This window comes from Martes martes (assembly GCF_963455335.1).
Source record: "Martes martes genome assembly, chromosome: X".
Taxonomy (NCBI): Eukaryota; Metazoa; Chordata; class Mammalia; order Carnivora; family Mustelidae; genus Martes; species Martes martes.
This window is the reverse complement of record NC_137897.1, coordinates 36,915,744-36,987,832: the sequence shown is the minus strand read 5'-3', so window position 1 is coordinate 36,987,832 and position 72,089 is coordinate 36,915,744. Positions and strand designations below refer to the sequence as shown.

Below are 72,089 nucleotides of genomic sequence, written 5' to 3'. Positions count from 1 at the left end.
CAGACCTCACTGACTCCAAAGTTTCAGTGCATAGTAAGCTGTCAAGACTTCTAAATACAGGAACAGGATAGCCCTGTTATAAAGCTTTTCACCACATTTAGTTATACTTGGGATCTATTTGGCTAAGCCTCCTCCTCTGTGAATTTTCTGATATTTAGAAGATCTTTCTCCCTCTATCCCAGGAAGCATATTATGTGGCTCTTTTCCTCCATTCAACCAGAATCTATTGTGGTCTTATTTTGTATCCCATCTTTTCCAACGGAAGTCTCCCAAACACATTCTTGGATGTGTGAGGAAAATAATTAGGTCCAGACAGACTACGAACCAGCTTGGTTTAAAAAATAAAATAAAATAAAAATTTCCGAACATTATCTGGAATTAGAAGTTGGACACAAAAACACGATATGCCCTATTCAGCATGATGGATGATTTTCTATGGGAAATGACTGAGTGCCCCTGCCCTGTTTTGCTTTCCCCTGTCCCATCTTTTGGTGGTCGGAAGTTAAATCTGTCCTTGTTCCAAAGGTTCTGAGCTGGGGATCACCCCGCCTTCCTTGTCCCATCCCTGGATGGCCAAAGGAAAGCTGTTAGAAATGTTTCACATTTTCATTTCTTCTTAAGGCTACTACTGCTACATTTTCAATGGCGGCTTTTATCAGTTATGAGAGGAGGGTAGGGATCAGTTGAGGGAATCTACACTGTGATCTATACAGCAGTTATGTATTTCATTAACAAGATGGTCTTTGTCTAAGTCAAATGCTTTGACTCATCTCATTTTCATGGTATTTAAGTTTTGGCTTTCAAAGACTTCAGACAAAACACACACAAACAGGGTGGCACATCATACGGCAAAATGAGCTACAGGTCACATATGCCAGAGGTCTGAGGGGGAAAAAAATCAAAAGAAAACAAGTGTGTTGGGCCAAATAATAAGAAATAAACAGAAATGAAGTAAAGTCAAACCAAGCCAGAAAAGAAACAGAAACCCCATAAGAAAACACACTGAAGGAAATCAACAAAATGTGTAGCCAAAGGAACGTCAGGAAGGTTGTTCCCTGATGGCCATCTCTCCTAGGCAGTCTCCCCTTGGGAATGGAAACTCTTTAGCAAGCAACCAGACTCCATGCCTTGGGCCCAGAGCAGGACCCTGTGGGAGAGCCTGGGCCCTCCTAACCTTCAGCAGCTTTTAGAGAGCAAAGGGCAAAGGATTCTTTCTTCATGGGCCAGTCCTTCCTGGGGAGGCCTCATTGCTGAGACTCTAAAACGTAGGGTTGGGGAAATAGGGCATGAGGTGGAAGAACAAGGGGCCTCCCCACTTACTAGAGAAAACAAGATGCTTGAGGAGATAAAATGGGGGGTGATGAAGACCACAAAATTTGAAGTTCCACAGTACTGAGTCTGAGTCCTTCTGTGACCGGGGTTGCTCGTTTCAGCTCTCTTAATCCCAAGATCCTCATTGGTGACAAGAGAATGATGATAGCATGCATCTAACAAGGTGACAGAGGAAATAAATGAGATAGTCTTGATAACCACTTAGAATGGTGTTCAAAATTGGTGTTGTGAAATTAGTTAAAGTGTCTATTACGGTCATGATTATGTTGGGGAGCAGGAAAGGGACAAGGGGTTAACCAGAGGATAGCAGAAATCCTATAAGGTGATAAATGAATACTGCTTGTCCAGGAATCTCTGTCCTTATGAACATTTCACCACAGTATTCTTGAAGTTTCTTATGAGTTGTAAGTCTCTCTGAGGAGTGAGTTCTCCAGAACCTTCCCAAGAACCCATCCGCCCTCCATGGATGTCCTCAGAATTGTCTGGAACAAATTCTCCACATAAATAGGTAGATCAGGTGTGGTATGGGTTTCTCTGTGACTGAACCCAATGGTCCTGGGATCTCTGGAATTTCCTGGGTACCAGGAGTTGGGTCCATGGAAGCCATCCCCCAGCGTGGCCTCGCTGCAAAACAGACACAGCCACAAAACAAAGAATGGAAAATAACCACCACTCCTGTGGGATTTCCCTGAGCTTATCTGAACCTTTACGGTCTCTGATGGCTAAATCAACATGCAGTCCAGGGATATAGGAAAAATAAAGATAAGGTAAAGAAAACAAATATTCCCTCTGCTTTAATCTTAGCCAATTCCCAAAGGGTCTATTCACCTATCCATTTGTCTCCATTGTCCAGCAACAGAGGAGACACGGTTCTCTCAAACTGGGTGATTCCACCATTGGTGGAATACCAGTGGGTTTTTCCATCACATTTTAGCTCTTCTTCCTTGTATAGGAATATGGCTGCTATCTTAGTCAAGTTTAGATTATTCTCTGTCAAGTAGGAATATCCCGGTGGGGTGTATAGGCAGTTTGGAGCCCAGTGTTTAAAACCCATACATTGCATGTTCATCTTTTTGTCTTAGAGATCATTGGATGATCAAAAAATTATCTCATGCTACACGTAGCCTGGGTCACGTGGACATTTCTCTTCCAACTGGAACATTCTTAGCATCCCTTCCAGGTAAAATTATAAGGAAAATGATTTTTTCTTTGACATTCCTGTACCTTCTTTTTAGGTGTTCTTTATTCCCCGTCCAATGCTTTCCTCCTCCTTAGGACACCGAACAGTCTCCCTCACACTTGCACACCTCAGCTCAGCGAGCCTTTCTCCCCCCAACTTCTCTCTACCCTCAACGAAAATGTGTGGGTCCCAACTCCCTCAAGGTCAGGAAGTGTCTTCTTTGCCAAGGTGACAGACTGCTCTCTAAGCTAATCAATGAATTTCTGCTAGTAGGTTCAGCTCCATAACAAATCTGTACATAATCACTCTTGAAGAGTCTATTTCCATTTGAACAGGAACTTTCTGAGGTCTTGAGGTCTTAAGTTAACCCAAGGGAGGGGGTAAAAGTTTGTCCATTTGCTCTGTGTCCATTTGGGGGCACTGACTATGGCCTTCATGATGCTGACTGTCTGCCACCATCAAACTTCTTCATGTGTCTTGGAAAAAGTATCTGTTACATCCCTGGAGTAGAACAGTATACTTGGAAGACATCAGTGATAGCCTGGCTGTGCTACAGGAAATAGTCCAGAAGCTCTTGTCTTTTCAGGCTTGAACTATTTTATTTATCCTGTCAGATACTTGTGAGGTTGCTGCTGTAAGTGTGGCCCTGGGGATATTAATAGATTCACCACTAGAACTGAGAAACTCAGCTCCACCTCTGTCACCAACTATCTTTATTTATGGTCCCGAGCCTTGGTTTCTTCCTTTTACAATTAGGAGAGCTGGACTAGATCATCTCTAACATCCTCACAAGCTCGAAAGTTCTATAATTCTAAAATCCATCGGTGAAGCCTGTTGCGGTGCTGAGTGTTGAGTGCTGACGTGTTTTCAGTGAGGTTACTTCAGGGCGTCACAGTAATGTCTCACTGGGGACATTGTTTTTTTGTCTGAAGATTGATATCTTGCCCCTGAGAGTTCTTTTGCATTGTTCCAAGTGCTGCGTTAGAAACCTGTAAACAGTGCCTTAATAGTTTTATCTTTCCAAGAACAATTGGATGGTCAGTGAGTATTTCTTCTACACATCTTCAGCATACTTATTTGAGCTTCTCTTGATTCTAATCCAAGGTTTTTCTGTTAGAATATTTGTCTTGATGCTTATTTTAGCTAGCGATTTTGTCTGTCCAGTTCGAAAGGTTATGCTATTGAACAACTGCTTGGGGTACACTTAAAATTTTGCAAACTTGGGTACATCCAAGCTACGTCTCCTACCCCTCAAACTCCCAAGGTAGTCTCCCAACAATTCCAAACATCATGTTATCTCCCAAGAGATCGTGCACCTATGAGTGTGGTTTAAAATCATTGTTTTCTCAGCAGTTCCACTTTGGGGTATGTATCCAAAAGGATCGGAAGTAGGGTCTTGAAGAGATTTTGTGGACCCATGTTCATGGAAACTTTATTCACAGTAGCCGATATAAGTGTTCATCTGTGGATGAACAGATAAACAAAACAGCAGATAAAAAGAATAGAATATTATTCAGCCTTGAAAAAGGAAGGAATTCTGACACATGTTTCCTCATGAACAAACCGTGAGGACATTACACTCAGAGAAGTGAACCAGTCACAATAAGACAGATGCTGTGTAATTCCACCTATTTATATAAGTTATCTGGAGTAGTCAGACTCCTAAACATAGAAGGTCCAATGGTAGTTGTCAAGGGCTCAGAAGAGGAGGAAATGGGGAGTTGTTTAATGGATACAGAGTTTCAGTTTTACAAAACGAATAAATTCTGGAAGTTGCTTGCACAAAAACATGAATATAGTTCACACTATTGCACAGCACACTTAAAAATTGTGAAGATGGTAAATTTTATGTGTTGCATATTTTACCAGAATGAAAAAGAAAATATGATTATGAAAAAATATATTGTCTGCTACTACTTCACGTTCAGCAATTTTGCCACAAGGGCTCTGATTTGCTGTTTGAGGCAAGCTGCTGGGAGCTGTTTGAAAACAAGGAATTACCTTGTTTTCTGTAGCCTGTTTACAATAATCCTCCTGGGTAATATGTTCTGAATGTCAAGTTGAGCTCATAAGTTCACTATTAGGTCTCAACTGTATAGATCTTGCATTTTCCCCTGTTTATCTCAAGGGATTGCAATTCTGGGGATAAGGCATATCCCAGGAGGGCTAGATATTGTCTTGCAATTTTAGGCATCATCTTAGAAGCTGAGCAAGTAGCTCTTCTGTTGGAAACATGGATATGGTAATCACCCAAATACCTCCTCAAAGACCTGAAGGATGGCATAGTGTCCATCTGTCATTTACTTCTCTTACACATACCTGTTGCTTAATAAATGTTGAAGCACAAAAAGAAATGTGCTCCAGGGCCCACTTCAAGGGTGTAGCATCTGTGTCGTTACACAGACGTTCATATTCACAAAGGTCTCCACTTCGGTTCAATGCTCTGCTGTCACTTTCTTGACCTTCTTAATTTCACCTTTGAACTTGTGTTTGCTTAGTGAAATCTGAAGTAATGCTGGAGCATGAGCATGAGTGAAGAAGATATTAGTGAGATGAGTGTCTGCTATTCCTTGCCCCTCCATGAACACATAGCAGTGGTGATGCCCATGAGCTCAGAATTCCAGTAGGCCCATGAGGTAAGCACAGAGAGATACCAAGTGCATTCCATCCACAACTGAGTAAGTGAGGGGTAGTGGACAGCTTTGTGAAGTGATGCTTTCCATTTGAACCAGAGTTTGCTCCCATTGCAGAATGAAAGCAGTGATGGTCTAAGAAACATGAAGGAACAAGAAGCCTTATCACTTTCTTTCTTTCTTGTGTTATTTGCCTATTTTAGCCAACCGCTCACACAGAAAATGATGAGATGGAAGCCAAGAGCAGAACAGGGCAACCCATAGTTCATTTCCTCCCAGTCCTTCCTTACTCACCAGGAAGCCAAAGAGTGAGAATGTTGGTAGAATGCATACATATGATGCAGTGAAATAAAAACGGTTACGTTGGTTTGGTGCCGTATTTCCGCTATTCTGATGAGAACAAAATACACATGTGGGCATGAGCTAGGAAATCTGAGCCGTGTCATTTCAGTAATTCCACATATGGGTTAAAGGCTCTTATATGTGCTTTTATAGCTGGCATTGCGCAATATAAGATGATGGTAAATTCATGCTAATAATTTGAAATTTTAATTTTTCCTTATTTAGAATGACTCGAAATAGTGAATGAAGAACATCACGACAAGGCAAGAGAGAAACGGGAAGAAAGGAAATGGCTTTATTTTTTTAGTACCTTTAAAGGCACCTTTGAATCCTACTTTTGAACCAGGGGCCCTGCATTTTCATTTTCCACCGGGCCCCACAAATTATGTGACTGGCTCTGATGTACCTCCCCCCCCAGCCTGTGGCTAGTGTGTGTTTCAAGGAAATGGGAAGAAATGTCAAAGGGCCTCTGTGTTCACGTGGGCCTTGAAATTAAATTCATGTTTCTGGTTCCAAGGACAAAAAGCCCCATGAAACATAGGCCTTGCGAGATTGTTCGTTGTCTTTGTTCCTCACCCATACTGGATGTGTGGTCAAACCAGAGGGATCTGAAGGAGCCACGCTCATCCTCAAGATTACATGACAAGCGCTTTTGCTCCTATAATATTAATCGGTGTCACCTGTGCTAATAGTTACACGTGAAATTAAGTTAGGAACAGATGGAGTTCTATGGCCGACTGTTGCCAGTCATGGAAAACCTGCCCTCCTTAAATAGCCTCTGGTGCAAGTGTCTCCCACTTTTCAGGTTTAAATACAAGGCAACATTTGGTATGCATTTCCTGTAATAAAGAAATATGTGATGATTATTCCCAAGATGTTATTTTTAAGACTATTGTTAACTGTGGTCTGTCTTGGGTTTCTCAGTGAAGGAAAAAGCAACTTGACTCAAAGCATCTCTCAATTCACGTTGGGCAACCACAGGGGAGAAAATCCCCTGAAGGAAAAGGAGTAGGGACACACTGGCCCCCCCACTTTGCAGACACTGAGGATTGGAATGTGTTGGTGACCCCTGGGAGAGATCAAATCTTACAATGCCGTGTGCAAGACTGGGAATGAAACAAACATGTGAGACTGTTTTTTTTTTTATTTTTAAAAATATTTTATTTATTTATTTGAGAGAGAGAGAGAGAGAAAGAGAGCACAAGTAGGGTGAGGAGCAGAGGGAGAAGCAGACTCCCCGCCAAGCAGGGAGCCCGATGTGGGGCTCGATCCCAGGACTCCATGATCATGACCTGAGCCGGAGGCAGACACTTAACTAACTGAGCCACCCAGGTGCCCCATTTTTTTTTTTTTTACAATGGTCATAAATAAATATGTAGTTATTTGAATATACCGTCTTGAAGATAGGTACTCAGGGGCTTGGTTTTTCTTGTTTTTTTTTTTTATTTCTACTTTTAGTATGAAAATAACTTGAAAATCAATTATGTTGAAAGGTAATTGCTTACTTTGTTCTCAATATGTAGAAAGGAAATACGATGCAGGCTAAACTCATTAATTCAAAGAATAAGACCATGTGTACATTTAAATTGGGAAGGGGATTGTAATAGAAAAGAGGTCTACAGTCATACAGTTGGAACATGGTCGAGTCTGATTCACACAGTCTTCTGTCTTGCGCCCAGCGCTCATGCGAAGACGTTGGCACCAAAATGAGCAGCGGGAATGGGTTGAGTAGAGACTAATATTCCCTGGAGGATCCAAGAAAAGCCCTGCTATTTCATTCCTGGGTGAGAGGTAAGGCATTAGCAGGGAGGGGTATCTCTTAAGGGTGAAGAAAGCCCTGAGCTCACTGCAGTTTCTAGGCAGGCTTTGAATTTATGAAAATGATTGAGATCCATGTACTTAGTCCTGGAGTGGACATTACCAGATAAGTGTGTTAGAAATTATGTGCAATTAACTTAAGGAGGTATCTGGTTGAGGTTAAGAACGGGGCAAGGCCTCTTGAAATCTATATTGTATGTATAAATTCTGTAAAGTCCAGCCAATGTTCCTAATTAACATTAGCTTGAACCACGTGAAAATGCTGGTGGAGATTTCATATGGTTCAGTTTTAATACTTAAATATTTCTACTTGCTATTTCCATAAAAAAGTTCTTTATGCTGAAAAAAATGTATGAGGATTGAGCTATATTCCTGCTTCTCCTATGTTAACTGTGCTTTGGGTAAAATGAGCCATTTTTCTTATACAGTTTTATCCTAAGTCACATATGGTTCTATACCACCCGTTCGGGCCGTTCTGGCATGTAGTGATCAGTTTTAGGATATGTTGCTAATAATTTATTATTAATAATAGCTTGGGTGTTGGTGTGTGTGAATTTTTAACTTAAAAATAAGCCAGGGATGCCTGGGTGGCTCAGTCGGTTAAGGGTCTACCTTCCATTCAGATCATGATCTCGGAGTCCTGGGATCGAGTCCTGCATCAGACTCCTTGCTTGGCGGGGACCCACTTCTCCCTCTGCCTGCCCCTCCTCCTACTTGTGTGCTATCCCTCTCTCTCTCTTTCTCTCTGACAAATAAATAAATAAAATATTTTTTAAAAATAAGTAAAAATTTTAAAGTGCAGATTCAAGGTTATGCCTGTCATGACAATACTCTCAACCAATTGCACAATAGACTTTCTTGAGGAAAGAAAAGGCTAGCCTGGGAGTGATTGATGCCCATATCTTTTTTTTTTTTTAAATTTAGTTTATTTATTTGACAGAGAGAGACAGATCACAAGTAGACAGAGAGGCAGGCAGAGAGAGAAGGGGAAGCAGGCTCCCCGTCGAGCAGGGAGCCTGATGCGGGGCTCGATCCCAGGACCCTGAGATCATGACCTGAGCCAAAGGCAGAGGCTTAACACACTGAGCCACCCAGGCGCCCCTGATGCCCATATCTTGTATGACAAGGGTCATGGCAGAAAAGTCTTGGAAACAAGTTTATGGTGCTGACTGCATTGGTACCATGTAAGAGATGATAGGGGCTTGGACTAAGGAGGTAGAGATGGGAATGGAGTAAAGTCTTAGACTGTCACCCTGAGATAAGGATTTATGTGCAAGTGGAGTTTTCAGGAAATGTTCCCAGAAGAAGCAGTAAAGAAATGGAGGAAGTAGACAGTGAAGAAGAATCTAAGTGAGGTGGATCAGAAGCAAACCCTACGGGGGGTAGCCTCCGCCTGATCCTGTGAGGAGTGCTGGAGGCTAAGGTATCCTTGGGAGCCATCTCAACTCAGGGGAAGAGTGTTGAGCTTCCACACTCTTGTACCTGTCCGCCATTAGCTAAGGGGCGGGGGGTGGTCAGAGAGGGGGCGGAGTGGCAGTGGGAGGAACGGAAATTCCTAGGAACTTCCACCTGTCATATTTGGGCAAAGTTCTTCAGTGGCTGGAGGGCAGTCCTATGAAGAAGAGTTACAAGTGCAGGCTCTTGTTGGCAAAAGCACACCACGACCAGGAGACAAGCATATGGGGATGATAAGAAGGGGTTGAGGGGTTCGGAGCAGATCACCAACACTATCTGCTACACATCTGAATTCAGAAACACACCATAAAGAAGAAGGGAAATCATAGCTCATGCCCACGATGCTACGGAACGGATGACTGTGTCAATCATGTCCTTATAGAGAATTAGGAATCTTCAACAAATCCACTTTGCTCCATGCCCATTGCTACCTCCTTAATCCAAGCCACTCTCATCTCTCATCTGGACCACTGAAACCAGGTGTCTACTCTTGCTCACCTGTGTTCATTCTTTAGTAGTCATGGTGATTTAAAAACAACACAATGGCAATGCCTGGAGATGAGAGTGAGTTGAGTTGGACACTTGTCTTTCCCATAATCTCCACTAACCACCCCCCATTCTTTGGGAGACATGATGGACATTTTCTCAATTTTATGCAAAGTGGTATGCAACTTTATACCACTCCCCCACCTTCCCCTGCCCACCATCTTTCCTTCAATACCCTTGTAAGCATCCTACCACCTTCAAGCTCCTTCCACATAGAAATTCTGGAACCACCAAAGTTAAAATGTAAATCTGGTCATGTTGCTCAAAGCCTCTCAGCACACTTGGAATAGAATTGACTCTTTCCCATGACCCATGGGCTCCACTTCAGCTGGTTCTTGCCTCTCCAAGTGGTGTTTGTTCCTTTCCACTAATGTCCCAAACTCTCTTCCACCTAACAACCTCTGCCTTTGTTATTTCCTCTGCCCCAAATTCTCAGCCCTCTTTTTCAATTGATTTCACCTCAAATGTCCCCTCCTTTGAGAAGTAGCTCTCCATAATTCTCGGATCAACAGTGCTTTCCAAACCATTCTAAAGTGATTTGAATAGAAAAACATTTAGAGGACATTTTCATTCTTATTATTGCCATCTTGCCCATAGACTTGTTGGTTTGTTGACTAGCCCCCCTGCTACAGTGTAAGCTCCAGGAGGTCTTGTCTATACAGGCCTCTACTGTATACCTCTATAACAGTGCTTGTCACAGCCATAATAGTTGCTCACTAAATGCTTGCTAACTCTGCAGTCAGCCCGCCAAAGAAGCAAACTATACAGATGGGCAAAAGCTTCACAAGCTTTGTAATAGAATCTGTGAGAAATTCTTTTGACCACAAGGTTCCAGAAGCAGGCAGATAAGGAAAGATGAGTCTTCAGAAGTCTCCTGAAAAGGATCCCCCATTTCTCATTCACCCCGCTGGTCTGAGCCCACCTAGAGAATGGTGTTTATTTCCAATGGCCACACTTAGTAATAGAAAAGGAGTCCATGGTCACTTGGCTGAGTGTAGTGCCACACCTTTGGGACCCAATGCCTCATTCATGCTCTGGGATGACTGAGCACAGCAAGGGTACTAGAGCTGGGCCATTTCAGCATAACCCTTACCCATTTCTCATGGGCGTTCCACATCTGCTGCTTTCTTCAGAGCTGTACTATATTTGAAGGCTTCTTTCTACCCAATCTTCCTTCTTTCCCTCTTTCTCTCCATAGGTGTAAAACCTGTATCTTGGCCTAAGCCTCTCCTCACCTACTCTGGTGCCCTCTCCCCCTTCTCCTTCATACAAATTTCCCCCAGTAAATCTTTTGAAAATCTAACCCTACCTTAGTATCCGCTTCCTGGAAGACTCACACTAACCTAGAAAGCCTCAATCTTATATAGAGAATATATTGATCCTGAGTATGAACTTATACTCCTCCTCTGTAGAGTTGAAAATATCCATTCACCTTCTTATTTCTGGACTAGTGAAAGTACTAATATCAATATCCTTGAAAACCATGAATCCCGGAATCCATTTTTTTCCTCTTAATTAAGATCCCAATGTAGTAGAATTGCTCTAAATTAATTCAATGGGAATTGATAGTTGTTTGGCTAGTAGAAAGAGTTGGTTCAATCTGGGGATCATAAAAATGAATTAAAATTTTAAAAAGTAATAAAAAAAGATGGGCTCTGGGTGATGTACGGAAGTGTTGAATCACTATACTATATACCTGAAACTACCATAACACTGTATGTTAACTACTGGAATTAAATACAGTAAAGATTGTTATTTATTTATTTATTTATTTATTTATTTGAGAGAGAGAGTGGAAGAGAGCATGAGAACGAGGTGAGGGTCAGAGGGAGAAGCAGACTCCCTGTTGACTCCAGGATCATGACATGAGCCACCCAGGTACCTCTGGAATTAAAATTTTAAAACAATTTACACATTTCTTACTTATTTTTATTTTTTATTTTATTTTAACTTTTTATTTTTTATTTTAACTCAAAACATGTAAATTTGCATGTATCCCCCAATCCTTTGATGAAGGATCATGGTTTTTTCTCAAGTAACATTCTGCTTTGCACAAACCACACTCTTCTATCATCTCCGGTTTCTCTAAAGTGAAGAAGAAACTGAAAGATACTTGTCCTTCAGTCGGAGTACAGGACCTTTTAAACATTTTCCTTAAACTTCAACAGTTATTTTTTAAAAAATCAACTAGCCTAATGAAGAATCTGCAAAGAATCCAACTTTGTAACTTTCTTGCCATGCTCATATTTAATCAATTTTTGATGTTTTTAGCCAAGTCACAGAAATATAGTATCCTGTCATGAACACAATGGGCAGGAACCATCACCAAATCTTGGCAGGGGCTACTTCCATGGGTGAGACCAAAAAACGTGAGAGAGAGGTGGGTTCAGGGCTGGAGGCATCAATGAATGTATTTTACAGATGAAACAGAGAGCTGCCTTTTCAGAAGATGGCAATAACTGAAGCTAACTTTCTGGCAATGGAACATTTTTTTAAAAGATTTTATTTATTCGCTTGACACAGAGAGAGAGCGTGCACAAGCAGGGACAACAGCAGGCAGAGGGAGAGGCAGGCTCCCCGCTGAGCAGGGAGACCAATGTGGGGCTCGATCCCTAGACCCTGAGATCATGACCTGAGCCGAAGGCAGATGCTTAACTGACTGACTTAACTAACTAACTGACTTAACTGACTTAACTTAACTTAACTTAACTGACTAACTTAACTAACTAACTAACTTAACTGACTGATCCACCCAGGCATCCCTGGAACATCCTTTTATACTAGTTTTATCCTTTTTGGATTCATGGATTCTGTTGAAAATCTGATGAGTTATGGATCCTCTTATCAGAAAGATGTACACACACAGACACATGCAAAACTGTAGGTGGGGTTTTTATCCCTGCATCTCATTTGAAGATTCCTTGTTCATAAACCCCATATGCTATAGATTGAATGCATCCCCCCCCCATTCACATTTTGAAGCCTAGTCCCCAGTGTGATAGTGCTTTTAGGTGAAGCCTTTGGGAGGTGATTGGGTTGTGAGGGTGAAGCCCTCATGAATGGCATTAGCGCCCCTATAAAAGAGACCCCAGGGAGCTCCCTCATCCCTTTTACCATATGAGGACACAGTGAGAAGGTACTGCCCATGAGGCCGTAGACCTTCATCGGATACCAAATCTGCTGGTGCCATGATCTTGGACAACCACTTCCAGAATGGTGAGAAATAAATGTTTGCTGTTCATAGACCACCGAGGTTACAGTATTTTGTCACTGCTCCACCAGACTAAGACACCATATTACATTCCTCAAATGCACAGCGCAAAATGTAAATAGACAGTACATTGGCTTACCATTTGCTTCCCAAGAAAACAAAGTCAAGCAGGGACTACATGTGCCTGCTGAGACTGATTCATCTATAAATGCCACTGCCCAGTTCTTTGGAAAGGACACGCCCACAGGCACACTCACATGGTCTCTGTTCCCTTGGAGAGTGGCAAGAGTCATGCCAGCCAGTCTGATTCATCTTTCAGGAAGGGAGAGGGAAGTGCAGCATAGAGCCACAACACAGGCCACAGAGAGGCCTTGGTGTTGGAGCACGGCAGAGGTCAGGGCCATCCCAGAGCAGAGCAGTTGCTGTCAGTTGAGTAAGACTGTGTCACTGAACTCAGGATGGGCACAGCCCCATGGGCCCTTCAAAATCATCCAGGCCAACTCATTTTCCAACTCAGTCCCATCAGATGCCAGCTCTTACAGAGTTACAAGCAAGAGATCATTCTCTCAAATCTACCATCAACTCTAGAAGGAGCAAGGATTGCTTTCCTGGTCTTGAATAGCATGCGGGTGTTTGACACCAAGTCCCTTCCCCCGGTCCTAAAGATGGTGATGCTTGAAGGCATCATGGTTAGTGCCTAGAAGTCAGTGAGAAAAGCTGGCTGAGAATCCAGCCCTTCTAGTCCCCTTTCCATGGTCTTGGTTACCAAGTCCCTCTCCTCCAAATCTTGAGGGTTGTAGTTCAGCTAATTCTATTAAAATGATTTGAATATATAAACATTTCAAGGACAACTCATTCTGTCCCCACTCTTCTCTCTTGCTCTTCTGTTTAGAAAGAGCTCTGAGGCCTCAGGCATAACTTCCAAAATCACGAATGACATGAACATTTCTATTGAATAGGCTTTCCATGTCAATCTGATTGAAGTTGAGTCCCATTGCCTAAGTGCCACTGCTGACTTTGTACAGAGTGCCAACAATCCAAAGTGAAGTGGTTAAAACTTGCCATCGAGTACAAGGCACATTTAAAGAGTGGGTTAGGACTGCTTTTTTGTTTTTCTATCTTTTTCTTTTTAAGAGCACCAGAGAGTGTTGTATTCATTTACAGAATAACTTAAGATGAATAAAGCCATTATGTACAAAGTAGGTGATGGTTGGTAGAAAACTTGTTTCTCAACTACCCATCCTTGAGCTAAGTAATGACCTGACTTGGGAGTCAGCAGAGAGAAGGAAAAGAGACTTAATTTTGCTTTTGGCTTCAATGGACTGGTAATATGTCTATGGGTTGTGATGTCCATGTCCTGATTCCTAGAACCTGTGATTATGTTAGGTTTCTTGGAACCTCTAGAAGGAATGCGGGCCTGGTCACATCTTGATGTTATCCCAGAGAGATGTGTATCGGATTTCTAACAAACAGAACTGTGAGATAATATATGTCTGTTGTTTGGAGTCACTCGGTGTGTGGGACTTTGTCATCACAGCAACAAATAGGAAAAGGTTACAGGAGTGACAAAAGTGAGGATGAGAGATGTTTCTGGTTCAGGCATGTTTCAGAGAGGCTGTTGCCAGCAAGAGAGAAATGAGGGAGATAGACCAAGGGTTGAAGACACACAGGGGAAGGTGGCTGTGATGTTAGAAGACTGGGAGAAGCATTTCGGGAGGAGCCTGGGATACAGAGCATGGCCTGGAGGTTCAAGGACCCTATTCAGTAGTAACCGCAGATGACCAGAGGATAGCTAAATAAATATGGAAACCCACAGGTCCAGTGATTCTTGTGTGCTACCAACTCACCCCTTTGATTAAGAATCAACATATAATATAGAAATAGCCCTGAGCTGTGTGGCTCAGTTGGTTAAGTGTCTGCCTTCAGTTCAGGTCATGATCCCAGTGTCCTGGGATTGAGCCCTGCATTGGGCTCTCTGCTCAGCAGGGAGTCTGCTTCTCTCTCTCCCTCTGTTGCTCCCCTGCTCTGTTCTCTCTCTTTCTAATAAATCAATAAAAATCTTAAAAAAAAAGAAATAGCCCTGAGCCTAATGCTCACTTCCTGAAGAATCGCACACTTGAAACAATGTACTTTTATGAGCATAAAAAAGAACAGGAAACAGCATAACTAAGGAGTATCAGTTACTCATGCAGAAGACCTGGCTACTTGTCTTCTGTATCTGTTTTCTTCTTCTTCAGTCGGAATAGAACTTTCAGGATGGCATAAGGCTCCCTAGCTTCACTTGCTTGGAGGTGTGGCCATGTGGCTAATTTCTAGCCAATGGCATGTAAATTGGAGTAATGAGTGGTCACTTTAAAAAAAAAAAAAGATTTTATTTATTTGTCAGAGAGAGATCACAAGCAGGGGGAGTGGCAGGTAGAGGGAGAGGGAGAAGCAGGCTCTCCCCACTGAGCAGGGAACCAGACGTGGGACTCAATCCCAGGACCCTGGGATTATGACTTGAGCCTAAGGCAGCCAATTAACTGACTGAGTCACCCAGGCATCCCATGAGTGGGTACTTTTTTTTTTTAAAGATTTTATGTATTTACTTGACAGAGAGAGAGATCACAAGTAGGCAGAGAGGCAGGCAGAGAGAGAGGGGGAAGCAGACTCCCTGCTGAGCAGAGAGCCTGATGTGGGGCTCGATCCCAGGACCCTGAGATCATGACCTGAGCTGAAGGCAGAGGCCTAACCTACTGAGCCACCCAGGTGCCCCGAGTGGGTACTTTTAAAAAGGGAAGAATTATACCCATCCCTTTCCTCCTGTCCACTGGCTGAAACGAGGATGTGCTGGCAAGCCATCTTGGACCCCACAAAGAGGGCAGCACCCTCAAGCTGGTAAAGTGAAGAGGATAGCATCCAAGACTTGGGACCCAGGAGGTGTTCAGGGAGTCTGTGCACTCCTCAAGACAGAAGGAGCCTGGACCCCTGCTGGATTCTCAAAAAGAATCCTGTATATACTGGGGTTTCACAGAAATAAAATTGTCTCTGGTGGGATCCACTATTATTGAGGGTCTCAGTGTCCAGACCTGAAATAATACTGAATATTTCTCCAGATGAGTTGGGTTGAGGTTCTTTCAGTTAAAATTAATTAATTAACTAATTAATAACTTTCAAAATCAAATTGATTAATTAATCAAAATCCAATTAATTAATTGATTGATTCTCTCTGCTTTGACTGGAGGTAACTTAGGCTTTTCTTAAGCTTTGGCTCGACAAAAGAGTTGCTGTCACTATTTGTTTTCTATGGTAATGTAACAGATTACTGCAAACTGAGTGACTTGAAGCCACATACATTTATTACCTGACTGGTATGAAGATTAGAAGTCGAACACGGACCTTACTGGGCTAAAATGGAGATGCTGGCAGAGATCCATTCTCCTCTGAAGATTCTAGAGGAGAATCCATTTCTCTGCCTTTTCAGCACTGAGAGGCCACCTGCTTTCTTTGGTTGGCAGGACCTCCATCTTCAGAGGCAGCAATGTTGGCTAACTGTCTCATGCTAGCCAGCTGTCTTCTACGTCTCTCTTGTGCTCTGAAGGATCCCTGTGATGACGCTGGGCCGACCTGGCTCATTCAGGATCATCTCCCCATCTTAAGGCCAGCAGATTAGCACACTTAATTCCACTTGTAACCTTTAATTCCCCTTTGCCATGCGACCCAAGATATTTGCAATTTCTGGGGATTAGGACATGGACGTCTTTGGGAGACCATTATCGTGTTTACCTCAGTCTCTCTCTCTTTTTCTTCTTCTGTGTATTGTCCGCCCTCCAGAAATTCTGTTTTGTGTACATATGTGTATGTTTGTATGTAGATGCCTTCATCTGTTTGCTGCCTCTATCCAAGGAGAGGGCCTAGAAACAACCCTAGAGATACCCTAGTAGCAATTGAATATGCCTGGCACCTAAATTTGGTTTCTATCTCCAAAATAGAAATCTGGGCTTCTTGGAGAAATAGGTGATCCCAGGGCAGGGGCAGAGAAAGTACAAGATGAGTCTGGAATATCTTACGAGGCTAACCATTAAGGAAGTGCTCAGAGAGCTATGGGACATGACACAGGAGCCACCACTGGCTCACCTGAGACCATTTGAGTTTAAAATAAACAATGATAATAAAGAGTTATTACCCCCTAAGTGAAATAAGAATCCATGTGTCCATGAGTCTAGGAAAAACTCTGTCTTCCTTTATTCTCACCTTGACTATTCCTGACACTGGATTTGTGGGGCTTTCCCCACACCGACCAATTCTCTGACACCAGCTGCCCTAAAATCAGGTGCCCTAAAATCCAATTCAATTCTGACCCTCACCAGAGTTAGCCTAGATCCTATAGGTTAAGGGCTCAGTTCCATAAGACTGGCCCCCACTTCAGATGTCAACCACAAGTAGTAAGTCTCAGGTTACTCCCAATGTCTGTCCAGCTTAGCTGCAAATCAGAGCATCCCATGACCCCTCTGGAGGTTTGATTCTTTGCCGGAGTGGCTCACACAATTTGTGAAAACCGTTTGCTTACTAGTGCCAATGTATTACAAAGAATATTTTAGAGGATACAAAGAACAGGCAGATGGAGAGATACATAGAGTGAGGTCCGGAAGGTTCCTGAGCTCAGGAGCTTCTGTCCCAGTAGAGTTGAGGTGTGCCCCCTTCCAGCACATGGAAGTGTTCAACAACCCAGAAGCATTCCAAAGTCTGTACTTTTGGAATTTTGATGGAGGCTTCATCACATAGGCATGATGGATTATTAACTCAATCTCCAGCCCCTCTCCCCTTCCCAAATGATGCAGGGCGGGGCTAAAATTTCTAAGCTTCTAATTGTGGCTTGATCTTTCTGGTGACCAGCCCCCATCCTGAAACTATCCAGGAGCCACCAAGAACCACCTTACTAGAACAAAAGACACTCCCTATCACCTAGGAAATTACAATGGATTTCAGACTGGTGTGTCAGGAACCAGGGTCAAAGACCAAACCCTGGAATGAAAGATACTCCTAGTACTCTTACTGCTTAGGAATTTACCAGGGTTTCAGGAACCCTATGTGAAGGATGAGTCAAGGCCAAATATTAAAACAAAAGATGCCTCTAGTGCTCTTATCACTTAGGAAATTACAAGGATTTTAGGAGCCCTGTGTCAGGAACCAGGGGCAGAGACCAATGCATATATCTTCCATTATTTCACATCATGGTAATATGCATACATAAATATAGGAGAAGATAATACTCTTTCTTCCAATAGAAAGGTCACAGATAGAATTAAAAGGAATGTCAGAAAAATCACCATTTAACATCATCATAATGATCACCGGGTTAAGCAAGAAACATCAATGGATGACTAGAAACAGTCAGAGGTGTCCCATCCAGGCTGACCGTGGTAAAGCATCTCATCTTGCTCTATACATAAACAAAGGAACCCATGTGACCCATGAGTGTTCTTTAAAAGTAGCATCCAGGGGGCGCCTGGGTGGCTCAGTGGGTTAAAGCCTCTGCCTTCGGCTCAGGTCATGATCTCAGGGTCCTGGGATCGAGCCCCGCATCGGGTTCTCTGCTTGGTGGGGAGCCTGCTTCCCCCTCTCTCTATGCCTGCCTCTCTACCTACTTGTGATCTCTCTCTCTGTCAAATAAATAAATAAAATCTTAAGAAAAAAAAAAGTAGCATCCAGGACCAGATGTTCTTTCTCTCTTTGTGTAAGTGCCTGCGGGGACATAGTTGACACTCTCTGTAGCATCTGAGGACCTGTCTTATTCAAGTTGTCAATGGCCGGTCAAGAGGATAGCATCCAAGACTTGGGGACCCAGGAGGTGCTCAGGGAGTCTGTGTCATGTGCACGAGTTGGCCATGGCAGACGATGTCCATTTGCATTTGTGTTGTGAGGGAACAGTCATTTCTTGAATTAGCAAAGATTTTGTACTCTTTACGAGACTCTCTCTTTTGCAACTTTGGACATTTGAAGAGGATGTGTGGAGCTTACTGGAAAGAACATTCTAATTGTGATTGTGATGCCTGTGGCAGTCGAGGCCCTGGATAGCCATGCCTGCCTATATTCCTGCCCTGTGTACTCCCTGTCCACACCGACCCTGGGTTGCAGTCATAGCTGCATGCTTTGGCCAAGGAGACACTGATAAGTGTTTGCACATTGAAGTTTTTCTGCCCGGAAAGTTCACTCTAAGAGTCAGTTGAGCACCATGTAAGAAGCCTGACCATTCTGAGATCACTGTGCTGTCAGGAAGCTGACGCTAGCCACATGGAACAGCCAAGGTACTCAGGCTGTGTCAAATAGAATAATGGCTCCCTGAAGATGTCTATGTCCTAAACGTTGGAACCTGGAAATATGTTATATTATGCGTAATGTTGCATGTTATGTTACATATTAGCGTCATGCAATGTTTCTATTGTTGTGGTAGGAACAAAATCCATATACACATGACAAGCTGTAAAATATGAATTGAGTAATATTAGAAGCTTCGCGTGTCAGTGAAGTACTCTTAGATGTGTATTAAAAACTGGTATTGAACATTTATCCAGATAAATGGTGAAATGTGAGCTAAAAATCTAAAATTTTTAATTTTTAGTGACAGATCTTTTGATTGCAGGTAACGGAAAATTACATGAGCTCTCTGAGGTTGGAAACAAAAAAGCACAAAGAGAATTTCTTACAACACAGAGGTATGTCAGAAAGCAGAAAATGAAAGAAGAACACAGCGTGGTCTTGAACCAGGACATGAAAAAACATCAGAAGCATGTCAGGGCTTCTCTTTTCCTCTGGGGCCATTGACTCTCTCAAACCTGCTTTAGTCTGTGTATCTGCTTGACTCTCCCGTCTTCAGGATCACGTTCTCTGCCTTCTCAGGGATCCATGGTCAAACACGATATTCCCAGCCCAGTCTTTTCCCAGCTTGCCATCTAAGGTAATGGTACCCTGACCAGTACCTCTGAGCCTCAATTTTAAATTCCCTGGAGAAAGAAAGGGGTCTAGGTGGGCCATTTAGGTGGCCCTGGTCCAATCGGCAGTGGCCAGGGGTGCAGGGCCGGCTAATACAAGGCCTGCGTCTGCGCATGCATACACAGTTGAGCGTGATGGCATTTTGAAGCTGGCAGATGCCCCAGAGATGTTCTTATAATGCAGCGTGTCTAGGCAACAATAACCTATTGGGTCCTGGCGCTACAACTTTGAGGAAAGTCAGAAGTATAAGACAGGTGATTCCAGATGTCAAAGCCAGGAATTCTGGGACTACACAGCCAGATGGGCTTCTAGAGACAGCCCGAGTCAGACTGTGGGCTCCTGGGATGTCACTTCCTGGAATGCACTGCCCACCCCCTCACCCTTGGATCAGGGAAGTCCAGACCTATGGGACATTCGGGGCATGGGACTTGGGGAAGCGAATGTGTGGTGTGGGTGGTGAAGTAATAGCCTGTCTGTGTTTCATCTGTCTCTAGACAACATGTGCCTTTATGGTTCCCTACCTTTCTTAATGCATGTCTCCATTTGAGGAATTGAAAACTCCCACACCCTCTTAATTGTGATGACATCTTCGAGGTGAGTTAATTATTTGGACTAAAGTCAGATCTGTAATTATAATACTGACAATCCATTTTCTTTTTTTAAGTAATTTTTTAAAGATTTTATTTATTTATTTGAGAGAGAGAGCACATGAGAGGGAGAGAGGATCGGAGGGAGAAGCAGACCTCCCCCCCGAGCGGATGTGGGACTTGACCCCGAGACTCCCAGATCATGCCCTGAGCCAAAGACACTCGTTTAACCAACTGAGCCACCCAGGTGCCTGACAATTCCTTTTCGAGTAAGCATTCCTCTGGGTGATTCTAATCCATCTCTCTGGGAGAAGGCGGTGGACTCTCTCCCCACCCTGCCCCCCCAAAATTATATCCCACCCCTGACTGAGAATAATTGACTTCAATCAGAAGACAGACAATTCCATTCCACAGATATTCTTATCGGTGGTAATTATTATGAAATCAACACTTTGGGAATCTAAGAAATGGCTTCAGAGTGAAGATTCATGAGGATGCATTTACTTGTAATGAAGAAATAGCCTTGAGCCATTTCATTTTATTGAATTGCCTTTGTATTGGACATTTTTATATCTGTTATTAAAAAGTCAGCTATTTAAGGTGTACCTTCATATTGTGTCATATTTTCTGAAGTATATATAAAATGCAATTTGTGTAAATGAATAAAATCTCAAACTCTATGGCTAGCTGATCTCTGCATGCCAGGATAGTAAGTTTTCCTAGTGGGGCACTCCTTCCTACAAACCACGTAGTGGTTAAGAGCAGTGTTATGTCTTTATTACTCTAACATCTCATCATTCACTTAGAATGGGGTCTATCAAGGCCACCTATCATTGTCTTGAACCTTAGCGAAAGCTCTCCTGTTACTTCCGTGTGAAGGATAAGTTGTTTTCAACAAACATTGAGAAAGGTTGCTGTATGAAAACCTTTTTCCCAGAACTGTGGGAACAAGAATGGGTGGCAGTTCTCTTGTCTTAGAAAGATCGAGTGGAGTATTTCCCAAAATGTGTGCTGTGGGATGTTATCAAATATGATGCAGAGAGCTGGGGAGGAGAGCCCTTGTGCAAACAGACATAGAGAGATATACTGCGGGACCACTCAGTGTCTGTAAGACACTAATGCAGGGTAGTGGTGTCCAAGCAGAGGACAGGTGTGTGCTGCTTCAAAACAAATTGGATCGTGGAAGTCCTTTTTTGAGAACCATGTAGGAAGACTATAATTCCAGGTGAAGTAATTTTGAAAAAGCTCATCTATTCTAATGGTGGCTTTTTAAGAAATTGAGGTGAAATTCACATAACATAAAATAAACCACTTTATGTGGCATCTCGTACATGTACGTTGTTGAGCAAACACCACTTCTGTCTAGTTCAAAACCTTTTCATCATCCCAAAAAGAAAACTCCCTATCCATTAAGTCCTAATTCTGGTCCCTAGTCCAGCCTCCCCCAAGCCTCAGGCAAACCCCAATCCTCCATCTCTACTGATTTAGTATGGTGGCCTTTTTTTTTTAAAAGATAAGTCATTTTTTTTTTTAGCAGTTTTACGTTAACAACAAAATTGAACAGAAGTTACAGAGAGTTCTAGGGGCCCCTGGGTGGCTCAATCAGTTAAGCATCTGCCTTTGACTCCAGTTATGATCCCAGAGTCCTGGGATCGAGACCTGCCCGCATCAGGCTCCCTGCTCAGGGGGGATCCTGCTTCTCCCTCTCCCTCTGCCCTCCCCTCCAACTCGTGCACGCTCTCTCTTGCTCTCTCCCTCCTTCTTTTTGTCTCTCTCTCAAATAAATAACATCTTAAAAAAAAAAAAAGAAGTCACAGAGTTTCCAATACCCCCCTACCCCTCTCCCACTATCAACATCTTGCACTAGAGTGGTACATTCCTTATAATCGTGTGTTGGTTTTTTAATTGGATGACTGTAATGGGTCTTTAAAACCTTGTTTTTGTAACTCAGGTATTTTACATGAGCAGATATACACGGCGTATCTCTACAGAATTGTTCTATAGTTCCACTTTTAATGCTATTGTCCTCTACCCCCAAATGGTATCTACATGAGCTTTTTCCCCCCTCTACTCATCTTCATCATCACCTATTGTTTCATGACTGTGACGACCAACTGCAAAGATATTTTCAGATAACTCTTTGGAGGCATTACTGAGCACACATTATGTCTCCTCACCTGCCCTAAACGAGAAGTTTATTTCTTGAGCAGAAGAATGGATGAGTTGTAGGAAGAAGGGGGGGGGGTGTCTAGTTTTTAAATACAGTCCTCTCAATCTTTGAGCGAAATGTTAAACTTTAGGCCATTGTTGTTTCAATTTTAAGATAGCTGCTAAGTTAGAGTTTCAAAGTAAGGACTTGATCATTCAGTCATTCAATGATTATTTGTCAGACCCTCCCAGGTCTTCTAGATGCTTTGGAGGGAAACCAAAAATGCAAAAAAAAAAAAAAAAACAAACAAACAAACAAATAAACAGACCAAAAACAGATACCTGTCTTTATTTGGAGATAATGAAGAGTAGTGGATAAACATCCTTAGGCTTGGGCCTAAGTACTCAAAACATGCAACTTGTATTGATTTTCTACTGTAGTTTTCAAAACTCTTCTCTATGACTGGTTACCTCTAGCTTCCACTCTGCTTGGTAAGATAAACATAATTGTATTTTTTTTTCCACATACATTTAGTTATTCCAGGACGTTCTTGGTCATTTCAAAGCTTCCCCTTTCTGCCTTGTCTCTGGGATGGTGGCCAAGTTCTCAGAGGCTGGGTATGAGGCAAGGTTTGGGGGTTTTAGCTTCAATAGAGGAGCTAGAGTGGCTCTGCTCCCCCAGGCCACCGCCCATTGACATCTGTACTTGCTGGTACCTGCTGGGATATTTCCATCTGGTCTCTGGTCCATGATCTCTGCCAGTCACTTGTATCCTCCTCATCCGAACTCAGGATACCCAAGTCCCATTGTTGTTCTCCTGGTCACATCTATGCTTGGGAGAACCTGGGACTGCTCTTTGGAGCAGCCATGCTGGGGTGCATGGCGCCTTCCCAAGTGTCCCTTAGGTCCTTCTGCCTGGCCATTCCCTACCCTCAAGAGCCACAGTTACTTGTCCGTGCTCATTATACAGATGAAGTCATGAGGAGCTTGCTTATAATGGTTTACCCCAACCAGAAAGGGAGCAGAGGTTTCCATTCTCATCACTCACTCCCCGCAAAAGCCCCTCCCCTGCTCTGACTCTTTTTGCCTTTGCCCAGCTTGGATCACTGTTTTTTCTTCTCCAAGCCAATCCTACACTCCGTGCCTTTTGTTTAGCCGTCAGTGATTCTGGAGCCTCCTTGGCTTTTAAAACTAAAAAAGACGATACTCTTGGAACTCCATCCTTTGCTCTCAAACTACTGGCTTTGCCACAGGCTTCAAAAGCCTGTTCTTAAACTCAAAACCCAAAACTGAGTAGTACCCTTCTCCCGTTGAGTCTGCTCTAACAATTCTTTCTTCCCTGAGTTGATGATGCACTCGACAGTAACGGGGAGGCCCATCAGGTCACATCTCAAATAGCTGACTTCCCTCTCTCTGTCTCCAAGGAGGATATATTTCTTTCTCTCTAAGAAGAGTCTAAAAAATTAGCTCAAACATAAGGTTACATCACAAGTGATGTCCTAGAGCTGTATTTGGTTATTGACCAACATGATATAAATAGTGTGCAGCCAGGGGCAGGTCAAATCAATATGTGATGGTCTCGGGAGTTTTCAAAGAGGACAGGGCCTTTGATTTGTTTGTAACACATAAATCGGTGGAATGAAACATCTAGTAGATTCCACAGTGAACCACAGAGATGGGGATATACAAGGTGTGGCCATGGTGGGGGGCACGTTCCTAGATGTAGAAGGATCATTGCAGCTGAGGACAGAGAGGATTTCAAGGAGGAAATGGCCAACTGTCCAAAAAGCTATAAGGAAGTAAAAGCAAAAAACTATTGAGAAAGGGCTATTGTGTTAGTTGGAAAGTTCCCACATGTTGCTGTTGGGAAAGCATCCAGTAACATTCCCCGATATATCAAAGTTATTGGTTTCTCCACGGAGCACAACATACAGTACAATGGAGACTGTAGGAGTGGACAAAGAAAAGTAAGACACATTGGATTCATATTAGAGAATGTTCACTGACCCAGTACACTGCCAGAGAACACTTCCACCTTCCATGGGTACTGGTCCTTGGGGCTCTGTACCAGTAATGACACATGGCGGGGAGGTGGGGGTGCTGTTTGGCTGTTTGGAAGCATGCAAATGAAAAGAAAAGAGTAATAATATTAGCATCCTATTACAAACTGGCAAGGTAGTATGTTCAGAATCAGCCTTACTTTATTCTACGTGTACAACTGGGCATGCTGTCAGCTGTGCTCAACCATTATTTATTTGTTAGTATTCTAGACGGGCTCTCAAAGCCATATGTCTACGTTAGAAATGCACAAAAAAGTTAGTGGAGAATCAAGTTGCAATATTAAATTTTAAATTGCAGAGCATACTCAATATTCTTGGATCTCTTTTTTTTTCATTTTAAAGAATTCCTTTCTGTTCAACTTACTTCAAAAAAAAGAGATGGTTTTCATTTGATTATTTATTTTAAAAATGAGCTTTGTCTTAACTGGAATGACTGTCTTGAAGCCATTTTAGTCTTGTCATTGTACGGTACATAAAGCGAATACAGAAATCTGCTTAGAATGATAAGTTTAAAAAGTCGTTAGCTTTAAAGGGCCCGATCTATCTGAATGTACTTACTGAATGATCAGTTTGATATGTGTTAGAACCTTAAATATCATCAATTTTGAAGTAACTGTCAGGCGAACTTTGCTGTTCATTGAATAAGCGTTTTGAGGGCTCAGTGATAAGAGTAACATCTTGCTCCCACTCAGTGGACACCAGTAGGACCAAGTTAAGTGTCTGCCCGCCCAAGAGTCTGATGAGCAGAGAACCTGATGTGGGACTTGATCCCAGGACCCCAGGATCATGACCTGAGCTGAAGGCAGACGCTTAACCCACTGAGCCACCCAGGCACCCCAAGAGTGAATTCTTTTGTGGATCTAGTGCTGATTCTCCTTTGCTGTGCTCTTTGGTTCTTTCATGCTGGGAAATTCTCTTATTGCTTCAGAGCCCTTAGAGGGTGGGTATACTTACTACTTTATACAAATTCTGTGTCTTTCCTGGAAGGACTTAAGCTAACTTCTCAGAATACACAAAATAGACGTGACAAGGTTCTTAAGTGGAACAATTCCATGTGACATAGATTCACAGCCTTGTTTACAGAGGTGAGCATAGGTTGTCTCCAAGCTTTCTGGTTTACATGGTTCCTAGGACCAATCAGATAAAAACAGGTCAAGTGCTCAGGACAAGAGCAACTGTCATTGTTTGTTCATGTCAAGACTGGACAAGTATTACTCCTGGGTACACCCTGAAGTAAGCACTTCTAGCCTGACAAACACACACTGATAACATATTTTCCATAATGGAAAACATGGATGGAGTGTTTCTCTTTTTTGACTTTTTTAAAGTTAATTTTAATGTATTTTAAAATTCTGATTATAGAAGAGGGCATGTTCATTGAAGAAAATGTGGAACAGGTAAGCAGAAAAAAAGATGTTAAAAATCATCTAAAATCCCAGCATCTGGGGGAAAAGCACTGTTAACATTCTGGTATGTGTTTTTCCTGTCTTATATTATGCACGAATATAATTTTTAACAAGAGGTTCAAACTGCATATTATTTTTCAATCTGTTTTTAATTAAATTAATTTCATTAAATTAATTTCAATCTTTTTTTAATTAAACTGTATATCATGCACTTTGTCCCAAGTCATTAAACATTCTTTAAAAATACGTTGATAGCTTCTATGTATTTCATTAGATAAGAGCATTTATTTACTGAGCCAATCCTTTATTATAGAATAGTGGGTTGGTTTCCAAAATTGGATACTATAAGAAATGGTGCTGTGGACATACTTGTAGATAAATCATTGCAAAATTTATAATTATTTCCTTAAGGACAAATTCCTAGAAGCCCGATGGTCAAAATGTGGAAGATATATATATATATGATATATATATATATATCACACATATATATCTTTTATATATATTTATATATATAAATATTATATGTTTATATATATATATTTCTCTTCTATGTAGAATGTTCTACGATTTACAAATTTACACTCTGGCTGGCTGTATTTGAGAGTATCAGCTACTGGCACACTTATCAAAACTGTGTGTGTCATAATTTTATTTAATTCTTGTCAGTTTGATACACTCATTGTTATTTTGATTTGCACTTTGTTCTTAGAGAAGCTAAACTTTTCCTAAAAATAAAGCAGTGGGCTCCGCAATTTGGTAAATTACACTTTCATGGCCTTTGCCAATTTTAACTTTACTTTTTCTTGATTTGTGAAAGCTCTTTCTTGTGTATATTTCTTTTTTTACCTCGTATGTAGCAATGATGTTTTCCTAATTCTGTCTGTCTCCTTCCAACAGAGGAGCACAATAGGCTTGAATTTTTAATATATAGTGCTGTTTCTTTTATGTATTAATGTTTTCATATAGTCAAATAGACGAGTATTTTTTTGTCTGATATTGCTTTCAGTGTTATTAGAAAAGCCTATGGTACCCTAAAATTACATAAATGTGTATTGATATTGTCTTCTGGGATGTTCATTTTTTTTCTTAAAAATCTACATTTTTAGGGGCACCTGGGTGGCCCAGTCGGTTGAGCATCTGCATTTGGCTTGGGTCATGATCTCAGACTCTTGGGATGGAGTCCCATGTGGGCCTCCCTGCTCTGCGGGAGACAGCTCCCTCTGTGTGTGCTTTCTCTCTCTCTCTGGCAAATAAATAAATGAAATCTTTAAAAAAAAAATTTACATTTTCAGCCCAGCTGAAAACTATTCTGGAATATAATGCAGTTTAAATGAATTGTTCCACAAATATTTTGTCAAGTTATATAATAAACATAGTTTTTAAATGAGACAGCCGTCATAATATGCTAAATTCTTAAACATTCCTGTGTCTGTTCTGGACCTTCTATTTTTGTTACCTTGAATTGTTTGGCTGGTCCTGCGTTCATACCAGATTGTTCAAATTATTGTGGCTTTATAATATATTTCAACATTTTGTTTCAAGTCTCTTCTCATTTTTCTTTTTAAAATTTTCTTGGTTATTCCTGCATGTTTATTCTTCTGGAAAAACTTGAAAAGCATTTTGTCAAGTTGCAAGAATATTAAGTTGGTGTTGGATTAGATTAGAAATGTATCACATTTAAAAAGCAAACTGGGAAGAATTAACACTTTAATAATAACAGATTTTCCTATCCAGAAATACGGTGTCTTACTGCATTGTAAACTCTTCTTTTTTTTTTTTTAAGATTTTATTTTTTTTTTTTATTTATTTGACAGACAGAGATCACAAGTAGGCAGAGAGGCAGGCAGAGAGGGAGAAAGGAGGAAGCAGGCTCCCTGTCGAGCAGAGAGCCTGATGCGGGGCTCGATCCCAGGACCCTGAGATCATGACCCAAGCTGAAGGCAGAGGCTTTAACCCACTGAGCCACTCAGGTGCCCCGTAAACTCTTCTTTAAGTGGTTTTTTGTTTGTTTTCTTTACACAGTATTGCACATTTCTGGCCAAGATCATTTGTAAATACATCATATTTTTGTTCATTTTGTGACGACATATTTATTTTTTAATATGTGAAAAGTGATTGATACTTGTATATTTACGTTGCTATCCATCACTTCCTAATAGTTATTAACATTTTCATGGATGATTTTCTTGCAGTTTCAAGAAAATATTTGAAAATGTCATTAGTTCTGTTCTCCTTCCAGTATTTATACCTCCTATTTCTTTTCTTATTTTATTATGTTGTTTGGAACTTACAATGAGTGGAAAAGAAAAGAATAGTGATGATGTTAAGTATCCTTCTGTTATACCTCTCTTCAGCTGAAAAGCCTATCAGAATGATGTAAATTATTGCTTGCAAAATATTTATTTACCGTGTTGGCAAAGTTTCCTTCTGGTCCCAGTTTACTACACATATTTATAATTAATGGCTATTTAATTTTATCATTGATTAATTAATTTGGGATATCTATTGAAATTTTGACTTTTCTCCGTTGATGTGATAAGTTGTGTGAGTAGATTTTTAAATATTAATTAACACTTGCATTGCTTGTATAAATTCTCTCATTGTTTTTTGCTAGTCTTTCTTTAATTTTTTTAATTTTTTTTAAAGATTTTATTTATTTATTTGACAGACAGAGATCACAAGTAGGCAGAGGGGCAGGCAGAGAGAGAGGAAGGCAAGCAGGCTCCCCGCTGAGCAGAGAGCCCGATGCGGGGCTCGATCCCAGGACCCTGGGATCATGACCTGAGCTGAAGGCAGAGGCTTTAACCCACTGAGCCACCCAGGCGCCCCGCTAGTCTTTTTTTTTTTTTTAAGATTTTATTTATTTATTTGACAGAGAGACAGTGAGAGAAGGAACACAAGCGGGGGAGGGGCAGAGAGAAAGGGAGAAGCAGGCTCCTGCTGAGCAAGGAGCAGGACCCTGGGATCATGACCTGAGCCTAAGGCAGACGCTTAAAGACTGAGACACCCAGGCGTCCCAAAGATGTATTCTTTTCTTTTCATGCTGGAATCAGGTAACGAACCCAAAGTTTAAGATACTTATTTTTACATATTCACTGGACGATTTAATAAGCTTTCTCTTGGAGTGTTTAATCTTTATCGGGTTTTAATACCGTGGTTTTGCTAGCTTCATAAAATGAGTTGGACGCTTTCCATCACTTTCTCTACTTTGGAATTATTTAAATAGCATTGGAATATTAGAAAAAGGAAAATAACTCAATAATTCATTTTTGACAAGGTTTGTGATTTCTTCCACTGTCTATTTCTGGTCTACTCTCGTCTATTCTCTTTCTATTTCTGGTCTACTCCAATGTCTTACTTCTTCTTGAACCAGTTCATAAAACTCTTTCTCAGAAAATTGCTTCTGGAACGTTCCTGTAGAGACAGATCTCCTAGGGATCTCATCGGCATGTAGATTCTGGTTCATTAGATCTACACCATGTATCCCACTCTCCAGTGAGCAACCCTAATTCACAGAAAGATAGCAGAATGTCTAAGGAGATGGATAGCACATAGATCTTGTTCTCCAGAAGCAGACCATAACTTGAGGACTCAAATTTGTGCACTCAAAATGTGATTTGTTTAAAAAGTGTTCCCAGGAGAAGCTGCCAAGGGGGTGGGGGACAAGATGGAAGAGGGGAAGAAGCTGAGCAGGGTGTGAGTTCAAGTGATGTCCCAGCCTCCACCTAATCCCACAGGGGAGCTCTGGAGAAATTACAACTCAAAATCTGTCCTGACTTAGGGCAAAGGAACTGGGCTTTACCTGCACCCATCAGTCATTGGCGAAAGGGGGATCAAGGGCTGTGGGTGGGAATTACGTAAACTCCGTGATACTTCCTGCTGTCATGCCTGTGGTCAAAGTGGCCCCAGTGCCTGTAGGTTGGTCTTCCCCAAAAGAGTTGCAGAAGTTGGGGGAGGGGCACACACTGGTAGAAGGGATCCTAGGACCTCTGGGCAGAGCAGTGGCAATGCTGGCTACAGGAAGGACTCTATAATGCTCAGATAATCTTCCCTAGACATTTTTTTTAAATTTCAGACAAACATTAAATGAAAAATAGAGCAACAGAGGGTTTGAGATTACACTCTTATGAGTTCTGACAGTCAGCCTTTCTATGTTGGAATACTTCTGCAGACAATCACTGGGGAGTAGGGTTGATACCCTTTTGCAGAAAGCTAGAAACCACTTAATAAGGGTATGTGACTGAATAGGGAACCATATTACCTCTGCTTTAAGGTGAGACACGGGAAAACCATGGACAAGGCCAAGATTCTCCTTGAAAAAAGTTTTTCATTTATTGTAGTACATAGACACATAGGAAATAAAAGCCTGAAGCTCTACTTCACATAATACAACAAAAATATCTCTGGCCTGGAATTTTCAAGGCTTTGAACACTAAAAATATCTCAGTAAATGACCCAAATTATTTCCAGAAGTTTGAGATAACTAAAAAAAAATAAAATAATGTATATGGAAATTTAACCTATATACTAGCTTGTGATTTGAGGAAGTTCTATCAAAACATCTTTAATTTTAGAAAGGCTGCATTTCTTCTTTCATGCAATAATTAGCTAGAGTTTTAGTAACCTGTTCAAACCATATCTGTATGTAAGAAAATGTTTGTTATTCTCATCTCTATAGCAGGAGGGTGTATAGGAGGAGGACAAAAATGGTATTGGATCCTTAACAAACACATTACCCATTACCACTGGGGCAGATTGTATTTTTCAAAGAATGCCCTTCATGTCCTTCTTACAATATGACATTGACACTTCACCATTTGAAAGGTGACATCTGCTTTCCCTTTCTTAAACCCGGGTGAACATTTGTAACTGCCTTGACCAATAGAATATGGCAGAAGCGACGCTGTATGACTTCCGAGGCTAGGTCACAACAGACAATACAGCTCTTTTTCTTGCTACATTCACCCTTAAAACCCAGCTACCATGTTGTGAGGATGTCTAGGCAATGCAGAGAGGCCAAATGTGGGTGTCAGAGCTCATAGTCCTACCTAGGGTCCCAGCCAACGGGCAGCATCAGCCTCAGACATGTGAGTGGATGAGTCTTCAGAAATTCCAGCCCTCAGCCTTTGAGCTGCCCCAGCTGAGGTTCTAGACATTGTGCAGGGTGCAAAGATAAGCTGTTTCCATGATATTCTGTCTGAATTCCTGACCCACTGAATCTATGAGAAAAATAAATGATTGTTATTGTTTTGGAACACTGCATTTGGGGTTAATTTGTTAACTTAGACATGCATCAGTAATCCACAGTTCCTCCCTGATTTCAGACATCACTGTCATATATGAAACTTTTGAGTAGACATGGGTCTATGAACACTTTTATATTTCCTTGATCTTTTTGGTAGTATCTATGGAAGAGAGTTTCTTTTTTGTATCAGTATATCCATATATACTATGCAGAAACACAAAACCACAAATCTCTATTGTTTAATAAAGAAAAACTTATTTCACATTCACCACTGTGGGTCGATTGTCTTCCATGCAGGGATTCAGTGACACTAGCTACTTCCATGTGTGATGCTGCAATCGTAATATGTGGCCTTCAGGTCACCAAAGGATAGGAAGGAAGCAACGAAGAGTTTGTGCCCAGAATCTTAAATGGCTTAATCCAGAAGTGGCACCTTTCCTGCTCCTTGGCCAGAACCAGTCACTTCATCCCATCAACAACTAAGAAGCTGAGAAATGTAAAAAGACTACACGGATTTGGAGTGAGAAATAGATGTTTTTGCCACACAACTTCCTTATTTACGGCTTATTTTCCCAGAAATGTCTTGGCTAGTCTCACGTATAGATTGTACCTGGCTTTAGAATCCAAAACATTGCATCGTAACTTTTTTATAAAAATAAAACAAAACAGATCTTTTTGTTTGAGAGGGGGAGGAAATGAACTAAAACAAAGAACAGAATAGTTCCCTATTTCATACTCTTGGATGTTTTGATTTGTTGCCCCACTCCTACCAAACAAGACTCTCAGTTCCTGATGAAGTATTATGAATCATGACTTAATGTCTGCTTCATTCAGCTTAGGCCACAACCAGGTCCTGGCTGTAAATCCAAAAGTGGAGGGAAGGATGATGGCATTTTCAAATTTCCTTGATGATTTCTCCTTAGAGTATTAAAGAATATAAGCATGATCTGTAGTAGTATAACTATAGATGAAACATCATTGGGGGCTCCTGGTGGATCAGTCTTTAAGTGTCTGCCTTCATCTCAGGTCATGACCCCAGGGTCCTGGGATCAAGCCCCCCATCAGGCTCCTTGCTCAGCAGGGAGTCTGCTTTTCCCTCTGACCCTCCTCCATCTCGTGCTCTCTCACTCTCTCTCTCAAATAAATAAATAAAATTTAAAAGAAAGAAAGAAAGAAAGGTCATTGCCCTGTAACTAAAACATTTACCTGAAAGACCTAGTGTTGAAACAGAAAATGGACATATCGCATGAAAGGAATGTCTAATAATTTAATAGTTCTCTAGTTTTACTGGAGAAGAGTAAAACATAGCCCTATTAAAAATAAGATAGGGAGCCTGGGTGGCTCAGTCCGTTAAGCGTCTGCCTTCAGGTCAGGTCATGATTCCAGGGTCCTGGGATTGAGCCCTGCGCTGGGCTCCTTGCTTTGCGGGGGGCCTGCTTCTCCCTTTGCCTGCCACTGCCCCTGCTTGTCTTCTCTCTCTCTATATATATATATCTGACAAATGAGTAAAATCTAAAAATAAATAAATAAATAGGATACAATGTTGTATTCAAAAGGAAAACAAATCTTCCTCAAAAAGACTGACGTAATCACATGATTCTAATTGAAATCTCTGAAAAAGTAGGCCAAGTATGAATTTTGTCAATTTTCTGTTGAGCTGCCAGGTAATTCTCCTTGGAGGAGCAGAGAAAGCTGTGGTTTCATATCTGTATGTTCGTCATGTTTTGTATCTGTGCTTGTAAATATTCCCCCATTGCCTTGAAACATGATGTATCTCAGGCCTGCTTTATGCAGTAAATCACATTTTTTGTAAATCTCATGTTTTGAGATTACCTTGTGCTTGAACGTTCCTTCTTTTCTGGGTAAAGGCAATCAAGAGTCTAGTGGGCGTTAGAAGTGAGCAGTAGGCCCGCTCCAGCCTTCTAAATATTGACAGAGTCCAGGCAGGGTTCCATCTGTGGTCCTTTTCTCTTCTATATTTGCTCCTTAGATGATCTGGTCCTATGGCTTTAAAAGGCATTTACTTGCTGATGACTCCAAGATTTGTATCTCCCACCCAGATCTCTCCCCTAAACTCCAGGTGCTGTCCACCTCTCTACTTGGGCATCTATTGGTCATTTCCAGATCAGAACCTCCTTGATTCCACCTCCACCCTCCCTACACACTTCTTTAACCTTCCTTATTTCAGTCAGTGACAACATGATTACATTGGTTGTTCAAGACAGAAAACTCTGCATCCTTCTGGATACCTCTTTCCCCCTCAACTCATAAGATCAACCATTAGCAAGGCTTTTTTGGTTTGGGTTTTGTTTTTGTTTAGGAAATCCACATTCAGACTGTTCCCAGAATCCAAGCACATTGCACCATGCCACCTCTACCAACTTAATCCAAGTTGTTGTTTTTTGTTTTTTTTTTAACTAGGAGGTAGGTATTAATTTGTCCATGAATTATCCCCCGTAGAGAGGAAATTGGCCTCTTGCAAATCTCCATAGCAACTGGCCAAGGCTACTACTTAAGACCATCAATCCTGGTGGACCATGAGACTTGGACCTCAGCCCTCCAAACATGCCCAACTCGGAGCTGGTCCTTCTTTAATCATGAGCACTAGGGTGACAAACCCTGCTGCTAGCTTTCTTTGTCCTACAGCTACAACACATAGTTTGGATACTTCACTTGGTTCCCTAACACTAGAAGAGGAGCTGGCAGGATAGGGATGGAGTGAGATTCTGCTCTATCTTCTTGCTCTTATATATTGGTCCCTGGTCACCTGAGAGGATGGACTGAAGGATAGGGATGGAGCACTGTTCTACTGTATCATATTGCTCTCACACCCTGGTCCCTCGTCATGTCCGAGGAGAGCCTGGTTCTTCCTTAACCATTCAGCTTAAAAGCCCCACATCCCAACAGTCATGCCCCTCTCCCACATGCAGCATCTGGGGTGAAGCTACCCCAGCGTGGAAAGGACAACAATGAACTCACGTATCTGCCTTGATCCTGTCTCCGTGAGTTTTCTTCCGATGACTGATGTTCTCACAGGTCTAGTCTATGTGCAGGGAGACATTTTTCCTTATTGCACAATGGGCCTTCTATTATGTCCAAACCCCCGTTCCTGGTTGTGCCCCCCTCACCTGCTGTACTCAGTCTCCAATCTCCTCTGTCCCAATTAAATGAGAATCCCAGCCAGTCGCTCAGCTGTTCATAGCAAAGGACCTAAATGACTTAAGCGCCCTTGCCAATTCCTCTTCCTCACCAGAACCATAAATTCCATCCCTCAGCAACTTCTGCAAGAACTCGACTTTCAACATGTGGTCAGCATTTAACTATGTCTCTTTGCATTGGCCTCCTAACCAGACTGTTTATTTCCACAAAAGACCCAGGGTCATCTTCTAGAAACCTGAAGTGGACCATGTCACCTTATAGTTCGAAGCTCCCCAGTGGCTTCCCATCACATTTAGAATAGGCTCGAATGCCTTATCACAGCTACAAGGCTCTACGTGATTTAGCCCTGGCCTCACTCTCCTCTACTCTTGCTCTGTTCCCTCTGCCTGGAATGATCTTCTCCCAACATGACTCTCTCTTAAATTCACCCATATCTCTGTTCAAATACCTCTTCCTCCTGAGTGCATTTCCTGGATGCCCAGTCTAAAATAGTAGTCCCCCTCACCCTGCATTACCTTATTATTGTTCTGGTTTGATTTTTATCGTTGCACTTACCATCACCTGAAAGTATATAGTATATTTGTTTCTGAGCCTGTTGTCCGTCTCCCTAATGGGATTCCGGCTCCATGGGAGCTGGGACCTTGTCAGTCTTGCTGGCTACTCTGTCTCCAAGGCTTAAAACAGGGCGTGACCCTGCTCATAAATGATCTGTTGACTAAATGATTGAGTGGAACTGAAAAAGAGATCTGAAAATCATTTCTCCGAGATCTAGGAAAATCAGAAGACATTTCTAAAAACTAGAATTATTCACCGATTCAGTAAGAAAGGCAGGGTCTTCTGCACTTCAAAGGTATATGAAAAAGACAGATTGAATAAATAAATGGATAAAATGAAGCTGCCTTTAGTCGTCACATGTTACAGCTATGGAATACCTCTATGCCGGTTATTTTTTCTTCACTCAAATCGCCAAGTGTGTTTTTTAAAATTAACTTTTAATTGAAAAACTCATAAATTCGGGGAAACTGTTCAATATGTGAAAAAATTCTTTTGGGAAAAGTAAAGAAGTGTCAAGTATGATGAGTGGTATCATTTTGTGTAGGGTGTGGGGGAAGATCAAGAAACACAATCTTTCTTTGAATATCCAGTCGATGATTATTCATCCTTCTCAAAGTATACAGTAACTAGAAGCTGTCAGTACAAACTCTTACAATAATTCTTTCTGTGAGAATGTGACCTTAAGTGAGATTGATTCACCTAACGTGAAATCACCTAACGTGAATTTGTTGAGCTACTAGTGAATGTAGTTTCTACTTGATCAGTGAGACAAGCAAAGTTAATTAAAAATATATTTCTAAATGAATGTCGCATTTGCTACTAAAGGAAGCGACTGTTTCTTAATACTGTGAAATCTGAGAACTTGAGAAAGTAAGATTTGACAGCAGAGTCTCTTACTTTATAGCAAGAACAAAAGAAGTTCAAATATGACCGAAGCAGTTCAGTTTCATTCTGTAGAGAAAGTTATTACTTCCTAGCCTGCCAGTGGTTTTATAGGCGTTGTAATATGGAGTCAAAGACCTTGGGCCTGTTTATAGCTGGGGCTGAGTTCACTACTTCTTTAGGTGTTCTCTGGCAAGGCAACAACACGCAGCGATAATCTTTGAATTTGTGTCAGTTCAATGTCTCAAGTAACCTTCACGCCAAGCCTCTTAAATTGGTTTCCTTGACCCATAAAACAGATGAAGTGACTGAGGTTGTAAGAACTTAACGACTTTCCCCAAACTGCTGAGCTAATGAGATTTTCCAGGCTGGGGCATCCGTGGTGCAGTTGAGTTAAGGATGCCAATAATGGTGGGGACTTCGCGGATAATCTGTTGTACTTGGTACCCCAGTGAGAGGGAGGGGGGCAAGGGGATATTTAAGTGGTGATTTCTTGGGACTAGGTGGCAATTCTTACTCCGAAGTTCAGAAACTAGGCTAAGAACAGAAAGCGACCTCGAGGTAACATGGGAACTAGGAACTAAGGTCATTCAGGTGGGTGTTAGTGAAGAGCGTTGTGGCCATGAAAGAAAAGGACGCCAGGGTAGGAGTGGATCCTAGAGCACCATGAGGACTGCGGGATAAAAATTTTAAGAAAGTGTTGCTCATTTGTGTCAGATACTTATTGAGGGCTCCTGTGGAATGAGGAATAAGATCTTTGAAATAAAATGGCAATCGAGGTCCTTACCTCTAGCATGGAGCCCTTCACACCAAACTGCGGCGCATAGTACTAAGCGATGATTTTAGCTCTCTTTCTCACCTAAATAAGGAAGAGCTAATTTTAGAACCGTAATGAAGCAAGATGACACATTTTGTTAGAGGATTTGTTTCCTCTCTAAATATGTCTTTTTTTTTTTTTTGAATGTTCTTCGGACTGCTTTAAATCTTTGCATTGCTAATTTTGTGTAGAAAATAATTTTTCATTATCTTTATGGAGTAACTCACAGATAGAAGAATGTATTTAAAAAGGACTAGATAAAAATCTTAGTCTTCTTATTGCATTCACAATGTTGCCCTTAAAGTGTTTTATAAAGTTCAAAAGGTGCTTAAATTTAGGGCTCAGAATCTTTTTCTTTTGCCATCTTTTTATAAACCGAGCATTGTCCTGATTTATGCCTTTGATGAGCTGTACAGTATGTTGTAAGAAAAAGATATCGTCTCAACGCTTTGAAGATGCTCATAAAATGGTGAAAGAGATGCCAAAAGAGATTATTCACTAAAATTAGTAAACGTACCCAGTGGTTCTTGAGCTTGAATTTATATTGTGAATTTATGTTTATTGAATTGATTGGGTACTTTTATAGTGGCTGAGGACTGGTCCCTAATTCTAACTGTGCTTTAGAATTGCCTGAGGCTGTCTGCTTCATTGGATACTATTTCTGGGGCGGGGGGGTGGGAGGATGAGGAGGGGTTGTACCGTGTTGTTGTTATTTTTTTAAATAGACTTTATGTTTTAGAGTAGATTTAAGTTCACAGAAGGATTGAATGGAAAGTACGGAGAGTTCCCATATTTCCCCTTCCCCCCCAAACAGGCACAGCCTCCCTCCACATCACCATTTTCACACCAGAGTGGTACATTTGTTATAATTGATGAACCTACACAGTTTTCAAAAAGGCTGACTCTTGGTGCTGGCCATTCTGTGGGTTTGGACAGATGTATAACGACATCTATCCATCATTATAGTACCATACAGACTATTTTCACTGTCTTAAAAATTCTCTGTGTTCAGCCTATTCAGTCCTTACCCACACCAACCCCTGGCAACGCTGATCATTCTACCATCTCTGTAGCTTTGCCTTTTCCAGAATGCCATATAGTTGGAATCATACAGTATGTAACCTTTCAAATTGGCTTCTTTCACTTAGTAATATACATTTTTTGGAAGTGCAAGCTTTATTGAGGCGTTATTGACATGTGAAATCATAAAGTAATATGCACTGATATGCTTGATCGCTTGATAGCAAGCATATAAATTTACATATAAAATTAAGTTTTATATGTATTTGTATATAAATAATTTATAGACATAAAATTTGCATATAAATTGCATATAAAATCGTAAAGTAATACGCATTATAGCTTGTGAGCTCGTTTCCTTTGAGCACTGACTAGGATTCCACTGTCTGGATATACGACGGTTTGTTTATCTGTTCACCTACCGAAAACATCTTGGTTGTTTCCACGTTTTGGCAATTATGAGTAAAGCTGCTATAAATATCCATGTGCAGGTTTTGTGTGGACGTAGTTTTCAACTCTTTTGGGTAAATACCAAGGAATGCAACTGCTGGATCATATGGTTAGAGTGTGTTCAGTTTTGCAAGAAACTGCCAAATTGTCTTCCAAAGTGGCTATACAATTTGTGCGTTTCTATCCACAATGAATGAGAGTTCCTGTTGCCCATGTCCTCGCCGGTATTTGGTGTTGTCAGTGTTCTGGATTTTGGCCATTCTAATAGGCGTGTAGTGGTAGCTCACTGTCATTTTAATTTGCATTTCCCCAATGACTTATGATGTGGAGCATCTCTTCATACACTCATTCACCATCTGTATGTCTTCTTGGGTGAGGTGTCTGTTCAGGGCTTCTCCCCATTTTTTAATCAGGTTGTTTGTTTTCATATATTTGAGTTGAAGGCTTCTTCGTATATTTTGGATACCAGTCCTTTACCTGATGAGTCTTTTGCAAATGTTTCCTCCCAGTCTGTGGCTTTTCTTTTTATTCTCTTAACACTGTCTTTCGCAGAGCAGAAGTTTTCATTTTAGTGAAGTCTAGCTGATCAGTTAATTATTTAATGAATTGTACCTTTGATATTGTAAGGGAAACTTTAATTTATTTTAGTTAATTTATTTTTATTCCTTCTCTTCTTTTTCTTCTCCAGCTTTGTTGAGAGGTTGACATATAACATTGTATAAGTGCAAGGTGTACAATGTGTTGATTTGCTGTACATGTATTGCAGAAAGATAACCTCCATAGCCTTAGCTAACATCTCCAACAGGTCACATAATTATTCATCTTCTAACTGAAATTTTGTACCTTTTGACAAACATCTCCTCATTTCCCCCACCCCCAGCTCTTGGTAACCACCTCTACTTTCTGTTTCTAAGCCTTCAGCCTTTTTAAATTCCACATGTAAGGGAAATTATATGGTATTTGTCTTTCTCAGTCTGACTTACTCCACTTAGTATAATGCTTTCACGGTCCATCCAAATTGTTGCAAATGGCAGGATCGCCTTCTTTTTCAGGGCCAAATAATATTTCTGTGTGTGTGTGTGTGTGTGTGTGTGTGTGTGAGAGAGAGAGAGAGAGAGAGAGAGAGAGAGAGATCTTTTTTATCCATCTATCTGTTGACAGACACTTAGGTTGTTTCCATATCTTGGCTATCGTGAAAAATGCTACAATGAACAGGGTGTACATATACTTTTTCAATATCTTCTTTTCATTTCCTTTAGATATATACCCAGGGGTGGAATTGTTGGATCATACAATAGTTCTAATTGTAATTTTTTGAGAAACCAAGAAGAGCTTTTTTTTAAAATACTTGATTTATTTATTTATTTGAGAGATAGAGAGTATGAGCGGGAGGAGGGCACAGGGAGAGGGAGAAGCAGGCTCCCCACTGAGCAGGGAGTCCTGATGTGGGGCTCGATCCCAGGACTCCAGGACAATGACCTGAGCTGAGGGCAGACACTTAACCGACTGAGTCACTCAGGTGCCCTAAAGAGCCTATTTCTAAATAAGGCTACATGCTGAGGTACTAGAGTTTAGGACTTCTGACATACCGTTTTTGAAGGGGACACAATTCAACCGATAACAAAATTGAAACTCTCTACACTGGCCAGTAAAACTTTATGTGATATATACAGCTCCCCCTCTCATCTCTGAGACATCTCCTACCACTTGCCCCTCTCTCTCTTTCCAGCCACCTTGGCATTTCTGCTTACCAAGTTTACTCTTAGCATTTAATTTCAAATATCACCCCCTCGCCCCACTGAGAGACCTAGTCTGGTCACCCTATTCACTCAGCCCTCTTCCTGGGCTAATTCAGTTGACCTTTATCTCATTACTGTTCTGTTTTCCTCTTAGCATATGTCACACTCTGAAGTCACCTGGTGTGTCTCACTGTGGCCGATGTTACCAGTTGTCTACGCAACCACTGTTCATCCTCTGTTATTGCAAGGAATCTGACTATGTCCCATGGGCCACGCTCGCAGCTCGGGGCACGAACCATGAAGACACCAGGCCAGTCACAGCCACTGTGCTTCCCTTTGCAGAGATCACTGTTGGGGGGAGAGGGGGACAATGTGGCTACATTCTGGTCAGTGGGATGCAAGGGTAGCCCCTGGGGCTTCTGGAAAGATTTTCTTTCTGACTAAAGAAGCAGGCAAAGAGCAAGCTCGTTTTCCCTTTCCTCTTGATTCCTGTCCTGAATTTAGAAGTGATTTAGAAGAAGCCAGCTCCCCTGACTGTCTCATGTTCACAAATTAACCTGTGGGAGCACAGACGCCAACAGTGCTGAGCCTGATGGAAGTGGAGGGAGCTTGAGGTTTTGATGATACTGCGGCCATTGTACCCACCCTAGACCTACCTGCTTCTTGATGAAGAACCATAACTGTCCTTATGTTTCAAGCTACTGAGACTCAATCTTAAAATAAATAAATAAAAATAAAAGCTAAAGTTCTGGGGGGGGCATCTGGGATGGTGCAGTCGGTTGAACAGCCGACTCTTGGTTTCGGCTCAGGACGTGGTCTCTGGGTCGTGAGATCAGGCCCCGCATCAGGCTTCACACTCAGCCCGACGTCTGCTTGAGATTGTGTCTCTCCCTCTGCCCCTCCTGCTCGTGCTCTGTCTCTCTCTCTCTAAATAAGTGAAATCTTAAAATAAATAAATAAAAATAAGCTACCGAGACTCAAGGTTTTTTTAGTTATTTGCCTTGAAAGTGTCTTAACTGACAAACTCCTCCACCATTACCATAGAAATGTTTCTGTTGTAGCGAGTGCTGGAATCCCCAGGTTGAGAACATCTGGAAGGTAGAAGACACCCAAAGAATACTCGTTGGGTGGACATATGGATGGGTAAAAGTGCCGATTTTCTACGTACCTTGGAGCCTCTGTCTCTGTCCTCTCCTTCGGTACACATAACTCTTCTTTTGTCCTGAGCTGCCTTTCCATTCTAGTCTCTCCTTCGGGACCTCGTCTGGCCCAGCTCTGAGCCTGCCTTCTCCTCTGTTCGCCCCATCTCCCCAGCCCATCACAGCATGGGATTAGGCCCAGCCAAGCTTCTGACTATGTGCTCCTCTACAAACCCATGTTCATTCATCCTCTGGTTCCCACTTGGTTGCCTTCAAAGCCCGGACCCAGTGGTCTTCTCCTGGACGTACCAGCACCAATCTTATTGTACCTATTGTTTTTTTATGGCAGCCAGGGTCCCATTCTACCTGGCAGTGTTTTCATAAGCAAACATTTCTCTTTTCCCAGTAGTATCCTAAATGCCCAAAGAACCAAATCCATTTCTTTTTTCTAAGATTTTATTTATTTATTTATTTATTTGATCACAAGTAGGCAGAGAGGCAGGCAGAGAGAGAGAGGGGAGGAAGCAAGCTCCCCGCTGAGCTGGGGCTCGAACCCAGGACCCTGGAATCATGACCTGAGCCAATGGCAGAGGCTTTAACCTACTGAGCCACCCAGGCGCCCCCTAAATCCATTTCTTGCTTTGACTTGTACCCCTCACAAATAGAAGGTCATAACTATAAAAACTCTGTTTGGTGAATTTCTGTTGAATGGGGGCAGCATGGCCTCGTGGTTAAGGCAGAGCTCTGGCTTTCCCGTCCTCAAAGGGACAACCACAGGGAAGTCGCCTAACCTCCCAGAGCTTCAATTTCTTCATTTATAAGGGAGAATAATAGTATTTACCTGACAGGTAAATACTGTAAATACTGTGTTTAAGAGAGATACTGTGTATCTCTCCAAAAGAGAGAATACATACAGAATATTTGGCTCAGAGCCCAGGGGAGAGTATACACCCATTAAATAGTTATTATTATTGATAGGTATTTTTGAATGAATGCTATCTATCATATTCATGAGGATGGTAAAATTACTATTCTCATAGATAGTTATAAACCATGCCTAGCAGATTAAGCTGGGATGTGGGATTTTAAATACACACACACACACACACACACACACACACCCCTACCTTTATCCATGCAGATATGATATCAAATGGTATGGGTTTTCAGCGGGTACCTTGATAAGAATTGATATCGACGTAAGAACTATGGGTCTTCTTAGATGCCTACATAGGAATTTCCTACCTTTGAAATTTTACAACAGAGACTATAGCAGACCGACAATGAGTCTGAAAACATTTGCTTATTTAGAGAAAGGAAGTAGGAAGAAGTAAAGGCCATTTGTATGCCAAGGATGTTGGTGTGCCTAAATTTGGAAAATGTAATGTTCAAGTCAGGACTCCTGGTTGCCAGGCTCAAAAAGCGTCTCGAGCTCATGAAAGCAGAAAGGAATTTATTGGCAGGATCTTGGTGGGTATGGTGATGGGGGGCAGTTCACAGAATCACCAGGAAAGCTGAAGATCCAGGCTCATAAAATGGTGAATACAGATGTAGCCCCAAAAAGCAGATTGCTGAGGACGCCTTCTCACACCCTGTGTCCCCAGGACAACCATCATCGATCACATGGCTGAGCTCTGTGGCCACTGATGTTGGCTGTCGCATCCTCTGGGCTCTCCATTCCAGTGCAACCAGAGAGAATGAGCCTTGAATGCCTGCACACCTTGGCCACTGTTCCTGGATGGCACATTCGGTGAGCCAAGCTGGGTCGCGCCTGGCTCTCCAGCTGCCCAAAGTGGAGAAAGGGCATACCTGCTCCCCTCAGTTTCTACAGGGAGGAAGCAGGACCCGTCTTGGGATTCCTCATCCCTTCACGGGTGTTTGGCTGCTGGGAGACTCCCCTAAATTGTCCCTAGAGCTACGAAGAAAGAGAGAGACAACCCGAAAGCAATACCCGAAATGAAAGGCTCAGAAGCGATCCCTTCCAGCTGATAGACATCCCCTTCCCTACACAGTGACCTTTCTGCAAAGCATGATGATGTGATGAAAAGGGTTGCTGTTGCCAGATACCTACTGGTAGGCTCAGAAACGGGTCTTCTGGAGCCCGATGGGCGGAGGCAAAGGCTTTCTCTGGAAAGGGACAACAGATGGTATTCTTCGCCACCCCTGAAAGAAAAACGGCTGGAGGAAGCAGTGGGGCTCCATCTGGGAGGAAGCCTGTCTTCTGTGGCCAAGCAGTCAATGTGTTTGCAATCCTTACACTTTCTGCGGGGTTCTCGCGGAAGGGCAGATGGTAGAAGGCTGAAAAATTGCAACCAGGAAGAACCGTACCTCTTCGCATTACTTCGGAACAGACAAAACGGCTCTGAGAACCTAAAGGCAAAAGATCATAGAGGGGGATGGGGGAACATATGCCTGGAAAGGCACAAATGATTTATTGAGGGAGATGAAAAGGTGGATGGGCATCAGGCTCTGATATTTGAAAATGTTGGTGGCCGAAGAGTTTATCCTGCCTCCCAATCTGACCCACAGGATTGAGCCAGAAAATGTGTTCATGACTGTTTCCATGGCTCTTAGTCAGCTCCAAGTCATTTCCCCTTTCAGATTATTTCCATTTTAAGGCCCAATTTCCATTTGCTGTTTGATCTTCTGCTTTTAAGACATTCAGCCAATATCACCATCGGCCTCATGCCAGATTTTCTTGCGAGGCTTTGAACTTGTCCTTTATCCTTTATCCTTGTAGGTGGACTCTGTAACTGGCAGCTCCCAGGTAGGCAGGGTTTCGCTGAAAAGGTGGAGGTCAGACTGAAAACCGGAAAACCCGTCTTGTTAACACCAGTGGCTGTTTGGAATAAAAAGTTCTGTGGCAAAGTCATGATGTGATAATCAATTTATTAATGACTAATAAATAATTTGCTACAGTTGAACATGACAGTTCCGGCATTAACAATTACAGGGAACTCCCGAGAGAAATTTCTTCTTCGGTTTTAGGATTATATTTACTCTACCCTGAAATGCCTTTTTAAAAAAAAAATATTCTCAGTTTAATTCTTCACCAGTGTTAATAAAAAAAATTTATTCTGGGGTTGGGTCCGTCTGACATAAACTAAGTTATAAATGGTTCAGTGGTTCTTTGTGTCGTCCACCAAAATTGTTCGATGGTTTTCTGCCTGAATTTTCAGCTCTTGAAGGAATTATTTCCCTTTGTATTTTCACAGCTCATAAGGGCATTACTGGCTAGCAGGAGTACTTAACCCCCACCACCGCCCCCCCTTCCCCAGTGACCTTTACCACTTCTCTGCAAAACGGGTCGTTTGGAGGTGGTTTGGCCTTACCTGTTAGGTTCACCCTCCTCTATTCCAAGGAGTCAAGGACTACACTTTCCCATTGTCACTTTTCCATTGTTTCTAAATCCTAGGGAGAGTTTTATTCTAAATGATGCAGATGACGGCACCTAGTAAAGTGCCCTTGTAGATTTCATCGCGTACGTGCCGCTAAAAATCACATAATGGATGAACAACGCAGAAAAAAAGCTCTCGCCACCCACACAGGTCGTGATAAAACAGGGCAGCGTTTTGCACTTGCCTCAGCGGTATAGCCTGCGAAGCCGTTCTGACCCCCATCTTTCTCCCCCTTCCTTAGAATTTCGGCTTCATCTCAGGCAGCTGCGGAATCGTGAAACAGAATAGAATGCCACTGTCTCTGTATTTCCCAAACTATGCGTCTTCACCGCGGACTGCCCATCTCGTTGGCATGCTTGCCAAAGAATTAAACCCAGAATATTCATTTAGCCTCTTATTATTTCCCAAGAAAAGAAAGAAAGAAAGAAAGAAAGAAAGAAAGAAAGAAAGGGAACTTCCTCGCCCTTGCCCCTGTTCCTCTATGCTGTTCCCATCGTAAGATGCTCCGTGGAAGGGAGCCGAGCGGTGGGCAGTGGCTGAGTCCCCGATAAGGAGCGCCTCACATTTCCCTGGCATTCCCATTTGCTAGAGCGCTGCTGCGGCCGCACGCCTGATTGATATATGACTGCAATGGCACTTTTCCATTTGACATTCTCTCTCTCTCTCTCCCTCTCCCTCTCCCTCTCTCTCTCTCCCTGTGTCGCTTAAACAACAGTCCTAACTTTTGTGTGTTGCAAATATAAAAGGCAAGCCATGTGACAGAGGGACAGAAGAACAAAAGCATTTGGAAGTAACAGGACCTCTTTCTAGCTCTCAGAAAAGTCTGAGAAGAAAGGAGCCCTGCGTTTCCCCCCAAAGGTAAGCAGGAAAACAAGCGCTGACGGCTTGCCTAGGAAATTACTTCTTTCCAAACCGAGCATTTCATCCTCCTCTCAGACAAAGAGACAACCTTTAAATACCACTTAAATTTGCATTAATTGAATTTGCATTAATCGGTAGCGTGCTAGCTTTGTGGGTTTCTTCTTCTTTTTTTTTTTTTTTTAAACGAACGGGTCTTTGAAGTCTGTGACAGAGCAGGGGAGCCTCACGGAGAGGCTGGAAAATCCCTTTGGGTTTGACCGAAAGGGATTTCATTTTCAAACTCTCTGCGTAGTTCAATGTAACTTTGTAATGGTTCTTCTATTTGACCCGGTGAAAGGAGACTGGGAAGCAGCATTGGACGATATGGATTCCCGAAGCCCCAGTTTCTTCCCCACTGCCCCCATCCCTGTTACAATGGGGGCACTATGAACGCGGGCAAGCCTGAGAGTTTAAAAGCGCACTGTTTACTTTTATTACTACTTCTGTATGCTGCTGATCTCCTGCCAGGGCTCCGCCGGAGTGCTTAGAATGACTTCAAACAATAGGCAACATTTATTTCTAGCTTTCTGTATCACGCTTTGCAGGAATCCTGTTCCTTTGCACTCTCCTTCCAATGTGCAAGGACTTCCCTTCCACAGACGCAGGCAGGAGCACTGGGGAGAGAGGAGGATGGGTTTACTATAGGATTTTGATTGGGCAAAAAGTCCAAGGAAATGCATGCTGTTTGCCTTGGCCTTATTGCTACACTGTCCAAACGGTGACCGAGAAAGGATGCTCCCACCTGCGCAGAGATGGGGACCTGTAGGAATGACTCCTACGAACACCTGAGGAATATTCGGGCGGGGTGGGGGGGTGGGGGTTCTTTCAAGCTCCTGAATGCAAGTTCTCTCTTTAACAATTGGGCTGTAGGAGGCCTGGGTAAAACTCTTTCTTGGGGGACGGGAAGTTTGTGTACAGAATGTTAATGACTCGGAACGCCCTGTAACTGAGGCTCATTGTAATTCAGAAGCCCAGATAAACCTGCGTGGAAGAGTTGACTCCCTTCTACACTGAGATTCAGGTGCAGGAAATGAAGCTCTTTGGCCAGACGGGAGTCCCACTTTCTGTCCTTTGTAATTGTCATTGATAACAGATATGGATGCTGCGAAATGTCTCATTTCTAATAATAGTATATTTTAATGACAAGGACCTGGCATCGGCAAATTGCTCCAACACAGGATATTAAATCCCCGGTGCGTTTGAAAACGTAGAGACGCCTAAAATGCAGTGTGGGCTGTGGGTGTCAACCGAATGGGGGGTTGGGGAGCTGCAGAATGCTTCTCAAGGGTGCCTTTAGACCAAATGCAAATATCTGCCCATTTTCTTCTCACCAGCCTGGCTTCCGAAATTAAACTTGGGGGTCTTCTTGACCAGATTTCACTGTGAAGCAGAAATGTGGCTTACGGGGGAACCTTCCTGATCTCTTTTAATAACTAGCCTAACGGGCATTGTTGAGTGAAAACCCAGCTTTTGAACGAGTTAATTTACAGCCCTGGGATATTCACGATTTGAGAAAGCCCAAAAAGACACTATGGATTCTATTGCTATGCAATTTTGCAGTGACCTTTTTTTTTTCTTTAAAAACTCCTGCTGTTAACAAAGCAGTGGGCTGAGTCAAAGCAATATTCTGGTACTGTTACTCAGATCATTTTACGAGAGTGACTGGACCCAGGACGCCAAGTTTTGCATCATTTGCTTTAAGATATATTTGGTTCAGGTAAAGGGGGAACTTAGTGGAGGACTTCTTGACCCACTGTGTACCAAGCAGCTGACACCCCCAGATGGAAATATGCCTGTGGAGTTTTCAATCTTAATTCGAGTTCCAGTGACGCTGTCAAGGGGAAAATAAATCATTTTTCAATACATTTAACAATTTCCAACTCATTTATTTTCCTGGGCCCTTGAAAAATGTGAATTTCTCGGCATCCTAGCCACCAATGGTCGCCGGCAAGTTCTACTGTACTTGAAGGACTCACAATTCAAGCGCTATTATTCTTACTGGTGAATTATTCATGCCATCATCTTTTTAAGAAATGATGCTGGTCCTGCTGGATGCGAAGGTGACTGAGGCATTGTCCCAAGGCCCAATTCTCAGTCTGTATGCTATCTCCAGTCAGATTTGGGGACTGACACGGACTTTGCCAATGGCTAAATGGGTCCATGACTGCCTTGTTACAAAGGCCCATTTCAAATATCTGCTGAGACTCCGATTTATTTGCAACGACTGTCGCTTATCAGTGGGTTTTCTTTCCATTTGTGACGAAGGGGTTCCCCTGAGGCCTTTATCACCGAATCTTGGGTACACATCACTCACAGCTAGCATACCCCGGATCTTTCCCTCCTGGGTAGAGGAAGCCTGGAAAAAGGGCAGTTTATCCTTTCTCTGCTCCCTTGAGCACGCTTGGGAAAGGACCACGTGCTATCTCTATCAGGGATGGCTGTGAGTCACCTACACTCAGCAGCTGACATCAGGGCCACTGGATGAATCACTGAATTAGAAACATGCACAGAGCAAGATGCTATCACTGGCTCCCACCACTTACTTGAACCGCCCCCAGGATCCAAACCAGTGACCTCTGGGTCTGGCCTGAATTCAAGGGGCCCCTGGGAAGAAGATGCCGGAAGTCGTTCCCTAAAACCCAGGTCCCCATCAGAGCCACACACAGGGTTGCTTTCAAATAACGCAGTCTTGTGTTTTCTGGCTTGGGTAGGTTACTGGGGGCGGTGGGGGGGAGGGGGGACCCTGAAGACAGCATCACCAGAGTCCTTGATTCAGCCCTTATCAGCAGATAATCCCCCGTGGTTGGATTAAAATGCCTCTGACTCCCTGGGGTGCCTGACTCACCCTAGCCAGCCTCGGCTTCTTGGCCAGCGGCCTTGAAGGCCGACCTCACCTCTTCCCATGAACGTCAGCTCCTGCTACTTTGTCCAGCCCCCACCACCCCCCAAACCCAGCAGGGCCAGTAAGGGCAGAAGTGATGGGGAGGCAGGTGGACAGACAGAAGTACTAGGGCGGAGGCTGGTAGCTGGGCCAAGGGAGGGTGGGTGAGCTCCAGGGCCCAGATCACTGTGGCCTGCCTTGGCTGTGATCAGCTGTCATTTCCTCTTCGTGTATGACACTGGGGAACATATTAAAATTTGTCTGGGATGGTATGTTTGGAATTCCTCTGATGCCCCACCTCACCAACTTACCCGGACAATAAAAGCAAGGTTGTAAGCCTTTGAACAGCTGGCCGGCTATATATTTCCCCGCTTTCTTTCGCATAATCTAATTCAGAAAAGAATCCAGTGAGACTGGCAGTGCCATGTCTGGGTACTCGCTCCCGGCAAGTCCTTCCTCTGCCACCTCCTTCCCGCCCGCCCTGGAATCTTCCTGGGTGGCATGTGGCTTTTATTTTCTTTGGCCTTCCACCACTCCCACCCCCACCCCCTTTTCCCTGCGCCTGAGCTCCTTCCATTGTGAGCCCGCTCTTTGCTCTGCCTGTTTTCCAGACAGCCTGGGTCCCGCTCCATCCGGGGAGAGTGGCCCGTGAGGTCTCCCCATCTTCATAGTAATCTCAGGATGTCATTCTTGGCAGCGGCTCTGCCGGGGCCGAGAGGATCGGGGGGCTTTTTGGAGCCCTGAGCCTGAATCCACTCGCAGAGAGGAGCAGCCACATGGCTCTGCTGCCCTTCAGGGCAGGGCTGGGGTGACCCGGGTTGGCAGGGACGAGAGCATACCATCACAGTGATCCGTGCGTCTCCAGCGCAGGGCTGGGGGTAGCGGAGCTCTGGGGACGCCTGGATGCCCTTCGGCCTACATTAAGAGAAATGTGGTTATTCTCTGTTTCAGGGGAGAGACAAGTGGCTTGCTGCAAAGCTCCCCGGATCCTCAGGCCCTGCTCCGCCCCCTTTCTCCATCCTTCCCACATCCTTCCCTTCCCAAGGAAAAAGAAGGACAGACGGGGTTTTGAATTTGGCTAACTGGGGCCTGAATGTCTTTTGGAAACCCGTTTGGGGAGAGAGGGAGATGGCAGAAAAAGGATCCTTGCCAGAGCCCAAGTACAAATGAGTGGGGCCGGGAAACTGGGGAAGACTTTTTCTTCCTTTTTTTTCTTTCTCTCAACAGCAAAACAGCCCATTGGTTTAGGAGTTGCTAATGGAAGGCACGGGACTTCTCCGTTAGACCTTCCCATTTAAGAGCCTGGGGTCACCCGCTCTGTGCGGCATCATTAAAAGATGCCGCTCATGTCCTTGGGACCAAAAGGTATCAAAGAGCCATCTACAATGCCGCTTCCTATCCCTTTTCTTCTCCTGGGGGTTTTCGTCCTCTTTTCCGAATTAGCTAAAGTTCATTAAAAGACCCAGAAGGAGAAATTTAACACAGCTGAATTAAAATGAGTCTTTTCCTGTTCACTTGACAAGGGCGGGGGCGGGCGGGGGGGAGTGGAGAAAGGAAAGAAAAGAAGTAACTCCCCTCCTCTGCCACTTCTTGGGTTTTAATATGAATTATTCCATACAAGTCCCTAGGCTAGAGGATCTATTTAAAGACGCCTGGCAGCATGAAGGGAGAGGGTAAAAATACAACCACTCTTTTGTCCGTCAAAGGTTTTCTTTGGGAGGACATTAAGAGCATTCCTATTTTCCTGTCTGCCCCTGCCAGTGGCACCATTCCAGCCGGTAGCACCCACTCCTCACCCGTTGGATCAGCAACCATGAACTTGTGTGTCTGAGCACCGCGGAACGCAAAGGATGGGGAATCCTTCTGCGACCCTCATGTGTGTGCTGGGGGCAGGGAGAGGCTGGTAGGAAAAGGGGGCGCCGGCTCGGCGATGCAGGTTTGCGTGCTGCACATTCAGACACCCACACATTCGAGTTTTTGAGGGAGACTGGGCCGATGGTATTCTCTGTGCCGCCAGCTGTCCTCACATCTGCAAAGCTTTCTTCCCGCGTGTCTGGCGAGAGTTTGCTTGGGGCCAGTCGTGCTTACTGTCTCCTCTATCAGAGGGTCTCAGAGTCTAACGGCTGAGCCTACAAGGCTGAGAAGTCACACCCCCCTAGACCCATTCTCAATGGTCAGAACGTTAACACCCTGGATGGGGTTCATGGTCTGAAACAAGTGCTTTTTTGTTGGAGAGAGTGCTGACTCAGAAAATTCAAAGAATGGGTAACTTCAGTCCACAATATAGTCCCAGTGCTTATACTCAGGAATTCATCCAGTTGGAGGTCCTTTTCACCCTCATGTCAAGATCTGCACTTGAACGTTGACTAGTAGCTTTAAACTTGGTTCTATTAGATTTGCCATTGATGTATGTTTCTTTTTTCTTTTTTTCTTTTTTTTTTTTCTTTGTTTCTACCAAAAGCTAAGAACTTTTCAGACCATTTTCTCTCTTCCAAGGCCTGGCTCAATCCCAGCTTCTCCTTTTAAGCTGTGGTCCAACCAGTTGTAATATCCTCTAAAAAATGAAAGGGCAACAGGTTAATACATTCAAGAAAGTTGATGAGCTGTCAGAAAATGCTCAGGGATAACCTTACTGCAGTGTTGCAAACCAACAATAGCTCTAAACAGGGAGTCCCCTTCCATCCTGCCATCAATAGGGAATACAAATAGGTCACGGGAGAAATGACAAAAGAGAAGAAGGAAGGACTATTTTTGATGTTCCAAATCTGCTGCCACAAATTTTCAAATAGCCCACTTTCAGGAAGGGGAGCTTCCCTTCATCTCACCTGCTCTCTCCCAGGGAGGAGGATTCGAACCCTGAAGTTGCCTTCTTTACTTGGCATTAGAAAAGGAGGTCAACTCCTCTAGGAAAAAAGCATCCCCCTGTCCTCTGCCCCAAGTAAAATGTAGGCATCTACATGCCTAAAATGAACGTGAAGAATCAAAGTCCAATTTCTTTTTGAAGCACGAGGTGATGTTTCAGGATTTGATACATTTCTGTGATTTTTCCTCCAGAGGATGGGAAATTAGTCCTTTTCAGGATTTAAATTTTTCTCTTGAGGTTTGAAGTCCAAGGGCAGCAGAATGGAATGGTGAGAGGAGAACCAACAATCCAATGATGTCGCCGTAGTGTGCGGAGTTTAAGCGAAGTAGAAATGCGGACAGGAGAACAACAGCCCAATACGTTCAGAATTATGAGCAATACAGAAAAACGTATTTCTACATGATTTTATTTTAACCATGCCCCTTTGACAGAAGTCTGAATCCCCAAATCTTCTGGATTGCAATGGGATTGAATTCAGTATTCAACTTCCACAGTTGGGCAAAGAAGACGAATTGAATAGAGGCTGAGTTGGTCCCATTGTTTATGCCCCATTTCTAACTAAGGGCCCTACAGCTGTTAGGTGAGATCACTACTCACCATTCCAAAATGCTGTTGCGGCTGAGGATATTCAAATGCAGCTTTGGAAACACTTTGCTGGACACTTTGAAGAAAAGCCAGCATACTCATTTGGCCCCAGGGTGAGAGGAAGCCTATTCCCTGAGCTGACACTAGTCACCTCTCTACTCCTAAGGCCATACCAGAGCCAGCAGTCCAGGGGCAGAGAAAATATCAAGTGGCTTCAGCAGCAGGGTCCCCAGAACACCTGGCTACCTTTTCTTTTCCACAGGGAGAGAATACATTCATGCTTTGGCAGGGGTGGGAGGGTGGACTGAGTCCCTGGGCTGAGTGGGTATCTCAAAACTCCCCGGCTTCCTTTCCAAAGGTAAGTGATAGAAGTGTGTCTCATCTGTGATGTGAGACCCCCTTCCTGGGAAAGACTGGGTGAAATGAAGGGAACCTTCCCTTTCTGAAATGGGGCCATTTGAATGCGGTGGAAGGGCAGTGGCAGATGTTGAACATAAACACATCCTTCTTCCTTCTTCTCTGTTACTTCCGTTACGGCTTCCCATCACTCTGTTTTCATTCCCTGTTGATGGAAGGATAGAAAGGGACTCTCTGCTTAGGGCTGTCCTCGATTTGCGGCACCGCAGAAAGACCACCGCTAAACATTTTCTGACAGCTCATCACCATATCAGTCACAGATCATAGTGGAATGGTAGGCTTACAGAAATAATCCAAAGCCCCAGAGGAAAAGACTTGAACCGTCTCATGCTTTTCGGCACACGGGTAATCAGACTTCATCACTTCCAATTTATGCAAGGTTTTGTACTCTAAAAGTCAGTTGGTTATGTCAACCATGAGGAACTCAGAGTGATTCTTTCCTTAGAAACTATAGAACCCCATAGAAGCCCAGCACTGGATCCAAGAGCCATAACCATAACCAACAGACAACTCTTTTAGACCCAAGTCCCCACCTAGGGCTTCTGGAATGTACCTCCCTTAGCACAAAGGTTCTGTAGAAACATCTGTAAGTTTGACCACTGGGACCTTATCTATTCTGCACCTGCAGAGGAGACAACTCTTCTAACCAATCTTCCTCTTCTGGCCTGAACCAGAGTGTCGCTGATGGCCCCGCTAGGGGTTGAGGATCTGTGGCTCAAACTCGGTCTAGAATCAAGGTCACTCACGGGGAAGATTCAGGAGGGCTAAATTCCGCTTATATCACTATCATCAAAAGAAAGATGTCTACTTCTACCATGACTGCTCACTATTAGCCTTTGTCCTCTCCCCAAGTGGTGAAGATTGGAAAGAAAGACTATACATTTTAAGACAGCTCTAAGAGTCACAGGGACTGGGTACATATCTTCGCCAGCCACTCCTTATTATCAACAGCATATTCTTAATTTATAACTATATTTGGTACATTCAGGCACTGAGTCAATTGGTTATTAAGGGCTCTTTTTATTTCAGGCCACCAATATGGCTTCATCAAAAGGGCAGATTGTTATGGCTTGACCTTCGGTTTTGCTTCAGGCACCACATGATGATTTGTTTGGACTTTTCTGCAGTCATTAACTTCCTGAGGAAGAAAGGAACTCTTTCTGTAGTATTGCTTCAGGGAAAATGAAGCCCCAAAGCAGGTGCCGCCCTCTGAGAAGGTAGGATAGAGTTAGAGAGTATCAGAAATGGGGAGAACCACACAAGCATCTGGACCAATCTGTTCATTTTGTAGATGGGAAAACAGAGTCCCAGAGAAGGCAAGGGACTTGCTCAAGATAGCACAGCCAATGATGGGAAGGGTAGGGCTCAGAGCTTGAGGCTCCTCAGATCAGCCGTCCTTCCACTAGAGCAGGGAACAGTAAAATTTTCTTTAGGTTTCAGAATGCTGTATAATAATTATCTAATATTTCTGACCAGTGACTGCAAAATACTGGGACACGTGACACTTAGCATGGGTTGGACATGGGTTTGGGGAAGAAGAGGTCAAAGCTGTAGGTAAGGGAGAGTTTGAATAACAATGAGAGGTTCTTCTGGATGTCCCGAAAACCAAGATTTGAAGTTTCAGTCAGGTCTCAAGGTCAAGTCCTCCCACACCAGTCCCTCCCAAGACAGTAAAACTATTTAATCCAAGGACACCCACACAGGAGGAGCCATTGACATTGGCCCATTCTCAGAAATTACTTCTGTTCCCAGTTCTTCTTTTTTGCACCCTTATTTACTCTGGGGTTGTGATTTAGTGCTTCTCTCCTGGGCTGTATTTCTCCTGCCCTCTTGCTTCTTTCCCCCCACCCCCACCCCCACCCCCCATTGCTTTCTTCCTCCATCTCCACCACTGCTGAGTCAGACCATGCTTGGCTAGTAATGCAGGCTGGGGGAGCACAGAGCCCTGTAGACTGGAGGACTGCTGTTGAATTGCAAAGATGTCACCTTCTCTCCCTACTTAGGTGGCCCTGCAGGGCAGGCATGGCCACCTCTGATTGGAGAATGGACACCGTGAGCTGAGAGGGACAGGAGCTGTAGTCTCTCCAGTGACCTTGTGGCTGCCCAGCCTTGGTACTGCTGCCTCCAGGTCAGTCCAGGCTTAGGTACTGGGCTGCCACTGATGTGCAGCCAGAGAAGAATAATATCAAAAACAATTCGTTGAGCACATGGGATGCTTGATAAAATCCAACATGCTGTTTACAGTTTATAAATTAAGTGCCTTGGGAAGAGGCATCTGACTTATTCTCCAAGGCATCTAGCTGACTAGATCCAATAGGAATTCTTTGAGTTCCTGAGAAGGGGCTACTTAGCACTTCACACTCTCTGATTAGACCTAGAATTCTTTCTTTCCTAAGCCTCATGTGAAGCGTTAACTAGTGGCAAGCTTTCTTCCACACTTAAACCTTTGATTTTTATTTTTGGCCATTCCTTGGGGAGGGGTTCTTGGTTCTGCCCTCTCTACCTGACTCATGCCTGATATGATTGTCTGAAATGAGAGTAAATATCAAATCACTCTTGTCTGTGACGCTGACACCATTCCAGAGTCATGATATTTTATCTGCTGAACTTGATCTTCTTAGAAATGATGCAGTGCATGTTGGATATGAATTAGGTGGTGAGGGAGTTGATCCTTGGGTCCAAAAAAAAGTCACCCAGGAAACAGCAGGCCAAGACTCTTTGCTTGTAGATGCGGTGAGCTGGAAGAAGGCACTAGAACAGGACCTATTTTTCCCCCCTGACCCTTCACTGTTATCTGCTAGAGCAAAAGGAGACACTTAGTAAATGCTTACAGAATATGTGTTCAATAAATATCTGTAGAAAGAAGCCATGGGAGGCATTACGTGCATGTATTAGTACTGAGAACAGCCCAGGGTGGGAATCCAGATACCGAAGCTCCACCCTCCCTTGCCTGGCAAGCGGGGCAAGAATAAGGCTGTTCTTGGCACATGCCCCTGGTCTTAGCCTGTTGCTGGAATAACTTGCGTGAAACCAGCACTTTACCCTCTGCCAGGCAGAAGGTCAGCCCAAGAGTGAGCTGCTCTGTGGACACAACACCATCTCTCACCCAGGAGGCTGGGCCCGCTGTGAGCTCTGCTATATTATTTCCCTGAGGATGACAGGTGGGGAAATCTGGGCACCAGTTGTTCTTTTCCACTGGTATCGTTTGGAGGGTAGCTCCAAAGTCGGGCACGCCGGCCTACGTGCCTCTCCTGCCGGCAGAGGCTCCACATCGGAGCTATGAGAATGTGGGCTCTGTACATCCGCCAAGTCCATGTCTCAGAGGCTGTACCCAGAGCACAGAGCAGCCCCGGAGCTCCCAAGTTCAGCAAGTGAGTGGCTTTCTCAGTCAGTCCATCACTGGCTGGGCTGAGGTTCTAAGTCTTGATGGGCAGTGCTTGGTTTTTATGATCCGTGGCTTTAAAAAAAATGAAAGCAAACAGGAATTAATTTAATTTTGAGGAACATGACGAAGCTCCGACAAGACAAGACGTCGATACCCCTAGGCTGTCATAAATCAGGGATCTCAAGTGATGGGAATTTCCTTCATTTTGATTCTCCTCTTTGTGAGTGTTGCCCTCACCACCGTGCACTTCTCATCCGGGCACACCCACCAACACCAAGTTCAGACGAATCTGACTTCACGCCACTCGGTTTTCGAGCATTATGCTTATTTCTTCATATGATGTGAACACTTTGGGTGAAAATCCCAAAGTTAAGTGGCAAGAATTTTACCTTTATGTTTTGAGAGTTCACTGAGTTCTGTGGTCTGTTTACATTGTTGCTTGAATTCTTATTTCAGAGTTTAATATAAAAACTGAACAAAAAGTACCATGCTTTGTGAGCGTGTTTACCTGAAAAGTGTATTTCTTATTAGCAGTCAAGCAGCATTTTCTCTGTCATGCTTTTCTACTTTATCTTCATTACTACTTCTGGGTTCAGCTTATCATCTTTAAAGAGAAGATCAGATAATCAAGTTATATTTTGTGCGACATTAACTGTCTCTTTATCATTATACACTTCACAACACTTGTCTGCAAAAGTTTTATTCCCCTTTCAAGAAAAAAAAAATTCAACTGTGCTTGCAATTCAAGATGTCGATACTAGGTGGCAGTACTGCTTAAGAACTAAATGATCAGGGGTGCCTGGGTGGCTCTTTGGGTTAAGCCTCTGCCTTCAGCTCGGGTCATGATCTCAGGGTCCTGGGATGGAGCCCCGCATCAGGCTCCCTGCTCGACGGGGAGCCTGCTTCCCCTTCTCTCTCTGCCTGCCTCTCTGCCTACTTGTGATTTCTCTCTGTGTCAAATAAATAAATATTTTAAAAAAAGAATTAAATGATCACTAGGAAGACTTTGAGAAAAGACTAACTAGCATGTCTTCCAAAATTTGTAAGAAATAAAAATATAATATTACTAAAATACTCAAACTGGCACAAACATTCAACATCCATTAATTTAATTAGTATTTTTAAGCCAAGTTTGGAAAGAGAAAGTATAATTTTTTTTAAGATTCTATTTATTTATTTGTCAGAGAGAGAGAGAGCACACAATGCACAAGTGGGGGCCGGGAGCGGGGAGCAGCAGGCAGAGGGAGAAGCAGGCTCCCTGCTGAGCAAGGAGCCTGACACGAGACTTGATCCGAGGACCCCAGGATCATGACCTGAGCCGAAAGCCGACGCTTAACCGATTGAGCCACCTAGGCGTCCCAGAAAGTACACATTTTTTAAATGAAGTTTTAGATAGGTAATAGATTCACAAATTCAGAAATTCACGAATTCAAATGTATGTATACAGTGAAAGTCTTTCTCCCATACCTGTCCATAACTAATTGTATAGCTTCTCGAATATCCTTCCAGAGCTTCTCTGTGTAAATATCAATGAACACAAATATATGTTCTTACCCTTCCTGGTATAACACACATCAGTAGAGTTTCTGCGCCCTTCTTTATACAGTTGCATAGTATTCCAGAGTATGAGTGTTGTGTAATAGAGATGGATATTTTGTGCGGTTTCCAATTTTATGCTGCGATGACCAATGCTGAACTGGTTAACCACATGCTATTGCGATCGCACATGTAGGATAATTCTCAGAGATGGACTATCTGGCTCTAAACATTCACATATATAGGGTCTTGTTATTGATTGTTGTTGGTTATTTTTGCCATCACGCTGTATGTTTTCCTTTCATTTGCTTCTTTCATTTAACCATACCTCCTGGCCATGGCTCTGAAGGGGAGAGGGAGGGCCAGGACTGGAATGTCTACTTTTCCCTTCATCCCTTTGCCATTGACTCCTGGGGGAAATATCGATAGACTAGAGTGGTGAAAGAAGAAATCTAACAAATTCCTTTTCTGAGACTAATTAAGGCTTCAAAGAGTCAGATAACCACTTGGGATAACATAGTCATATTGAAACTCAGGAAATGGTCAGTAATACGGCAGCCTCTGAACATTGAATCCAAGAAAGCTCTGGCTCTTTGAGTTGAAATCTTGGTGAGTTTCAGTGTGATGTGCAGCTGAAGAGAAAACAAAAAATACTCTTTGGCATCTCTTGCCAATTTGGAGCTTTAGCTCAGGTTTGATCAATTTCAATGAGATGTTGCGATTAGCATGTTCACGAGGGAAAGTGGCGCAGAGTTGTATGAAAATACGCTCTTAACGTCAGGATTATCTTCTGCCTATGGAGATGGTGGTGACTGGATCCATAAGTACCAGGCGGTGTCATTTTAGGGCACTACAGACTCCATCTTTTCCAATTCTCTTATTCTACAGATGAGGAAACTGGGGCCACACCTGTTTAAATGACGTGTGCAAGGTCTCCCAGTTATTCAAGGGCAGGGCTTGAGCCCAAGTGGGTCTCCTCATTACTGGTCCCTGCTGGTCCTGCAATTTATAGGATTTCTCTGACGCGTATGCGCTGAGATTTTGCCATTGCTAGGGATGCTCTTGTCTGAAACGGCCCTTTGCCACACTCCATTTTCAGTCTAGGATCCCCTGCCCCACACGCACAAGAAAGCTAACTGAGGTTAAGTGGATTTGGGGCCATTCTATTGGAACCAAACTAATTGACTTATATGGACTTGAACTTCTCCTCCTCCTCCTCCTCCTTCTTCTTTTTAAGATTTTATTTATTTGAGAGGGGCAGGGTATGCAGAGGGAGAGGGAGAAGCTGACTCCCCGCCGAGCAGGGAGCCCAACTCGGGGCTTCAACCCGGGACCCTGGTATCATGACCTGAGTGGAAGGCAGACACTTAACCGACTGAGCCACTCAGTCATCCCTATTTTTAATTTTTTAAAAGAATTTATTTATTTGAGAGAGAGAGTGTGCAGGAGCACAAGCAGGGGGATCTGCAGAGGGAGCAGGAGAACCAGGCTCCCCGCCAAGCAGGCAGCCAGGCTCGGGGCTCTATCCCAGGACCCTGAGATCAGGACCTAAGCTGAAGTTAGACACTTAATTGACTGAGCCACCCAGGCACCCCTGGACTTGAACTTCTAATCTTGATCTTATTAATACTTTGCCCTGTTTATTTGGACTGTCCATGAGTAGGAAGTTAAAAAAAAAATGTTGTACAATGAACAGAACAATCAAACTCTTACCTGAAATACTTTCAAAAGATTTTTTTCTGAGACTTTAATTATTATCTTCCTTTTGTTTGGGATGCAATGACAGGTCTCCCCAGTTGTCCTAAATGTTTGAAAATATTTGTGACACTCTGTCTTCCGGTGTGATAAAAAGCACCCACGTTGGCCAGGCTTAGGCGGGTTGGTGAGGTGATGAGCAGTGCTCTCCGCTTTGTCCAAGATGCATATGGTTAAAAGAACAAAACAGATTTCTAGGAAACCAATAGGCCCTGATCCCATTTTACTGGTAAGTCTTTGCTCTAACCACCACTTCCTTTTTCAAATTAGGCCGCGTGCTCAGGCTACAAGGCTCTGCCGAAATGTGTGACTCTTTGGTGAATACGTACGTGTTGCTTTAATCACACTGGAGGCCAGTTAGCATAATGTGTATTTCAGATGCCGTTTGCCACTGATGCTGGGGGGCACGGGGCTTACACCAAAAACAGGATGAGCCTAGAGCAGGATGAGCCCTAGTGGAAAACTAGGTGGGTGGGTGGGTAATGGACTTGGAAATGGAAAATATACTTCTTTCCCGTGGGATGTGCCCTGTGTTCATTAGTGCTGACCTGTCTGTTTTCTGGCCCTGTGAGCTGATGTTGACACCAGAGATCATTGAGAAACTGAATAGACCCTCCCCCACTGCCAAGCCAGGGATGAAGATGAGACCACCCAATTCAGTTGTGCTGGGGCCAGAACCACATATCTAATCTTTACCATGAGTTCCAACTCTTCTTGCTCCTTGAAACATGGACTCTGGCAATTAAAGTCAACATGTGCTTCCACTAAACCACGGTGTCCACCTCCGAATGGTTACAAATAAGGTCTGGGGGAGGGAGCGAGTTAGAATGGGCGATGGCCTATGCTAACCGCGCTCAAGAAACCAACCGCTGTCATTCAAAATGACGTGGAAAAATTCTACTCCATACCCCCTGGGTTCCATTCGTTTTTCTGGGTAAATGTTCCCCGGGGAAAATAATTTCTGTTTTCATTCCAGCTGTGCAGCAGATCTCACGATGATGGATTGCAAGTGGAAAGAGTAAGACAAGACTCGGGGGGGCCTACAAAGGACAATGACAACCAGAAAGCTTCAGCCCGATCCTGCCCTTTGCTCGAAAGGGACTGGATCCTAGGAGGCGAAGGCATTTCCCATTCCTAGTCCTCTGCCTCCCTCTGCTGTCCCTTCTCCGAAGTTTTTCCTTACAACAATGAGAAATCATGTACTAGCTGCATCCTTTTCTATGCTCTCCCTGCTGGCGCTAATGGGAGATACGGACAGCAAAACGGACAGCTCCTTCATGATGGACTCGGACCCTCTACGCTGCATGAGGCATCACTATGTCGATTCTATCAGTCACCCATTGTACAAGTGTAGCTCGAAGGTAAGATCCTGATGTCTGCGAACGTTAGCGCTGCTTCGCAGAGACAGGAGAGAAGCCCGCGTTCCTTTGTCAAGGGATGGAGAACTATGACCGTAGTCCAGACCTGAGCTCTCCGGCTGGCCCCATGGGGCTTGAGGGAGAATCTTGCTCTCAGGGTCTCCCAGCAGGCTTTGAACCTTTGTCGGTAAAGCCGCCTGATTGACCACGTACATAATCCCAGACAGCTTCTCTCTTTTCAGGCTACTCAAAGTCAATAGGAAAGGCTGGAAGGTTCTCATCATGCAATTGTTGCTCTACACAAGATGAGGCAGGTGTGTTTCGTCCTTGGCTGTGAAATTCAGCAGCAGTAGTGTTCTTTATCGAGATAGAAAAGTGGCGTCTACAGGTTCTCGTGACTCCTGCTACCCCCACCAGCAGTAAAGAGGAAGCAGATGCCAGAAATACGACTGAGCAGTAAAATGTACTTGTTGGGGTGCGGGGGGGCTCTTTAAAGAGAATCCTGATGGAATAGCTGCTCGCTGACCTTGTGGTCCAAGCCTTTCTCCACCTGCCATGCTTACGTTAAAATGATTTCAAAAGATAATGGCAAGTGGACTATTTCCCGTTTTTACAAGGATTATCCAAATCGCCCTTGTTTGGAGTAGGTTGTATGTTTTTTGGGCAGGCAACCTATGCAAGGGATGTCTCAGTGTTGGGACAAGGCGCGCGAAGGAATACAATGCTTCAAAGGCTGAGAGTGGCCGGCCACCTGGACCACCCAGAAGGAAGGCCCATAGTAGCGGAAGGATAGACTCAGAAAGAGAATCTCACGACCGTCACTGCCCCCAAAGAGTCACATGAATGAAATTTGCCCACATTTGGTAAATTAGAATGTGTTTAGCCCAACCTCAGAGATTTTTCACTCTAGTTCTGAGACCAAAACCACTTAAGCATTCTCAGATGGCAAGTATTTTTTAAATTACCAGTATAATTAAGAAGTTTTTGTAATATCAGCCACTAGAATTAAGACCATATAAGTTAATGTCTCTACCCTCCATTTACAAACATGATGACTTCTGTCTGCCTTAAAAATTTCCATCACTTCTCTGATTACAACTCAATGATAATGGCTTGTTTTAGTTTGGGGGAATCCGAATTTGAGTTAAATCATTTTAACCATTATATTAATAAGATCTAGGACTGTGGGAAAAAATAGGGACTTTCCATTTAAAAACTTTCTGGCTCTTATTTGTACTTGTGGAACTAAAAAAAGGAGTAAAGAGATAAACTTAAATTTTTGTAAGATTGCAATCCCTTCTTAGGCAAAACAAAAAATACAAAAAACAAAACAAAACACTAAAGCAAAGGGAAGGAGGGGAAAAGACGGGACATGTTTTTACAACTGTGATTGTTCAGATATTGTGGGCTTGAGCAATTATTAGCTTTTCCTCCCCTCCCCCTACAGATAGCACTAGTATTTGGTGGTTTTTACTCTGTGCATGATTTCTCCCTCTGTTGAGCTGGTCTCCGTAATCATGATTCTTTAACAAAAGCGGGGGTTATTAAAATTATTTCAAAGAAAATGTCAGGGTGAGGATAGGAAGGAACAGGGAAATAGGAACATCTCTAAAAACTAAACACAATCCAGAGAGATTTGGTGAAATGTTGGAAGAACACCTTAGCAGTGATCGCACTAGTTAAGGGCAGCTCAGAGAAGAGACGTCGTTAACTCGAGCCCAACAAACTCATGGTGCTTGAGTGCAACTCCTAGAAACAGACTTTAGTCTACCTTTGCTCATGTCCGTTCCTTCCAGAATGCCATGGTAAATGGCACAAAGTTGTGATAGTAGCAGAAACGTTTATAATTTCATGGGAACAATCTGTTTTCAGACAGCCCAAATGATCTCAAATATAGCAATAGTTTTATGTAAATGGTGCTTATAATTATAAACCTTTCTTTCTTGGCCTTAAAATATGCCTGGCAGAATTTCAACTACCCAGACCTTTTCTGGATTTGATTTTCTCTATGTATCCAAGAACAAAAACTGTTTTTCATTTTTAAATAATCTATAATTCTTGACTCTCACAGACTCGGGCTGGTCTTCTTTCTAATGGGTCTCATTAACGAAATTGTTCTTTACAGACTTGAGATAAAACATTTAGCCCGTGTCTAGGAGACAGCCAACAAGAGATTTTACAATGAGGAGACCAGGGTTGATCTTTCCTATCTGCAGAAAGTTTCTCTCCACATGATGTTCAAAGGCCGTTGTTTACTACACACACGCCTAACATTTGTCTGTCTGTGGTTAACACTTCCCGACTTACATTTACCCAGTGTCTGGCCTTGGGAAGACAGGTGTCCGGGAGAGTGTGACCCAGGCTCAGGGGAGGGAAGACATCTGCTTGAACACCTAATATGTGTCAGGCATCTCATAATATAGGATTAATCATTGCCGACAAACCTGTCTTGGAAGGCATTACCAGCCCCATTTTACCGGTGGGGAAAACTGAATGCTAAAAAAGTATTCCGTATGATTGCTCATTTAGTCCAGGAGTGGCAACGTTTGCTTCAAGTCATTTCTCTTTCAACTACTTGGATCTTCATTTTGGAGAAATGCCGGTAGAATGCAGAAGCCACTATTAGGAAGCCCAGCCTCAACTTCGGATCCACTGGAAATAATGGTTTTTACTCAACAATGTTTCTAGAAAATAGGAATGTTTGTGACTGTTCTGTGGGAGCCTCCCATGTGACCGGTGATTAGGCTGCACCCGGTGGTTTTCAGCGGTGACACCTCCCAGGACTGGGTACAAGAGATCCCGGGAGTAGCAGGTTCATTGACAATCTTCCCTGAAGTTCTGAGTGAGTAAAGGCTGTACAGCAAACAGGCAAAAGGCCGGTGGTTCGTGAAAACAAGCTGTCTGGAGAATCTTTAAGGCAACTGAGGCATCTCAGACTTTGAAGTGAGAGAGACCTGGTTTCACATTGCAGCTAAACGATGTGCCCAAAGGGTGACTTCGGGAGAAGTGAAACGAGTCTTTGGTGCCTCCATTTATTCCTCTGTAAAATGGGGTGAATGCTGTGTATCTAAAGGTGGGGTTATGGGTATTGGTGATGATATCTGTAAGGCGTTCAGCATGGCGTCTGTCGTATAATAGACATTAATGAGTGACATTATCATCTGATGATGAAGCTATAAACAGGACAGGTGTTCAGACTCACTTTCTATTTCAGTCACCACGGAGACCTCAATAACGGTTGGGATCTCATAGAGCCTGAAAGGATTAGGAAAATGAACCTCATCACGGTTCTTGTTAAACACAGAGATCTGGCAGCCGTGGGGGGCGCGTGCCGAAGGGCAAAGTAAACGTAAGCTGTCCTGCTGGGTGTTAAGAGTGGGCAGAGAACAGTAGAAGAGAAACAGAGCTTGCTGCCCTGATCTCCCTTCCCAGGTGAGTGGAGGGAGCAGGAAGCGGGGGAGGAGACAAGTTCTGGATGTAAGCCAGGGAAGAGTTTTCAGGGATGGGGGCTGGGAAAGGGAGCAAATAAGGCAGGCCTGTGAAGTCTGAGTTGGGCGAGGAACGGGGGAGGGAGACGGTGGTCCCGCAGGGACATGGTACCAGGGTAAGGGGTCATCTGAACTCCAAAGGGCCAAGGAGGAGGCCAGTTTACGGGATAAAGCCTGGAGAACTTCCCAGAGGATTTGAAGAGGAAGCTGTTAAGATCCCCGAGCCTCTCCTAGGGCTGCTGACAAAGCTCGTAGTATGGTAGAAGAGTCAGGAACATTGAACTTCTAACATAATTAACTACTGGGGAGATACCACTTTGTTCCTTTAAGGAACGAATTTATATGGAAGGCCTACTAGGTGCAGGCCCTGTGGCTGGCAAAAATGGGGGGAAAAGACCAAGTCTTTACCCTCATAATGCCTATAAGTAAATGGGAGAGAGAGGGAGCCGAAGTGTTCTATGTACAAAAGCTTCGTGTCGGTTTGAGTTGTGACCAGACCAACAGACCAGAGTCCTTCTGTCCCCTTGCTGTTTCATTCCTCTGGTGCAATTTTGCTGATGCCCTGAGCCTGGCACAGACCTTTTGGGGGTTGACCCGGGTGCCCTGAAGATGAGCTGAATGGTCATTTATTGAGGGTGCTGGGGAAGGAAGGAATGGGTGCTGCCGAAGGGATAAGGGGTACATAGTGTTCACTGCCGAGAAAAAGGCAAAAGACCGTTGCTCATTTAAATGAAGTAAAATGGCCACACTCCCATTCTAGGATAGGATGTTCTGTGTGCAAAGTCTTTGTTCTGGGTCTTTATTCTGATACCCACAGAGACAGCTAGTCATTCATGGCCTGTGCCAGGAATTTGTAGGAGTCCCCCATGACGGAGGAAGAAAGTGGCTTTGGCAGTGGTAAGAATCTTTCAGCAAGGAGTGATGAAAACCATCTGTGTTTGGGTTTTCTCTCACTCAGAAGATAGCTGTATACTGCAGCAGAAGACATAACTGCCTAAGAAGTATGGTAGGTCACCAGGGGGAGGAGCGGCCTGGGGTCACCGGGTTTAATCTTTGGTCAGCATCCAGGAATCACAGCTGGCTCTAACCTTCACAATAGCCTGAACTTGCTCATGACCAGCTTGGGCAACTTAGGAGGATCGAGGCTGACAGTCATGGTTAGGGCTGAGGGCTCAGGAATCAAGCTGTCTCAGGTCAGAATCTTGGCCTGCCTTTGGATGGCGATGGGACCTCAGGCTGGTGACTCATCCTCTGCCTTTTCATGTCTTCATCTGTGAAATGGGGAAAGTTTACCTTTTGACATAGCTGTTAAGAGTCAGGTTGCATATGAAGGGCTTGGCACAGAGCCTGGAGCCTAGTAAATGTCCCAATACGTGTTCTATATCAACATCATTACCATTCTTTTATGATCACCCAAGGTCCTTTCATTCTTCTTAGCTTCCACACATGGAAAAAGATTAGAACATGAAGGAGCCCATCCCTGAGCAATCTCTCTGAACCCCACGGCTCTGTTTGTACTAGAAGGAACTGACTTTCATATCCCACTGGAGGCCAGCGACTCTAAGGTTGGGGGGATACCAAGGGATGTCTGGAGAAGTTGCCTAACTTCCTGGCATTGGACCACTTGCTTGGGGAAACCTAAGAGAGCAAAAATTAAACTGGACCCAAAGCAGATAATAGGTATCTGTCACCCACCTGAGCTGTGAGAAGTCCATTATGAGCAGTTAAGTACAAGGCCAAATGCAGAGGAGCCTTCCCATGTTAGTAAGGCCCCACCAGGTCACCCAGGCATGAGGAACGTGCGTTGACCACAGACTGGGTTTTGGCAGGTGAACTGATGTTTGATGAAGGTGAACTGATGTTTGATGACTCGGTTAAGGAGTTAGACACTGTGTGGTACCATCCAAGGAGTTTCTGGGAGTTTCTGGGAGTGTCCAGATCACTGGGGGAGGCACCTGGGAGAGGTCTTGACAGTGGAAGAGTTATCATTCAGGAGTGCTCTTTCAAGACTTAGCTCTGCAGAAGCTTGGGGTGGGGATGATGTATGTATCCCAAGGAGTTCATAAGGAAAAGGTCAGATTTCTATGGTTATGGTATGGTTAGGGTTCCCAGAGGTAAGTCAAAGTAGATTGGAGAAGGCTGTGAGTTGGCTCATGCTTCAGGAAAACATTTTCATATCAGGAAGCAGGATATACTAGGGATTCAGGCCCGGGGCTTGGCTTTAGGCGGAACTGGGTTTGATTCCAGCCTTGTCTTGTACCAGATACGTGAGTTTGAGCAGGTCAGTTCAACTCTCTAAAACTTCAGCTTCCTCTTCTGTAATAATAGTACAGATTAAAAGAGGACCTTTAGCATCAGATTGTTATGAGGATTACATGAGATTAAATGTTGCAAGCACTCAATAAATATCAGCGGCCTTTATTAGTTGCTAAATGATCCCTATCTAGTGATCAACCTAGAGCAGAACCTCTCAGACTTGAACAGGTCTGGAGCCTTACTAATCAATGTGTGGGCGTTAGCGGTACTGACATCAACCAGAGTCTTGTGACAAATGCAGCTCTGGCATCACCCAGAACTACTCACACACGATCTGCATTTTAACAAGATCCCCAACTGATTTACATGCGTGTTAGAGTCTGAGAAGCTTTGGTCTGGAAGAGGTGAGAAGATGTTCATTAAATCTGTAAAACAGGTGAGGGGGTAAGACAGAGGCTAAAGGATGGGATATCGAGAGTGAATCTGGAAAGCAGAAATTTATCCGTTCCATTCCTTAACGGCACTCATTTCTAGATCTTCCCTCCCAAACTCCCCGTTGTAGCCCTCCAACACATATTTACAAATCAGAGCTAGATTTTTATGTCACTTCCAGGTTTGAGATGGGATCTGTAGCCTGGAAATCTCCCAGAGAGGAGATTTGCATGTGTGTTGAGAATGCCACAGGTCCTACAACTGTCTCATAGTCTCTTCTTGAGGAGAACTTGACACTGGAAGATAGTTGGGATTTCATTACGCAGAGCTAGGAGGAAAGGGCATTCCTGAGAGGGGGAAAGACATGAGCAAAGGTAAGAGGCAGGGACATTCAGGGCAGTTCCATAACTTCTAAGTGATTGAGCTTGATTAGAATAGGGAGTGATGAGAACTGGAACAGTTGCAAGGGGGTGGGTGACAAAAATGAGAACAGTTATAAGTAAGACTGGAAAGATGTGAAATCCAAGTCATGGAGGATCTTAATACCAATTCAGGATTTTGGACTTGAGTCCAAAGGCCTCAGGCAGCCACTGAATGTGGTTTGTTGTTTTTTGTTTGTTTTTAGAGTTTATTTATTTATTTGACAGAGAGAGATGACAAGTAGGCAGAGAGGCAGGCAGAGAGGAGGAAGCAGGCTCCCTGCCAAGCAGAGAGCCCAATGCTGGACTTGATCCCAGGACCCTGAGATCATGACCTGAGCTGAAGGCAGAGGCTTAACCCACTGAGCCACCCAGGTGCCCTGAATGTGTTTATTGTATGTACATGTCTGTGCATTCTCTTTGCCCCAAAAGTCCAGCTCCTGAGATAGAGGGACCCATTGGAGGTGGCCCAAGGGTCTTCAGTGAATGAGCTGAAGGTGGAGCTTGAGACCCTGAAAACGCTTAGTGAAATCACGATCAGGTCATTCCTTCTACAAATGGCCCAGGATTGCTGACTCAGTCACTTTACGGGCCGTGCTAACTGCCAGGTCATTCCAGGTCTACATCCGAGTCACCTGCGTGTGTGTCATTCCGGTGAGATACACGGCCATGTCTGTGCCTCTTGGAATTCAGTGTGTTGACACAGGTTCACTATATGCATCTGGACTGAAGCTGGATCTCTAAAGATTTCATTGGAAGAGGTGACCTCTGAATATTGCTTAATCTGTGGAAGAGATGGCCCACATTAGAGATGGCACATTTAACAGTACTTCTAAGTGAGCTGTCAGGGAGCTCTTCTCATACACCGGCAGGCATAGCGAGAAGGGGCTGGGAAAGACCTTGGGCTCCTTCTCATTAGACAGATGGAGTGGGCGCAGAGGACTGGCCCACGTACTACTGATCTATGGCATAATCTCTCAAAAGCTATTTCAGATCATGTCTGTTTTGCCTGTCCACATAAAGAGTGGGCAGGATAACACCGAAGCCTTGACAAATTCAAGACAGTTCATAGTTGCCATTTTCTCTCTACCTCTGTGATCTTTCAGAGAAAATAAATCAGTAGGTCTTACTCCAACTTCACCAAACCTTGCTGGTTGCTCCCTGGTATCTCATATCCTATCTTTGGATTCATCCCAATATCTTCTTTGATAATGACATTAATAACCTATAATGACCAGAAGTCATCTTGTCTTCCTTTAAGAAAGATGAGTAGACCACTTCTTTCTTTTAATTCTTTTAATTCTTATTATTTTTATTAACATATCATGTGTTATTTGTTTCACGGGTATAGGTCTGTGATTCATCAGTCTCACACAATTCATAGCGCTCACCAGAGCATATACCCTCCCTAGTGTCCATCACCCAGCCACCCCATCCCTCCCACCCCTCCCCTCGAGCAACCCTCAGTTTGTTTCCTGAGATTAAGAGTCTCTTATGGTTTGTCTCCCTCCCTGGTCCCATCTTGTTTCACTTTCCCCTCCCTTCCCCTATGATCTTCTGTCTTGTCTCTCAAATTCCTGGTACCAGTGAGATCGTATGATAATTGTCTTTCTTTGATTGTCTTCTTTCACTTAGAGTAATACCCTCTAGTTCCATCCACATCATTGCAAATGGCAAGATTTCATTTTTCAAAAAATATTTTCTTTTTTTAAGATTTATTTATTTATTTATTTATTTATTTGATTGAGAGAGAGAGAGAGAACGAGAGAGGAAACACAAGCGGGAGAAGTGGGAGAGGGAGAGGAAGGCTCCCCACTGAGCAGGGAGCCCAATATGGGGTTTCATCTCAGGACTCTGGGATCATGACCTGAGCCGAAGGCAGACACTTAATGACTGAGCCACCCAGGTGCCCCAAGATTTCATGTTTTTTGATGGGCTTCTTTTAATTCATAATCAAGCTGCCCCCCTCCCCTACCCATAACTGCCACTCCCAGGAAACCCAGATGTATGTATGGGAGACAGAAATGAGCCTCTGCTCCACCCCCTTAAGCTGGAGGCAAACACCGAGTGTTTGCCTATGTCCATTGTTCTGGGGATAACCTTGGTAATTTGCATCTGATTCTTAAAGAAGTCTGTTCACTATAGCCACATTAAAAGCCACTATAAAGAACACACAGCCTCTCTTACTTCAGCCCAAGCTTTATTTTTTTTTTAATTTACTTATTTGAGAGAGAGAGAGAGAGAGAGAGAGAGAGACAATGAGCAGGGGGTGGGGCAGAGGGAGAAGAAAAGAGAATCTCAAGCAGCCTCCCCACTGAGCATAGACCCTGAGGCAAGGATCGATTCCGCAACCCTGTGAACATGACCTGAGCCAAAACCAAGAGTCTGTGGCTCAATCCACTGAGCCACCCAGGCACCCCCTGGGTGCTGACGCTTTAAAATTAAGTTTGCCAGGTGATTCTAAGGTGCAGCCAGGGTTGAGAACCACTGGTCTAAACCACCGGAAGTCGGCAAAGAGTGTTAGGGTGCCGTGGGACCTGGCTGAGGTTTTGGTCTCCCCACAGGGTAACCCTGTCTCTTCTCTCCCCAGATGGTGCTTCTGGCCAGGTGCGAGGGGCACTGCAGCCAGGCGTCACGCTCTGAGCCCTTGGTGTCCTTCAGCACTGTCCTCAAGCAGCCTTTCCGCTCCTCCTGTCACTGCTGCCGGCCTCAGACTTCCAAGTTGAAGGCACTGCGCCTGCGCTGTTCGGGGGGCATGCGGCTCACGGCCACCTACCGGTACATCCTCTCCTGTCACTGTGAGGAGTGCAGCTCGTGAGGCCTCCCACTGAGTGGCTTCTGGATGGGACCACCTCCTCCCTCACCGAGCCAGTTCAACGGGCCAGGGAAGGACTGGCAAGAAAAGCGTTAAGGGAAAGAAAGAAAGAAAAAAAAAAAGATACAGCGATTCCCACGGGATTCTGCATATTCTAGTAATAAAGACTCTCAGTGCTTGTTGACAGAGAGAGATGCTCTGTGAACTGGTCTTCCATCCCTGTCTCCTTTCCCTGGTACAATTTCTTTTGGTTCCTTTTCAGATTCAGGCATTTGCCCCCTTGGTGCTGAAAGTTGTTTGGATTTCCAACAATTCCAGCCTTAGTGGGGAAAGTGGCGCCCCCTGCCCCCCTGCCCCCATCCCCATGCCCGAGTGGGTCAGACTGTCACGGTTTGGTGTATCTTAGGGAAGCATTCATTCTGGAAAGCAGGAGAGTCCAACTCTTTCTGCGATACCATCTGGGTTGGTTCGGTTTAGTTTTGATCCTGTCCTTTGGTCTAAGGTTGCCATTGCTGCTAAAGGTGACCGATGGCAAATTCCAGGCACCAAGCAGGTTGGAGACGTGTAGCCAGGCTCACTCACAGCCAGCTAACTGACATTAAAATAACTAACAAATGGATTCTCTTATATGATGTTGGAACTCCTGATAGCGGTCATTATTATTCAGAAATGACTTTCAAGAAGTAAAGGTGGCATACAGAATTTGCCACCTGAAGGCTCTTGCAGTTAAATTATGGTAAAATGTTGTAAGGGACTTTTAAAGACCTGCACAGATACGGATCCTGCACTGACTTTGAAAAAGGCATATATGTACTAGTGGCATGGAGAACGCACTATACTCATGCATGCAAATTAGACAACCAAGTATGAATCTATTTGTGGGTGTGCTATAGCTTTAGCCATGTTGCAGGCATCATTGTCTACCATCCACTTGTCCATGTGAAGCTTGCTGCCAAAATGGTGGCCTGGCTCATCTTCTGAACATTTGGCTTGACTCTATTTTGGTCCTTGAGACTCAAAATTTGAGTTATTCCCATGTTGTGAAATAAAAAGACAGTATCTTCAAAATTGTGGCTGTGTGAGCTTTGCATTTTCCTACTAAATATTCTACTATAATGCATCCTCTGTAGAGCATGCTGGGGGAGGGGTCCAGAAAAAGAGGGAGATGAGGTTTTTCTAGAATGCATGGGGAGGACATTTTTTTTTAAATCAATAGACAAGGGTGATGGGGGCTCAGGAAATTTGGTTTTTAGTTTCAGAAAGTAGCTTATTGAATGAGTGTAAAATCTGGTGTATTCTGACTTCCTTAGGCACTATGGGATGAAATAGAGGTCATCTCTTTTTTAACCTCTTCACTTTTCTCAGAAAAGAGTAAGTATCCAATAATGAAAGACCAGGAGGAGAAAGAATTCACCAACGATGGTTTCTGTGCCATTCATTGACAGTCTAGTGTTCCAGGTCCAACAATATCCCTGGGCACTATGAGGATAATCATGGGGCTGACATAATGCTATGCCCACATTCGGCACCACAATGCTACCCTAGGTTGGCGACTCGGTTTCTATGGCAACCTTGACACCATGCTGTCTTGGTTCACTGGAGATGACAGTGCACCCCACTGCTCATATAGTCAACCTGCGAATTACTTTTCCTGTAGAGATGATGGTTTTGTACACTCGCTAGGATATAGCTTTCACACATTTCTTTAGAAAGCCAGCAGGGTTAAATTTGTATTTGTGACTTTGGGACAGAATAAAACTAATGCTATTAAATCTTGACCTTGATCTTAACCTTCAAGGTGATGGATCCAGCTGGTTCACTAATTAGAGGTCTCCCCATTTTGAAGGCAAATGTGAAATGGCAATTTGGATCATTACATCAAGAGAAATTTTGTCATAAAAAAGAATTAAATTTAATACCTAAAGTTAAATGGTTATCCTTAACCGATAATGAAAGTAGTAACTGCTGGTCATATTTATAGCTATTCTTTCATGTCACTAATCAAAGAGTGAAAATAATACTTCTAGCCTTAAAATAGCTCTTCCTGGCTTTGAAAACTCAATTTACTTTGAGAGTCATATACCCCAAACTCCAGTCTTTATTTCCTTACTACCCATTTGGGACTGGAAGGGGGTACTTAATGTGACTCATATTTTCCAAATTCCCTGGAAGCCATAGAAAATACTCCCGTTGAATCCCGTTGCATAGCCTATTGTCAAGGCTTTCCCCACAGACATGAACAGAATATGTTTGGAAGACCAGAAAATCATGGAACAGTGGCAATGGGAGGCATCTCTTCTCTTGTCTCCCTAAACAGATGAGCAATTGGAGACCTGCAGGAATCCAGGAATTTCCCCAAACACACACACCTAGTCTTGGATTTGGAGCCAGAACCCAGGCTTCCTGCTCCACAGCCATGGGCACTTCCCTTCCCCCACCTGTGAACAGATTCTCAGTCTTTTCAGGCTCTTAGATGTTGAATATGGTGAATGGACTGGAAAAGAGTGAGAGAGACAGAATAAAGTTTAATGGGGCATATCAAGGCTGAGAAAGAGGACAAAGAATTACATTTTCCCTAAAGACCTCAAAATAGCCCTGGGAACCGAGAGAATTTAGACATTATTGGATATTGAGTTACTATGGAATTTGTATTATGTCTTTTAGAAATTAAACATATTTAGCCTTATTTTAATGTGTACCCCTAAGGATTGAGAGAGAACCAAATGAAAACATTGATCAGTTAAAAACACTACTCCCAGAATGCCTAAGGAATGTTCACCCATCTTCCCCATTTGCTATGCATGAGTAAAGGGAGATCAAAATATATTCTCTTAGTAGCTTACATCTTTAAAATCTGTGTGATAATCTACAGTGGTGGAGGGCAATCTCTTGTAAACTGATT

The 72,089-nt window shown here is 43.5% G+C and overlaps 1 protein-coding gene across 1 annotated transcript; it reads left to right on the top strand.

The window, feature by feature from the left end:
- Positions 1-59,395: 59,395 nt before the first annotated feature.
- NDP (norrin cystine knot growth factor NDP) lies at positions 59,396-69,286 on the top strand. The gene is made up of 2 exons (XM_080795279.1): positions 59,396-59,780; positions 68,963-69,286. The coding sequence occupies exons 1-2, from the start codon at positions 59,607-59,609 to the stop codon at positions 69,188-69,190; spliced, it is 402 nt and encodes a 133-aa protein (XP_080651405.1). The 5' UTR covers positions 59,396-59,606; the 3' UTR covers positions 69,191-69,286.
- Positions 69,287-72,089: the final 2,803 nt, after the last annotated feature.

Bases quoted from the DNA above. Each gene is read 5' to 3' on its own strand.
- NDP (XM_080795279.1), top strand. From the start codon at position 59,607: ATGAGAAATCATGTACTAGCTGCATCCTTTTCTATGCTCTCCCTGCTG. The intron at 59,781-68,962 runs GTAAGATCCTGA...TTCTCTCCCCAG, and splicing joins TGTACAAGTGTAGCTCGAAG to ATGGTGCTTCTGGCCAGGTG.